Consider the following 72,089-nt stretch of genomic DNA (forward strand, 5'->3'; position numbering starts at 1 on the left):
CCGACCGGAGGACGTGTTCGACCCCATGCTGGACCGGAATGATAGCCAATACCAAGAGTATCTCAAACTAGCGAAGGGAATCCTCCAAAGCGACGGCGTTTTGGTTAACACGTGGGAGGAGCTTCAACATGAAACGCTGGAAGCGTTCAGGGAGGGGGGTTTGTTGAGCGAAGCGCTCAGCATGAAGATTCCGGTCTACGCCGTTGGACCTCTCGTGAGAGAACCCGAGTCGGACACGAGTTCCGTGACTCAGTCGCTGCTGACGTGGCTCGATGAACAACCCAGCGAGTCCGTGGTTTACGTCTCGTTTGGCAGCGGGGGAATGCTGTCGTGTGAGCAGATGAGGGAGCTGGCGTGGGGGTTGGAGTTGAGTGAGAGGAGATTTGTTTGGGTGGTGCGCGCGCCCACGGAAAACGCTGCGGACGCGGCGTTTTTCACCACCGGGAGCGACGCGGGCGATGAGGTGGCCAAGTACTTGCCGGAAGGGTTTCTATCCCGGACACGCGGGTTGGGCCTGTTGGTGCCGGGCTGGGCCCAGCAGATGAGTATACTGAGGCATGGTTCGGTTGGGGGGTTTGTGTCGCACTGTGGCTGGGGTTCGACGCTCGAGAGCTTGACGAACGGTGTTCCGTTGGTGGCGTGGCCGCTGTACGCGGAGCAGAGGATGAACGCCACGCTGCTGGCGGAGGAGTTGGGCCTGGCGGTGCGGCCCAAGGTGTTGCCCACTAAGAAGGTGGTGGGGAGGGAGGAGATAGCGCGTATGGTGAGAGAGGTTATTCCCGATGACCAAAGTTTGACGAGCAATAGTGTGAGAGAGAGAGTGAAGGAGATGCAACAGAGCGCACTGAATGCTTTGTCTGAGGGTGGTTCGTCCTATGTTGAACTATCTGCAGTGGCCAAATCAATTGAAGGGTAAAAGATGTTGTCGGTTTTAGCCTTTTAGGGTTCCATACAATTTCAATTGTCTGATGGTATCTAGTAGATCATCACCCTCATTTCTGTATCTTTCTTTTTATCAGTTCGGAAAAAGAAAAGGAAAAAGAAATCTTTCTTTCTATCCCATCTTACTCTATTGTTCCGTTAAATTCGAAAAAAATATATTATGGTATTGAATAAAAAAAAACAGGTTATGAAACATTAAAAAATAAAATAAAATTGAATGTCAACACAAAAATTTTATGTGAAATTCTTATTATTAACAGTAGACAACCACCGACACCATAATCAACCATCATCACTATCATCATTTACTTCTATCTTGTTTTTATTGTTCCATAAGTAATAATTGTATTATTGTGATCACAATTTTTTCCATCATCATCTCCATTAACATAATAATAATTTAGTATGATAGTTACACTAGTGTAAAAATTGGATTTAAAATCGGAGTTTTAAGATCGGTTACAAGGTAACCGATCTTAAAAGTGACGCGGTGGCAATTTTGTAATTTTCGCTGATTTTGTTAAGTTATGGATGTGGTACTCTCTATCTGAACACGTTTGATATTTTAATTATGAAATATTATGTTATTCAAATTTTATTATTATGTGTTATGGTATGCGGGGTAGAGGGTGTCACAAATCCTTGTTTGAGAGTGATCCAGCACTAGTCTTAATGTGGGAGGCTTCGATCCTTCCTTTCCTGCACCATTATACTCGTTTAGCCACAACAAAATTTGAATGTAGCTTTCCTCCGAAACGTATGCTCCAAACTTATATTGTCCTTTCCTCGTGCTAGCTATTCTCTTGAACATCTTTTTTGTTGTTGTTGAAAGTGTAAAATTCTCATGATATTTGAGTGATTAAATAGGATCTTAGAATTCATAGTTTTCACATATAAGATTAGATAGAAACACTAATCTTGATTCATGATGAGATTGATGACTTTGAATCTTATAGAATTTGTAAGAAGAATTTTTTCTCTCTTTCTCTTTTTCTTTTCTTTGTACTCTTAGATTCTTGATGATAATTTTAAGAGGCAAACTTTCATAGGCAGAGATAGAGATTATTTATGTCCTTCCATTATATACAACAATATATCCCTTCATTAAAACATAATAACTCCTTCCCAAAAGTCATATCCTTTCATTCAAAATAATTGAATAATATATTCCTAAAAGTCATATTCTTTCATTCAAAATAATTGAATAATATATATTTCCAAAAGTCATATCATTTCATTTGCCACACACATGAGACATTTATTTCTTAAAGAAAGCCATTACGTACACTTTTTCCTGTCACTACTACAAAAGTCTCATTTTCCTACGAATTTTCCTACAAAAAAATATTCACATATTTTATTAGTGAATTTTCTTGTAATAATAATTTCATAATTTTTTTTGCAAATTTATTTGAAAAAAATAATTTACAGAATTTTTTTTACAAATCTTTTATAAAAAATAATTTACAATAAATTTTTGAAAATTTTACAGCAATTTTTATGACCATAAAAAAATTTCATAGTAAAAATTAGTAGAAAATGTCGTAAAAATTTTATTTTATTTCTTGCAAATTTTTTTATAAAAATAAATTTGCAAGTAATGTTTACTAAATGATAGACAAATTTCCCAGGTAACTTTTCCTACCAATTTTAATCTGCAGGAAAAATTAAAAATAATGTTTAAATTTATAATTTTAATAATTAAAAGATTTTTAATTAATTTTTTTTTATTTTACTAAATTATTTATAAATATATCATTATAATTATTTTTTATTTTTTATTTTAATTAAATTAAATATAATTTTTTTATAAATATGATAAAATTAATGATAATGAGTTTTAATTTAATTATAATTTATAAAATTTCAAAATTATTAGTATTTACTTAATAAAATATTATTTTACTAAATTATTTATAAATATTTCATAAAAATAATTTTAATTAAAAATACTAATAAATTAAATATTTATTTTAATTTTAATTTTTTTATAATTTTAATCCCTTAATTTTATAAAATTTATAAATTTGATATTTAATAAATATTTATCAATTTTGATAATTAAAATTATAATATGAAATATAATTTGATATTAAATAAATAATATAATTATTAACATTTAATAATATTTAGACTAAATTTTATATTAATTCTCATTTTTGTCTCATAAAAATAATAAAATGAGATAAAATTAAAAATTAAAAATGTAATTTAGTCTAAATTTTATTAAATATTAATTATTTTATCATTTATAGAGACACTTAATATTTCTTTTACACTCGTTCTAAATAATAGTAAACTATTCTATATAATAGTAAATAGATAAAAAGATTACATATTTTCTTTTAATTTAGTTTTATACTTTTAAATTTATGTGAATTGAAATTGGTATAAAAGAAATGTAAAACAACTCCCACATTCTATTCGATCAACTATGCTAGTCCCATTTTATATTATTTATTTCCTCTATTTTAAATTTTTAAATTTCTTTTATTTAAATAAATTCATCTATTTTTAAATTAAGTAATTTTAATTTTTTATCAATTATTTTCAAAATAAATTTATTATTTTTTTTTATCAAAATTCAATAATAAATTTCACTCAAAATAAAAAATATCAAACCTTTCTTTCTTCATATACTAGTCTCACGTCTAATAAAAATATTCAGATTATATCCTGTACTGACCGCATTTCACACCCAGGCTCTCAGCCCGGGTTGACATTATAAGGGTCATCCCGGGCACACGTTAAACAACGTCAGCCCGGAATCCGGACAGACCACGCCCGAGCCCGGAGATCTCGTCCCAGGCCAAAACCGTTCTCCAATTATACCATATCATGTCACAACGTGATCATATCATATTATATGATATCATATCATATCTTATCTCAGGCCCAAGACAACCCTAATTCACACAAAGGTATGTGCATTATATATACGAGACTCATACTCATACAAACCCTAACTTTAGCATCGGAGTCTCTTTTGCAGGTACCTCCCCCATCTCGGAGCACCAATACACCCAGCGAAGGAGGCTCACCAATCTTACCCGGCGAATCAGCTCTACAGCAGATTTCCGGTAAGAACATTTGGCGCCCACCGTGGGGCTGATCAGACCAAGCTCTCATCGGCCACCTGCATGGTTTCTACCAGAAGCCATATTAGACGAGCAACAGATAACACAAGCAACTCAACTACCATGGACAGCGATACCGCGACCTTGAGGCGTTTGGTCGAACAAGTCGAGCAGATGCGGCGACAGCACGACGCCGACCTCCAGAATATGCGTGCCCAGCATGAGAATGACCTCGCGGCGATGCGCACTGCTAACGAAGCAGACCTAGCGGCGCTACACGCTGAGAACGAGCGCATCCGCGCCCAGCTCCCTCGGCATCGCCCCGGCCAGCCACCGCACGACAGCGGTGATCATGAGGAGGAGGCGCATTCAGCCCCCCATTCCCCAGCAACCACCAAGGCACCACATTCACAGCCCGCCACGCACCGGTCTCATGCATCAACACGCAGATCAGGGCAGGGCACCAGCAAGGCCCCCACTCATGTCTCCGAGGGCCAAGAGCCTTTCCGCCGTCATCCCTTTGTGAACGGCATCATGGAGACTTCGTTACCCCGCGGGTGGAAGCCCCTCCACCTCGACCGCTACGACGGCACTACGGACCCCGATGAGCACGTCGACGCGTACACGAATCAGGTAAACCTTTACACTAACAGTGACGCTATACTATGCAGGGTCTTCCCGACCTCGCTTAAAGGACCCGCGCTCCATTGGTACACCCAACTGCCGGCAGGGTCCATTGACAGTTTCGCCACCTTGGTGCGGCGGTTCACGGCACAGTACGCCACCAGCCGACCTCACCACACAACCTCGGCCGCCTTGGCCAACCTCAGACAGAATGACGACGAGCCCCTACGGGCCTTCATGGAGCGCTTCTCTAACATATCAGTCCGGATCCGAAATCTAAACCCGGAAGTCTCCCTACATGCCATGCTCATGGCACTGAAACCCGGATCGTTCGTCGACAGCCTATGTCGCGACGCCCCTCGCGATATGGACGAACTGCGCGCCCGCGCCGCCGGCTACATTCAAATGGAGGAGCACGCGGCCTTCCGAGACCAGGTTCGCGGTAAGGGCCCCGCTAAACCAGAACAGGGCCACAAAGACAAGGTTAAAGTCAACAACGACAGCCATTTCAAGAAGTCAGCCAGGACAAACAGAGCCGGGAGGTATGACTTCTACACCCCTCTGAACGCCCCAAGAGTCCACATTTTGGAGGAAGCTAATAACAGCAACCTGCTAGACCTCCCACCACCCGGCCACACACCAAACAGTGTTGACAAGTCCAAACACTGTCTGTATCACAGAAACTATGGCCATACCACAGACGAGTGCCGCACACTCCGGGACCGCATCGAGGAACTCATCCAGGCAGGTCACCTCGGCCACTACATTCAGCGACAGCCAGCCTTACGAGGTGGCTCCGGAGGCCGGGGACGCGGGAGAGGCCGCGGATCATGAGCTCGGGGGGACCTACCCACAGGACCTCAGCAAAACGCCAATGGCGCAGTACAGGCTGAAATAAGCCAGGAGACCGAACCAGCCCCCCTGCGGGGAATAATCAACACAATTGCAGGCGGCTTCGCCGGAGGAGGTGCCAGCAGCTTAGCCCGAAAAAGACACCTCCGCAGTATCAACTGCGCCCATTCCACTGCCTCGATCCCCTACAAGAGCTCACCACCAATCTCTTTCTCCGACGAGGACTACGCAGGGATCAGCCCCAATCAGGATGACCCCATGGTCATCGGGGTAGAAATTGCAAACTGGGAAGTCCAAAAGACACTCATCGATCAGGGGAGCTCGGCAGACGTCCTGTATTGGCCAACTTTCCTCAAGCTCGACGCCCCTCACTCTCTCATCCAGCCGCATACAGAGCCCCTAGTTGGCTTCGCCGGTGAACGGGTCCACACCCGCGGATACGTGGACCTGCTCACAACCTTCGGCACACCCCCGGACGCCAGAAGAATCATGGTCCGATACCTCCTCGTGGAGGCCAACACCTCCTATAACATCATAATAGGGAGGCCGACCTTAAATCATCTCGGCGCGGTGGTGTCCACCCCGCACCTCACCATGAAGTTCCCAGGAAAGGACGGAAAAATTATCTCCGTTAGAGCAAACCAGAAGACAGCTCGGCAATGCTACGCCGAAAGCCTGAGGATCTCCGCGTCCGGCAAGGAGGGCAAGAAGAGTCCCCCCACAACATGCCCCTAAACTCTAATTTCACATTTGTAAAAGTGAAACCGCGCACTCTTTTCCCGCCTCCGTCCTAAACGGAGAGGGTTTTTAACGAGGCACGGCAGGATTATCTAATAATATTCTCCTTTTCGCTCACTCATTGCATTTCCTTAAATATTACCGCATCAATTACTGTAAACACGAAAATAGAACCCCGATATCCTTGATAAAGGTCGAGTTCAAACCTTAAAAATGAAAACCCGAGGTCGAGCACGAACCCCAGTATCCTTGATAAAGGTCGAGTTCGAACCTTAAAAATGCAAACCCGAGGTCGAGCACGAACCCCGGTATCCTTGATAAAGGTCGAGTTCGAACCTTAAAAATGCAAACCCGAGGTCGAGGACGAACCCCGGTATCCTTGATAAAGGTCGAGTTCGAACCTTAAAAATGCAAACCCGAGGTCGAGCACGAACCCCGGTATCCTTGATAAAGGTCGAGTTCGAACCTTAAAAATGCAAACCTGAAGTCGAGCACGAACCCCAGTATCCTTGATAAAGGTCGAGTTCGAACCTTAAAAATGCAAACCCGAGGTCGAGTACGAACCCCGGTATCCTTGATAAAGGTCGAGTTCGAACCTTAAAAATGCAAACCCGAGGTCGAGTACGAACCCCGGTATCCTTGATAAAGGTCGAGTTCGAACCTTAAAAATGCAAACCCGAGGTCGAGCACGAACCCCGGTATCCTTGATAAAGGTCGAGTTCGAACCTTAAAAATGCAAACCCGAGGTCGAGTACGAACCCCGGTATCCTTGATAAAGGTCGAGTTCGAACCTTAAAAATGCAAACCCGAGGTCGAGCACGAACCTCGGTATCCTTGATAGAAGGTCGAGTTCGAACCTTAGAAATGCAAACCCAAGGTCGAGCACGAACCCCGGTATCCTTGATAAAGGTCGAGTTCGAACCTTAAAAAGGCAAACCCGAGGTCGAGCACGAACCAAAGGCCGAACACGAACCTTAACCCATTCATTCGCAAAAATCCGAGGTCCAGTTCAAACCTTAATCAAACGTCAAATCCGAGGTCGAGTACGAACCCCGACGCTTTCTTCAAAGGTCGAGTCCGAACCTTAATGGAACCCGCTCGCAATTTACGAAGTCAAGTGCAAACCTTGACGCTCTTGTCAAAAGTCAAGGTCGAACCCTAGTAACTCATTCGGAGGTCGAGTCCCGACCACATACCCGAAATCGAGTTCGATCCATGACAAAACATGCATGACCCTAAACTTAAGGGCGGACATGGACCACTTATCCAACCTACTACACTCCGGCCTGAGGTCGGCGCAATACCTCGACGCTAATAAATCAAGGTCATCAAGCCTCTACAAAGACACTCACCCAAACAGAAGTTCGAAGTCACGCCCGAACCTCGTTTAGCATACAAGGTCAAGTATGAGCCTCGATGCTCCCCCTTAAAGGTCGAGTCCGAACCTAACCAAGTCGCCTAATTCAAAATCCGAGGTCAAATATGAATCTCAACACACACACGAATTCTCCCTTAAAGGTTGATACCAAACCACTAACCTGAGGACAACTTTGAACCTTGGCAAAGCACACCCCGCTCTCGATACCGGGGTCGAATTCGAACCCCGGTACGACCAACTTAGGATTGAATTCTGACCTTGACTCCAGCCTAGGGTCATTTATAAACTCTCACAACAATTACAAAGTCACAATTTGAGATCAAATACGAATCTTAACACATTCATCTACGGCCGAGTCCGAACTTCCACGAAAAACCCTACTGAGCAAGCAACTAAGGCCGACCTCGAACCTCGACGTCACTAGCGCAAGATAAGAGGTATCACCCGATACAAAAGCATATAACAGACGCCAAACATGCGCTTCAAACAGCGCGAACAACCAAAATTAAACCCAAAACGAACAAAATAGAGCAACATGCATACATGTATACAAGCAAAGTTCACAAGATTCAGTACATCAATTCACGCGAAAGAGAAAGGAAACCAAAATTACAAAGAAAACCTAAGCGGAGGCATTTTCACTGGAACTGTCGTTAACATCGTCCTCCGAAACAATCCTCCCACGACGGACCACCTTCTCCACATGCATCGAGGAGAAGTCGAACCCGAGAGCAAGAAGTCGTGCCTGACAGGCAGCCTTCTGAAAGCCCCTCTTATGCTCTGCCACGACGGAGCGCTCCATCTCGACGAGCCGTCCTTCCACGGCCGCCTTCCCCGCTGCCAGCTCCACGAGCTCTACTCTCAGCGCAATAATCTCATCCTCTCGACCACCCAGAATGGCCTCACTGCGGAGACGCTCCTCAGCCGCCGCTGCCAACTCCCCCTTTAGAGAGGCCACAACATCCTCTAAGACCCGCACCTGGTCACGGGAGGACGTCACCTCATCCTCCAAAGAACGGGCCCGCGCTCGAGAAAAAGCGGCGAGCCCCTGCAGCTCCCCCACTCGAGAAGCATAAGCCTCATTGGACCGCAATGCAATCTCAAGAGATTTCTGCACCCGCGCAAGGTCGCTACGCGCGGTCCAGAGCTCAGCCTCCCGCCGCTTTGCCTCATCAAGAGCCGCGGTGAGAGTCTTGTTATCCTCTCTCAGGATCTTGTTCGCCTCCTGCCATGGCTGAAGCCGACCCTTCACCTTAGCCAGCTCCTGCTCTTGCTTGGCCAGCTCCTGCTGCTGCTTGACCAAGTCTTCTCGCTGCTGGCCCCACTTGGGTTTCTAGTGACTCATTATGCCTATCACCCTCTGCAGCATGACCTGGGCAGCATCAAAACTGTCCTTGGGACCGATCCTGTCAATCAATCCCTGGTCCTCGGAGCTCAACGAACCCTGAGGAAAGAACCTCTCCGCGGTCACCCCCGCACTCCATAATGAATCCATATCGGCGGACGCGCTCACGTGATCCAGCCGCACCGTATCTATCCCCTTCCCAAAGCGATGGGACAGATATTGGGTCTGGGAAGGCCCCTGCGATGAGCCCGCCTGCAAACACCAGTCCCGCATCACAAATAGATAAGGAGACATGCGAGAAAGCCACAAAAACAAAACAAAACAAAACAAAAAACCAGACTCACCCTAGCAGCCTGGGCGGCCAGCCCGGAAGCCTGTACCTCAGGATCAGCGGCATTTCCCGCCTGCACCTCAGGCTCAGCAGCTTTCCCCGCCTGCAGCTCAGGCCTAGAGGCACTTCCTGCCTACAAAAAATCACCCAGATCAAACAGCCAGGCAACATAGCAAAAAGCCAGAATGAAAAGTCCGAGAAGACAATACTTACCACCTTGGCAACTCGGACGGTCTGCTCGGAAACGCAGACCTCCACCTTAGCAACGCCAACCCCGCCCTGCAAAGGGATCCATAACGCCTCAAAAAACAAAGACGGGGAACTAACACGGAAAACGCGTGCATATGATAAGCTACTCACCTCGGCATCCGGTGCAGTAAGCCCGACACCCTGCACCACCTCCGCCGTAGCCACTGGCGAGGCCTCCTTGGCCGGAGGGCTGTCGGTGAGATCCATAGCGTCCACAACCCGGGAGGTCGCCTCCTTGACATCGTGAGAAGCGGAGGTCCCCCCGACCTCCTCCTTCCCCCTCTTCCTCTTCCGGTGGGTCTTTAGGGAGACAACATCCTCCTCCGGAGGCTCGGGAACCTCGAGCTCGGAAACATTGTAGCGGTGTTTAAGCTGACGCCACAAGTTTCTGCCCATAATGCCTGCAGAAAAGAAACAGAAACACATCAATAACCGGCAACCACACAAGTCCTAAAAACCTACCAGAGCACATAATACTCACTCTCTAGGCCCCTCTCCCTGAAAGGCGAATTCGCAAGCGACAAGACGAGCTTGCAATCCAACGGACGAGGGAGCGCGGCAAGATTCTTGATGGCGGCCGTCTCCGCGGCCGTCACCTTCAGATCCCCCAAACCGTGAAACCTGGACGGCTTGGGACACCAATAGAATGGAAACCTCGGCAAACCGCCGAAGTAGAACACCTCGTCTTCCAAAGGGTCAACACCCACAAGGGCGACCCGGAAAAACTCCTGCTTGAAATTTTTATACGATTGGGAGTAGGGAGTAAACAAGCCATCATCCCTACTCCCGCTCAGGGACAAAATGCCATAAGGCGGAACGCCCATCTTCAACTGATAAAAATGAAGAAAGACGCGAAGAGACACCTCTATACCTAGAACTGTACACAGGACCTGAAAAGCCCTCAAAAAACCCCAACTATTGGGATGCAACTGGCAAGGAGCCGCGTTGATGAAATTCAAAAAATCGCACTCAAACTGGGTAAAAGGAAGACAGACACCCAAATCCCTAAAAAAGCATTGATATACATAGAAATGAGGGGGATCAGTAGACCTCCCCATATACACGCCCTCATCAGCCTGACAGGGCTCAAGCCTAATCATGTGGGAAATGGAGGAATCGCAAACCCCATGCGCTCTTCGAAACGCATTCACTTCGAGGAAAGAGCGAAAAATGCTCTGAGCCTCGGCCACCTCGCGTTTGACCCAGTCGTAACCACGAACGCCCGGCTCTGGGGCCCTAGGTGGTGGCGAATCTTTCTTCTCAATAGTGACCCTTCCGGCGACCACCACCTTGCCACGCGCCTTGCCCCTGGCAGACGCAGAGGATCCGGCACCACTTCCACCGGCCATGAAAAAAGAGAAGAAGCAAATAAAAAGGAAGTACCTGGTGCTCCTCCTCAGAAAATAACCCTAACAAAGAAGGGACTACCGGAAACGACGACGGCGACGGAAGCGCAAAAGAGAAAGGAGGTAAAGGGAACCAAGAAAAGCTCTCGTACTCGAGAAGTCAGAAGAAAGACAGGGAAGAGGCGCGAGAAGAGAGAAAGGCTAAAACTCTCCCCGAAATTCAAAACCGACGCAACACGTGTCAGTTGAAAGGCACACCCGACGACACACTTATTACCAAACCATCATGAAAAAACCGTCACTGCCCCCAGTACGTCAATCAAACGTCTCCAGAGCATGAACAGTCGCGACACGTGGCGAGCCTCCAGCTAGCGTACGCGCAAAGCCACCTCTCCTCTCACGAGCCCGACCTTAACTCCTCGGCCTACGGCCTTCGGAGCTCGGGGGGCTAGTGTACTGACCGCATTTCGCACTCGGGCTCTCAGCCCGGGTTGACATTATAAGGGTCATCCCGGGCACGCGTTGAACAACGTCAGCCCGGAATCCAGACAGACCACGCCCGAGCCCGGAGATCTCGTCCCAGGCCAAAACCGTTCTCCAATTATACCATATCATGTCACAACGTGATCATATCATATTATATGATATCATATCATATCTTATCTCAGGCCCAAGACAACCCTAATTCACACAAAGGTATGTGCATTATATATACGAGACTCATACTCATACAAACCCTAACTTTAGCATCGGAGTCTCTTTTGCAGGTACCTCCCCCATCTCGGAGCACCAATACACCCAGTGAAAGAGGCTCACCAATCTTACCCGGCGGATCAGCTCTACAGCAGATTTCCGGTAAGAACATATCCAACATAAAAAATTTTACTTCTAAATTTTTAAATCGTTTATATTTTACATTTATCGTAAACATATAAATAATTAAATATAGAATTTTAAGTAAAAATAAACGGCATAGGGACCAGAATTACCTGATTTTAGAAACAATAATTAAAAGAGATTGAGAAATCAAATTCGTAGAGGGACTATAATTACTTGATTTAGAAAACAATAATTAAAAGATATTGAAGAATCGAATTCGCACAATTCAAAATATTAAAATAAAGAGGTAATTACTAGAACTTATTTATATGCTTATTAATATTACATAGAACAATCATCTTCTATTTCTTTAGAACTCTGCACTGAACAAGCATCAAATTTGGGAGTTGCTACGGTACCCTCAAAAATTGAGAAGTTTCAATATATTTTTTTTATGTAAACTCATTAAAGATTTAAAAAATAATAATTTAATTATAAAATGAATAATCCAAATTATACTTATAAAATAAAAAATAAGATAAAATTATAGAAATTAAAATTATAAGATTTCAATAATATTATAAAATATTAAAAAATAAAAAAATTAATAAATAGTAGAAATAAAAAATTATTAAAATTATAATATAGAAATTAAAAATTTAAGACAAAAAGACAAAAAAATATACTTAAAAAATTATTAAAATTAAAATATATAAATTCAAAAATTTTAAGTGAAAAGATAAAAATATACTTAAAAAATTATTAAAATTAAACTATTTAAATATATAATAATATTATTACAAATAAATTAGAATATATAAAATAAAAATAAAATGACTAAATAATTTAAAAATTAAAAGAATAAAATATCATAAATATTATTTAAATAAATTATTAAAAATATAAAATATAAAAAATTGTACCGGTACCCTCTCAAATAAGATGGGTACCATAGTATTTCTCATCAAACTTTCCACACCCTCTTTCAATTGTTTTCGCTACGTGCGACAACGCAGCATAAGACGAACCGTCCTCGGACAGAGCATTCAACCCACTTAGATGAATTCCTTAAATTAGATCTTGCTTAGATGAGAGCATTTCAAAGGAGACAAAAGAGCTATCAGAACAAGAGAATGAAAGACTTTGAGATTAAAAAGAAAGTTCATGTATTCCTTAAAGTAATTCCTTCGTGGAAAGTCAATAAAGTACTTAAATTGCAAGTTTATTTCATGATTCATTGTTTCTTACCAAATCCTTAAAATAATTGGTGATGTTACTTATCAAATTGCATACGTTTCTGTCTATTTCAAATCTTTATAGTGTGTTTTATGTTTCTCAACTTAGAAAATACATTCATAACTCGCTTGAATTTGACAACATTCAATTGAAGGATAACATCACTTATGAAACTATACCTTTGAGGATTAAGGATAAGAGAGTGGAACAATTAAGAGGTCAAAAAATTCCTTTAATCAAGGTTGTTTGGTGAGAAAATGTGACATGAGAATTAGAAAGTCACATGCTGGAAGGGTATGTGATTCTATTTGTTTAAGGTAATTTCGAAAATGAAATTTCTAAAAAGGATGAGAGAATTGTAACACTTCGTTTTCATTAAATATAATATGTGTATTTTATTAATAATTTTGATATTTTATTTTATTAAGAAGAGTTGATTAATAATTATTTTATTAAATATTAAATATATTTTGTGATAATTAAATATGTTAACTTTATTAATTATTTATAATTATTTTTATATGAATATATTATGAGATTTTATAATTAAAGGTTATATTATTTAATTATTTATTAAAAGAGAGAAGGAGTTTTGGATAATTATGGTTAATGCTTTTCTGCTTAATAAGATAAGGAAAAGGGAGAAACATCATTATGAATGTGAAAATATATATCGGATAGTGGGATTAACTCTAATTCTCTATTTGTTTTATGTTTATGTTTGAAAGATTTTCTCCAGCTTTACTTTTTGTTCATTTAGTAACTATAATTACTTGATTTAAAAAACAATAATTAAAAGATATTGAGAAATTCAATTCGCACAACTCAAAATATTAAAATAAAGAGGTAACAAGAACTTACTTATATGCTTATTAATATTACATAGAATAATCACTCCTAGTCTTGTATTTCTTTAGAATGCTGCATCAAATTTTCCACACCCTCTTTCAATTGTTTTCGCCACGTGCGACAACGCAACATAAGACGAACCATCCTCGGACAGAGCATTCAGTGCGCTCTGTTGCATCTCTTTCACTCTCTCTCTAACACTATTGCTCGTCAAACTTTGGTCATCGGGAATAACCTCTCTCACCGTACGCGCTATCTCCTCCCTCCCCACCACCTTCTTAGAGGGCAACACCTTGGGCCGCACCGCCAGGCCCAACTCCTCAGCCAGCAGCGTCGCGTTCATCCTCTGCTCCGCGTACAGCGGCCACGCCACCAACGGAACACCGTTCGTCAAGCTCTCAAGCGTCGAACCCCACCCACAGTGCGACACAAAACCCCCAACAGAACCATGCTTCAGTATATTCGCTTGTTGGGCCCACTCCGGGACCAACAGGCCCAATCCGCGCGTCCGGGACAGAAACCCTTCCGGCAAATACTTGGCCACCTCATCACCAGCGTTACTCCCGGTGGTGAAAAACGCCGCGTCCACAGCTTCTTCCGTGGGCGCGCGCGCCACCCAAATAAATCTCCGCTCACTCAACTCCAACCCCCACGCCAGCTCCGTCATCTGCTCACACGACATCGTTCCGCCGCTGCCGAACGAGACGTAGACGACCGACTCGGTCGGTTGCTCATCGAGCCACGTCAGCAACGAGTGAGTCACGGAACTCGTTTCTGACTCGGGTTGCCTCACGAGAGGTCCAACAGCGTAGATTGGGATCCTCATGTTGAGCGCTTCGCTCAACAAACCTCCCTCTCTCAACGCCTGGAGCGTTTCACGCTGAAGCTCCTCCCACGTGTTAATCAAAACGCCGTCGCTTAGCGGGATTCCGCCTCCTGTTGTGAGAAACTCTTTGTACTCTCTGTTGCTCCGGTCCAGCATGGGGTGCACCACCTCATCCGGTCGAACCGGGTTGCAACCGGGGATTTTGAGCGGTTCTTTTTGGTGAACGTATTCTCCTTCTATCTGCACGTCGAGCAAAGGGGAATACAGGACCAAGGCTGCGAACCAAGCGTGTGACGCCACGTAGACGTAGCTGAGAATGTTGAGTTCTCTAGCTAGGGGAATGGACTCGGTGGAGAAGATGTCGACAATGAGTGCGGAAGGGCGAGGGGTAGTTTTGGAAAGGAAACTTTTTATGGCGGGTTTGGCTTCGCGCATCATGACGCAGAGGCGCGTGACCATGCGGTCGTTTGGTTGGACGAGGTTGCTGATGTCGGGGGAAGGGATGTCGATGACGTGGCAGAGGGAGGGTGTGAGGGCTGAGTTCAGAATCTGCTTTTCGGCGGTTGAGGTTTGGGAAGTGACGGCGAGGACGGTGGCTTTGAAGTTGTGTTGAAGGACGAAGCGCTTCGCCAGCTCAATCATTGGAATGATATGCCCCAAACCTGGGCTTGAAACAAGAACCACATGTGTTGGATTGTGTTGCTCCATCAAGCAAAATTTCAGAACTACTAGTTTAAGCTATGTTACGCAGTGCGTGGGTTGTTTGGTACTGGATATGATAGCTAGTAAGTCCTATATATAAAAGAAAGATAGCTGTCAGGTCTTTGGTTCAACTTGCAACAACAAGATCCATAAAAGTTAGATATTTCAGAAATGTGTACCAAATTTCCATGTTTGTGGAGAGTTTCCAAACGAAAAGTTATTGTTAATTATTGGCTATTCTTCACATCCTGTCTTATCATATGTTTCTTAACTTTATTACTTTTTATGTTAGGAGGGTGAGAACATTTACTAATTAAGCCCTAAAGACTTAGGTATTTAAAGGCTTAGTAATTACTATTATGAATAAATATGTCTGATGGTTTCAATAATTTTTTTTAGAAATTCTACGCTGTTCACTCTAATTATGGGGTACCGGAATAATTATTTTATTTTATTTTATTTTTATAATTACTTGTTTTATTTTTATTTTAATTTAATATTTTTAATAATTTATCTGTATTTTTATATTATTTTTATATTTTTTAATTTATATCTTAATATAACAACTATTATAATTAAAAAGTTTAATATTAATATTTTATTAATATGTTTTAATTTTTTTTGGTGATAACTTTTTAAATTTATAGTATAAATTAGTTTTTTAGTTATATTATTTATTTTTTTATTTTAATGTTTTTATAATATTAATATAATTTTTTGTTTTTAATTTTTTAATTTGGTCAAATATAAATAAAATTTGTTATAAAAATTAACTTTTTAATTATTTTTTTAATTAGTCTTATTTTATATAAATTTTTAATCTAAAATTTATGTTGTTTTAAATTTATTTTTTAAATTTATTTATTTATATAATGTGATGTATCAAAATCTTTTAATTTTCATGGTACGGTAGCAGTGCCCTAATTTTTATACTATATGCTTAATTTAAATTATATATTCATTCATACTTTCATGACCCACTGATAGTACTGTCTACTTATTTAATCACGTGCCTAACTAGTACCTAGTAATCTATAGCCTTACTTACCTACTTATACATTCATTTACTCCTGCCATGCTAGATGCATTATTGATGTTTAAGGTTCTTCCACTCACATTAAGAAAATCAATTACCCTAAGATAATAATATTACTTTCGATGCGTACGTATTATAATACACAAACTTTTAAATTAATTTTAATATTTTATAAGACTCAATTTATTACTTCCTCTATTTTTTTATTACGAAGATAAAAAAAATTGACATATTAAAGAAATCTTTTATCTTTTAACTATATTAAATTTAACTAATATTATAATATTTTATCTAAACTATCTTTGCTAGAAATGCCAAAAATGTACTGCAACTAAAATGTTATGCATTAAATGAATGATATTTTAAAGAGAGTATCATTTAATGAAACAAAAATAATTAAAATTTATTTACTAAAAATATAAAAAAAAAAATGTGTTTTTTCCTTGTTTATAATAAAGAACAAATAGAGCATGTCTCAAAAATTATTTTTTCTTTACAAATATACCCATATTAAATACATTTTTTGAGTGCAACAACTAAGTAAAATTCATTTAATTTATGACTCTTAAAATATAAATAATCTCATTCTTTTTTCTTAGAAAACAAAAACATTGGAAACATATATTAAGGTTGTCTTTAACTTGTGGATAATTTTAGAAAGAAATAGAATACATATTTATTTATCTTAAATAAGAAATTTAACTTTTCTTCATTTTTTCTTTCAAAAAAATTTCTTCACTTTAGTGACTTAATTATTCGAGTCCAATAATAAATACAAAAGTTAGTATTTAATATGATTTATCTTATCTTATTTTATCTTACTTATATTAATCATGAACTTACTTATATTAATTAAAGCGAACAACTTTATTATAAATTTTCTGTACAATAATTTTTTCTCTTTTTAATATTATCTGGATGCAATAATTTTTCTTTTTTATATAATATTTACATACAATAATTCGAATTTTTTACTCAAATAATGCATTTTTAAATTTTTTTTACCTAAATAGTAATTTTACAAATTTATTTCCCCAACTAACACCATTTACTGTTCACTTTTTTTTTTCGCGTTTTGGAATAACCCGTTCTACAACTAGAACGAGTCATTCTACTTTAACATGTGTTAATTTAGCATCTGAAATGGCCCGTTCTAAAGTCAAAACGGGCCGTTCTGACACCTAGAACGGAGCATTCTAAAATCAGAACGGGTCGTTCTAAACTAGGGTTTTAGGCCTTTTTTAAAAGTTTGGAACGGACCGTTCTGGTTTTGGAACGACCCGTTCTAGGTGTCAAAACCTTCCATTATAAATACCTTCACTTTCACCATATCAAATTTATCAAAGTTATCAAAACACTAACCCACCTTTCTTATGATATTTCCTCCAACCACGACGTTGAGTCATACACACAGCTTTTAACTGGTCCAATCATGGACCTTAATCAAATACCTTCTCATCTGACCAAGCTACAACTTTTTCCTCTCAACCCAATATTCAAACTAACATTGAAGATCATCTTCTTGTTGGTCTCCCAACATAAAATGTCTTTGATCCTGTACTATTCGTACCGCAAAGTCGAGCTTGAGCTCGACATCATAGCGCAGATTGACATTGGACACGCGCCGCGTGACATTGGCCAAGACAAAGGCCCATCATCTACTGATCTCGGGCCCAAGGCCCCGATAAACCCTAATTCACACTAAGGTACGTGCACTACTTATACGAGACTCGTACACCCGCAAATACTAACTTTAGCATCAGAGTCTCTTTTGCAGGTACCACCCCCATTTTGGAGCCACAAGCGTACCCAGCGAAGGAGGTTCACCAATCTTGCCCAGAAGATCGTCTTACGACGTCTGATCTCCAGTAAGAACATTTGGCGCCCATCGTGGGGCCGATCAAGACATCTCTTATCGGCCACGCTTATGGTTTTCACCCGAAGCCATAGTAGACGAGCAACAGACGACCTAGATCGCGCAACAAGAATGGAAGGTGAAGCAACATTAAGGAGACTGATCGAGCAGGTCGAGCAAATGCGGCAACAACATGCCGTCGACCTGGAGAACATCCGTGCTCGGCACGAAACTGACCTAGCGGCGCTGCGTGCCGAGAACGAGCGCATTCGCGCCCAGCTTCCTCGGTGCCCTTCTGATCAACCCCCCAACTGAGTAATCAAAACGAGGAAGAGGGGCACTCAGTTTCCCAGCCACCAACTACACCCAGGGCACCAACCCACAGGTCTACTATACATCGGTCACATGTGCTGACGAATAGGTCAGACCATGAAGTCAGCCATGCGCCTTCCCAAGCCCTAGGGCATAGGGCGAACATCCGTCGCCATCCTTTTGTTGATGGTATCATGGAGACGCCCCTGCCTTTTGGGTGGAAGCCTCTCAACATCGACCGTTACGATGGCACTACCGACCTAGATGAGCACGTCAATCTGTACGTCACACAGGTAAACATATACACTAATGAGGATGCTATTCTGTGTAGGGTTTTTCTAACTTTGCTCAAGGGAGCAGCACTCGCCTGGTATACCCAATTGCCGACGGGATCAATTGACAACTTCGACACTCTGGTGAGACGATTCACGGCGCAATACGCAACCAGCCGACCTCACCACGTCACATCGGCAGCCTTGGCCAGTCTTAGACAGGGCGATGACAAACCGTTGAGGGCGTTCATGGAGCGCTTTGCTAACACCTCGATCAAGATCCGCAACCTAAATCCCTAGGTCGTCCTTCATGCCATGCTCATGGCGCTCAAGCCCAGACCTTTCGTTGACAGCTTGTGTCGACGACCTCCACCAGACATGGACAAACTCCATGCCTGAGCTGCAGGGTACATTCAGATGGAGGAGCACTCTGCTTTCTGCAACCAAGTCCGTGGAAAATCTCAAGCGAAGCCGGACCACAGCCACAAAGACAAGATGAAGGTTACCAATGACAACCAATTCAAGAAAGTTGCTAGGGCAAACAAAGGAGGAAGGTATGACTTCTACACCCCCCTGAATGCGCCCCGAGTACACATCCTAGAAGAGGCCAGCAATGCCAACCTGCTCACTCTGCCACCACCCGGACACAGTCCCAATAGTGCGGACAAGTCCAAGCATTGTCGATACCATAGAAACTATGGTCACACAATCGAGGAATGTCGTACACTCAAAGACCGCATTGAGGAACTCGTCCAAGGAGGACACCTCAGACAATACGCCCAACGGTAACAATCCCACAGAGGAGGCTACCACGGTCGAGGACGAGGACGTGGCTGAGGTTCTGGCACCCACGTAGACCAACCCTCCCGATCTCAGCAGAATAATGGTGGAACGGTGCAGGCCGAGGTAAGTCAGGATGCAGGATCGGTTCCCTTACGCGGAGTCATCAACACAATTATAGGTGACTTCGCAGGAGGAGGCTCCAGCACCTTGGCGCGCAAAAGACATTTGCGCAACATCAACAATGTCCACACTTCCACCTCGGCCCCGCACCACAATACACCACCCATCACCTTCACGGACGACGACTACACTAGCATCTGTCTGAACCACGATGACCCCATGGTCATCGCAGTGGAAGTCGCTAATTGGGAGTCCACAAGACGTTGATTGACTAGAGAAGCTCGGCTGACGTCCTATACTGGCCGACGTTCCTAAGGTTAGACATTCCTCACTCTCTTATCCAACCTCACACAGGACCCCTAGCTAGTCGGTTTTGCAGGGGAGCGAGTTCACACCCGCGGATATGTTGACCTGCTGACAACCTTTGGGACACCTCCTGACTCAAGGAGAATCATGGTCAGATACCTCCTCGTTTAGGCCAATACGTCGTACAACATCATCATCAGCAAGCCTACCCTGAACCAACTCGGAGCTGTGGTGTCCACCCCGCATTTGACGATGAAGTTCCCGGGGAGCAGTGGCAAAATCATTTCGGTCAGAGCAAATCAGAAAATAGTTCGACAGTGCTATGCTGAAAGCCTAAAGGTCTCGCCATCCGAGGAACGCCACAAAAGTGACCCTCCTACAGTGGCTCACATAGCCCAGGTTGACATCACTGACCTGGATCCAAGGTCAGAATCCCATGACGAACGACCAAGTCCCATTGACGAGCTTGATGACCTTCAGATTGGTAAACTCCCTGGACAGTGTACAAAGATAAGACGACAGCTAAACCTGGAGCTACGGCAGCAAATTGAAGCCGAAATTTCCAGGAATGCCGACCTTTTTGCATGGTCCAGCGTCGAAATGCCAGGTATAGATGCTAACTTTATCTGTCACAGGTTGGCAATCCACAAAGAGGCAAAACCAATGGCCTAGAGAGAGCGGAAGGTCGGCGGTGAAAGGCAAGAAGCCATCATTGTCGAGACGCAAAAATTAATGAAGGCCGGATTCATCAGGGAAGTCCAGTATACCACGTGGCTAGCGAATGTGGTACTTGTTAAAAAGAGCTCGGGAAAGTGGCGCATGTGTGTCGACTACATTGATAGGCTGGTCGATGGAGCATATGGGCACACCCTACTCAACTTTCTGGATGCTTACTTTAGGTACAACCAGATCATGATGTACCCATCGGATGAAGTGCACACGTCGTTCATCACTGACCACGCTAACTTCTGCTACTGTGTGATGCCATTCGACCTCAAAAATGCGGGATCCAGTTACCAAAGGCTGATGGACAAAGTCTTTCACCAGCAGATCGGAAGAAATATGGAAGTCTACGTCGATGACATGGTGGTCAAAACCACTTTAGTCGAGGCTCATGCCGTCGACTTGGCTGAGGTGTTCAGCTAGATCAAAAAACACAATATGCGCCTCAACCTAGAGAAGTGTGTCTTTGGCGTCCAAGGAGGCAAATTCCTTGGCTTCATCATCACCAGCAGGGGAATTGAAGCCAACCCGGAGAACTGCAAAGCCATTATACAAATGCAGAGCCCACAGACTGTTAAGAACGTCCAACGTCTGGCAGGAAGGTTAGTCTCCCTTTCTCGCTTCATCCCCAGGTTGGCAGAGAGAGCAGGGTCCATCTTCACCCTACTGCGGAAGCCGAAGAATTTCGAATGGACTGACTAATGTGAAGAAGCTTTCAAGAGCTTCAAAATTTTCCTCACCACTCCGCCAGTCCTTCAAAGGCCGGATCACCACTCTGACCTCCTCCTCTATCTAGCCGTGGCAGAGAGTGCCATCAGCGTAGTAATCGTACAAGAACACCACAAAGTGAAAACACTGATTTACTTCATCAGCCGAGTCCTTCAAGACGTGGAGAAACGATATCAAATGATCGAGAAGCTAGCACTAGCACTCGTCACCACAGCTCGACGCCTCCGACCTTACTTTCAAAGTCACCAGGTGGTTGTCAAAATTGACTACCCCATCAAGCAGATCTTGAGAAAGTCGGAGCTCGTCGTACACATGATAACATGGTCAGTAGAGATGTCCGAGTTTGGCATCCGATATGAAAGCCGCGACCCCTTGAAAGCTCAATGTCTGGCAGATTTTGTGGCCGAACTTACCCCAACGTCGGCTGAAGAACAACAGGTATGGACCTTACACGTTGATGGATCCTCCAATTCTAAAGGTGGTGGTGCAAGTATCATTTTGGAGGGGACCAAATAAAGTCACTGTAGAGCAATCTCTCAAATTTAGCTTCAAAGTGACCAACAATCAAGCAGAGTATGAGGCGTTACTGGTAGGATTAAGGTTGGCACACGACCTTGGAGCACAGCAGGTGAGTCGCAATAGTAATCATGGTAGAGCAGCTTAATGGGACATACCAGACCAAGGATACCCTTCTGTAGAGGTACTTCCATGCAGCATCCCAGAAGATCTCATCCTTTGACGAGTTCACCAAACACCATGTGCCCCGAGAACAGAATACCAGAGCCGACCTCCGGTCCAAGCTCGCCATCACCAAGCGCCCTGGGCAACACCAAACCATCATCTAGGAGACTCTAAATTCACCCAGCCTGGACGACAAAGTCGTCAACGCTAATAACAGCGAAGACTAGGGATGGATGACGGGTATTTGGAACTACCTAAAGGACGGAACCCTACCCGAGGATAAAGATGAAGCTCGGAAGATAAGGGTCAGGTCAGCTAAGTTCGTCATCGTCGGAGACGAACTGTTTAAACGCGTCATCTCTACTCCTTTGTTGAAATGTTTAGCGGGGTCCCAAGCCACCTATGTCATTGAGGAGATCCACCGAGGGATATGTGGTATGCATTCCGGGGCATGCTGGCGACTAGAGTACTCTGGGCTGGGTACTACTGGCCCACACTAAAGTCGGATTGCCAAGCTTACGTACAAAGGTGCAAGGAATGTCAGCAGTTCGACAACGTACATAGGCAACCACCTGAAGTTCTCCACCAGATGATGTCACCGTGGCCTTTTGCCTAGTGAGGGATTGGCATCCTCAGACCATTTCCCCCAGCGAAGGGTCAACTCAAATTCCTCTTAGTGGCGATCGACTACTTCACCAAGTGGATCAAAGCATGCCCACTTGCCAAGATCACCGCCGAGAATGTACAGAGATTCACCTGTAAGAGCATTATTTGTAGATTCGGCATCCTGCATTCTCTTGTCACCGATAACGGTAGACAGTTCATCGCATAGAGCTTCAAGGACTTCCTCCGTGAACTCAGAATCAAACACCTCCCGACCTCGGTGGAGCATCCCCAAACCAATGGCCAAGCCGAAGTGCAAACAAGGTAATACTCCGAGAACTTAAGAAGCGGCTTGGAAGCGCCAAAGGACAATGGGTCGACGAGCTCCCCATCATTCTCTGGGCGTACCACTATACTCCCCAATCAACATCGCAGGAAACACCTTATAGGCTGACCTACGGAGCTGATGCCATGATTCCAATGGAGGTTAGCGAAACATCCCACCGGCGTCACACCTTCGACAGTGAGCAAAACGCTCAAGAAATGGTAATCAACCTCGACCTCATCGACGAGCTCAAAGAGGAAGCCCGGATTCACGTAGAAGCCTGCAAACTCCGAGCTTCCAGAAGATACAACACGCGAGTCCGACCTCGCTCTTTCCAGGTCGGCGACTTGGTGTGGCGACTACTAGGCGAAGCACGAAGAGACTCATCAGAAGGGAAACTCGCACCTAACTAGGATGACCCATTTCGAGTTATAGAAGACCTCAAAAACGGGGCATATCGACTAGAAGAGTTCAACAGAAAAACCATCCCATGAACATGGAATGCCACGTATCTCAAGTTTTACTTCAGTTGAAATGTATAAATGGGTTATGTACTCTTTTCCCGACTCTGTCTTTTGTCCCAAAAAACAGAAAAATGGGTTTTGCCTGAGAGGGTTTTTAACGAGGCATACCCACAACATCAATAAAAGTGAATCCTTCCACTCATTTCCTCTTAAATTTACACCATATTGGCAAGAATTACTTTACGCCAAGTTCGAATTCGAACCTTAGTACGAATTACACTATGATAGGCCAAGGTCGAATTCAAACCTTGGTGCGAATTACTTTACATTAGGCTAAGGTCAAATTCAAACCTTGGTACGAATTACTTTACGTTAAGCCAAGGTTGAATTCGAACCTTGGTGCGAATTACTTTACGTCAAGCCAAGGTCGAATTCAAACCTTGGTACGAATTACATTATGATAGGCCAAGGTCGAATTCGAACCTTGGTGAGAATTACTTTACGTGAAGCCAAGGTCAAATTCGAACCTTGGTACGAATTACTTTACGTCAAGCCAAGGTCGAATTCGAACCTTGGTACGAATTACATATGATAGGCCAAGGTCGAATTCGAACCTTGGTACGAATTACTTTACGTTAAGGCAAGGTCGAATTCGAACCTTGGTACGAATTACATTACAACAAGCCAAGGTCGAATTCAAACCATGGTGCGAATTACTTTATAGTAAGCCAAGGTCGAATTCGAACCTCGGTGCAAATTACTTCATCCCAAACTAAGGTCGAATTGGAACCTTATCAAAATGAGGATTACCCAAAGAGCAAGACAAAAACCACAAATGAAAAAAGAAAATTATATAAAAACAAGTTCGTTAACGCAAAATAAGAGTTCAGAAAGTGAGAAAAATAAATTAAGCTATTACAAAACAGCAGCCTAAGCTGTGGTATTCTCGCTCGAGCTATCAGGGAGGTGGTCTTCCTTCACCAGCCACCCAGCTCGAACCTCTTTCTCTACATACATAGCAGAAAGGTCGACCCCGGGCGCAAGTAACCTCACCTGACGAGCTGCCTTGACAAAGCCCTTCTTGTGCTCCATCAAAATAGCTCGCTCGGTCTCAACGAGCCTTCTCTCTAGCTTTGCCTTAGCCGCGACAATCTTATCAAGGTCCACTCTCAAGGCTCTGACCTCCTCCTCCTTGCTAGCTAGCAGCACCTCATCGTAGAGACGTCTCTCTGCCGCCTCTACCAGCTTGGCCTTCAGCGCCGAAACCTCATCCTCCAGCGAGCGCGCCCAACCTTGAGCGGAATTAGCAACCTCCTGCAGCTCGCCCACCTGGGCAGCATAAACTTCATTAGCCTTCAGAGTAATCTCTAAAGACTTCTGAGTTTTTGCAATATCCCTCCTTGTGGCTTGCAGCTCGGCCTCATTCTGCCTCTTGGCCTCGCCGAGAGCGGCCCCTAAAGCCCGGTTCTCCTCCTCTAGGGGCTGAACTCGACTTCTAGCACTCTCGAGCTCCCCTTGCAGCCTCGACCACTTGCATTTCCAATGGTCCACGATCGTGATCGATCTCTACATGAAGACCTCCACAGAGTCTAAGCCCTTCACTGGCCCAACCTTCTCGAGGATCGCCTTGTCGGCCGAGCGGAGCAAACCTCGCGGGTAAAATTTCTTGGCAGTCATCCTCGAGCTCCACATTGAGTCTACGTCTGATGACATACTCACATGATCCAACCTCGCCAGGGGGCGAGTAATGTCGAAGCGCTATATGATGCACTTCCCCTTTGGAGCCCCTAGCAGAGGTGGAGGCGGCACGACGGCCTCCGGGGTCGATGACGGTGCGCCAGAGCTTGGACCCTCTCTGCGGGTCTCGGTGAGAGTTAAGGAAGGCACCGCCTGCGCAATCGCTGAAGTATCCGGCCTTGGCACCTCCGAGCTCGGCTCCTCTCGCGCCTTAGTAGCAGTCGACATAGGCTCCGCCTACACACAACATTTAAATCCTTTAAGTTACAAAGCAAAAAAGCCACGTAACGGGGAAGAAAAATAGTAAGAGAAAAGACACAAACTTGTGCCTCACGAGCGACCTCCTCTACAACAGCTCGGGATGATCCCTTAGGAGGAGGACTTCAAGTTAGGTCGACTGCATCGGCATCAGCAGCCTTCAAAGTCACCTCTTCAACATCTTGAGGGGCAGAGGTCCCCCCGACCTCCTTCTCTCCCCTCTTTCTTTTTTGGCGGGTTTCAAGAGAAGCAACCTCTTCCTCGTCGACCTTGGGAACCTCGATCTCGGCCACATTATAGCGGGCCTTCAGCTCACGCCATTTGCTTCTCCCCATTATACCTGCAAGCACAAAAATCCAACATATAAGAAAAATAAGAAAAAGTTGGAGAGCTCAACAACTAAGGGTGCCGAGGTACTCACTCTCTAAACCCCTCTTCTTGTACGCCGAATTAGCAAGCGCCAGGACGAACTTGCAATCCAAGGGACGAGGGAGCACAACTAAATTAGCAATGGAAGTAGTATCCGAGGCCGTCAGCTGAAGACTGTTTGACCCGTTGAACTTGATCGGATGCTACTGCCAGTAAAGAGGGAACCTCGGCAACCCACTGAAGTGGAATACTTCATCCTTTAACAGGTCAACCTCTTTGGGTAGAACTCAGAAGAACTCCTGTTTGAAGCCCTTATATGACTGGGAGTATAGTGAAAATAATCCCCCAGCCTTACTCCCAATCAAAGACACCCAACCATGGGGAGGCTCACCCAACTTAAGTTGGTAGAAATGGAGAAAAATAGGCAGTGACAACCCTATTCTCAGGGCCGAGCACAGGACTTGAAAAGCCTTCAAAAAAACCCAACTATTGGGGTGTAGCTGGCAAGGAGCTACGTTGATAAAATTCAAAAAATCGCACTCGAACTGAGTGAAGGGTAGGCATACACCTAAATCCCTAAAAAAACTGGTACATGTAGAAAAAACGGGGATTAGATGTACCCCCCATATACACACGCACGTCGGGCTGACAAGGCTCGAGCCGAATGAGCTTGGAAATGGATCTTTTGTAGATCCTGAGCGATTTCCACATCGTATTAACCTCAAGAAATGATTTGAGGACGCTCTGGAACTCTCTGACATCCCCTCTGACCCATTCATTGCCAGTGATGACGGGAAGGAATCCCTAGGGTTATTCCCACCCCTTTTCTTTTCAGCAGCGACTGTCTCGTTGGCCACCACTTTGCCGTGCGCCTTTCCCTTGCCCTGTGTAGAAGGTACGACACAACTATCACTAGCCATTGAGAATAAAAAAGGCTAGAGAAAGAAGAAAGAAAAAGAAAGAAGAAGAAAGAAGAAGAGGGAGACCGGTGGAGAGGAAGAACGGGAAAGAAGAGATCAGAAAGGAAGTACCTGGTACTCCTCCTCAGAAAGTGACCTTAACGGTGACTGGGTTGCTGGAAACGGCGACGACAAAGTCGGACGAAGATGAGGAAAAGAAATGTGCAGAGTTCAGCATGCACGAGAAGCCAAGAAAGAAAGGAGTGAAAGAGTAAAGTGAAGGGGAGGGCGCGAAGGAGAGAGGGAAAAAGGGGTTTCCCAAAATTAAAACGGAAGCAACACGTGGAGAGAGAGGAACAACACTGACGACACATTAATGGAGCCCATTATGATGACTGCGCCCATCATTACATAACCGTCACCCCCCATTAACACGCCACCCACGCGTTTTGGGAAATGAAGTGACACTTATGACACATGGCGTCACGTCAGAGAAGCACACGTGAAGAGTCACGACCCTTCATCGAGCTCGGTATTAACTCCTCGACCCAAGGTCTTCGGAGCTCGGGGGCTAGTGTACTATCCGTACCGCAAAGCTGAACTTGAGCTCGACATCATAGCGCAGATTGACATCGGACACGTGCCGCGTGACATCGGCCAAGACAAAGGCCCATCATCTACTGATCTCGGGCCTAAGGCCCCGATAAACCCTAATTCACACTAAGGTACGTGCACTACTTATACGAGACTTGTACACCCGCAAATAATAACTTTAGCATCAGAGTCTCTTTTGCAGGTACCACCCCCACTTTGGAGCCGCAAGCATATCCAGCGAAGGAGGTTCACCAATCTTGCCCAGAAGATCGTCCTACAACTGATCTTCGGTAAGAACAGATCCCTTTAGCGAGGAAGAAGATGAAATCCTCTTTGAACATCAAGATGATGATGAAGAAGAAATCCTTCCAGTTCCAAATAATCCACCACTAGAACTAGTAGCCATAGATTTCTCAATCCATTCGTGAAATTTTTTAGGCTAATCCATTTACACCCATTTCAACCTTCATAGCCCACATCAAGTTGACCATGGGTTATACAATTAGTTACAAAAAGGGATGGCTGGCCAAACAACATGCCATTGAAAACATCTTTGGAAACGGGGAGGAGTCGTACAACAAGTTACCAGGTATGTTGCAAGCAATGCAAATGCATGTTCCAGGCTTTATTTAGAAACTTAATACGTAACCGGCTTACCAAGGTGGCTTATTAGAAGAGGGAAATGTTATATTCAAAAGGTTATTTTGGACCTTTAAACCATGCATTGATGGTTTTGTCTTCTGCAAACCAATTGTTCAAGTTGATGGAACCTTTTTATACGGCAAATACAAAGGTACGTTATTGGTCGCAGTTGCGTAAGATGGTCACAACAAGATAATTCCTATTGTTTTTGCTATTGTTGAAGGTGAAACTAGGAATGCATGATTTTTTTCTCTTAAGAACTTAAGGCGGTATGTAACATCGCAAGACGAGTTTTGCCTAATTTCTGATCGTCATGAGGCTATTCGAAGTGCATACTCAAGAAATGGAAGTGGTTGAACAGAAAATAATTTTGTCCATGTTTATTGTATTCGACACATTGCACAAAACTTCATGCAACGATTCAAAAATGCAGCACTGAAGAAGGATGTCGTCAACATGTGTAATTTTATCATTAATTTTTTTAAAACATTTAATAATTAGTTTTCATTATTTAATTTTTTTTCAGCCTATGGGATGATTGAACCTAGATTCTTTTACTATTACAACATAGTAAGAGATACTAATGCTAAAGCAGCCCAATGGTTAAACAACATTCCTAGGGAAAAATGGACACTAGCATGGGACAATGGACGACGTTGGGGACATATGACAACAAACCTAGCTGAGTTTATTAATTCTGTATTGAAGAAAACACAAAATTTGCCAATTTGTTCCATGGTAATGGCCACATACACTCGTTGCAACAAGTTTTTCGTTCAAAGAGGTAGGGAAGTGGATGCAATGATTAATGCTGGACATGTCTACTCGGAAATTGCAAGTAAAACTATTCAAGATGCACAATCCAAGGCAAATACTCATAGAGTTATCACCTTTGACAGATCAAGCACTAGATTTCTAGTGGAAGAAATGCAACATCCGAGAGAAGTTTGACCTGTTGGGAGATTTACAGTAAGGCTAGATGAAATGTGGTGTGATTGTGGCAAGTTCCATAAAGTTCATATCCCTTGCTCACATGTACTCGCTTCATGCTTACATGCACATCACAACTATCAAACCTGCATATCTCCCATATATACCTTGCAACAAGCTGCAAAGGTATACAAAGGACAGTTTGGAGAGCTCCGACATGAAGATTATTAGCCTACTTACACTAGTCCAACTATGTGGCCAAATCCAGAACTCAAGAGGACTTCCAAGGGTCGGCCAAATTCCAGCAAGATTAGAACAAAGATGGATATTAGAGAACAACATAATCGTGTAAAAAATTGTTCCTATTGTCACACCTCTGATCACACTAGGAAGACATGTCCAATTATTGCTCATGGATTTAGTTCCCATCGCCATTGATTTTATTGTTGTAATGAGTTTTAATAAATTTATTTAGTTATATTTATAATGTTAATATTCAATAAATTTAATTACTTGATGTTACTCTTTGAGACTACGTTGTGTTTGTGTTGAAAGGGTAAATTGTGTTCGCAATGCTAAGTTTGAAGCTAGATTTAAAGGAAACACCTTTGAAGTATGAAACTATAGTGTCTTAAACTTAAAAACACCAGATGATAATAATGGGACCTTGTCTTAATAGATTCGAAACTTGTACGAGTCAAATTGTGGCTAATAATGAAAATTTTGGATAGCCTGCACATCACACTACAAACGGCTAAACATTAAAAATTCATATTACATTGATTAAAAAAAAAGGCATAGTGCATAGAATTGGCTAGAACGGGCCATTCCAAAAGTAGAACGACTCGTTCCAAACTACTAAAAGGGCTAAAATCCCTACTTTAGAAAGGGTTGTTCCAACATTGAGGTTATGTGAAAAAACTCAACTCTAGAACGGTTCGTTCTGGTTTAAGAATGGACTGTTCCAGATGCAAAAAAAAAACACGACGAGAATGCATGCAGAATGGGCTGTTCTGGTTGCAGAACAGGCCGTTCCATATGCAAAATTCTCAAATGACCTGGACCTAAAACGAAAAAAAAAATTAAAAAATATGTAAACAGTAAATGATGCTAGTTGGAGAAATAAATTTGCACAGTTACTATTTGGTTAATTTTTTTTAAAATATATTATTTGAGTAAAAAAAAATCCAATAATTCCTCATAATATTATTTTTCGATGAAATTTCTCAAAAAAAAGTGAACAACTTCGGGAAAAAAATTCTTTGTGTAATAATTTTTCTTTTTCTATATTATCTGCGTGCGATACGCGAGTGTTTTTACTCAAATAATACTATTTTAAAAAATATTTACCCAAATAGCAACGGTGCAAATTTATTTTCCCAACTAGCACTTTTTACTGTTCACATTCTAGAATGGGTCGTTCTGATTCCAGAACAGGTCGTTCCAGATTAAAAATAACACATGACGAATGGATCAGAACGGGCCGTTCTGGATTCAAAAAATGCACATAAAAAGTGGAACCAGAACAAGCCATTTTGAATCCGGAACGGGCCGTTCTGGCCTACAGATTCAGGCTTTTTTTTCCCCGATTTTCACTTATCAAATACCAAAACTCAGAGACTACCATCAAGTGATTAAATTTATTGAATATTAACATTATAAATATAACTAAATAAATTTATTAAAATTCATTACAACAATAAAGATCAATGGTGGCAGAAACTGATTATGTTGTTCTGTAATGTCCATATCTGTTTTAATCCTGCTGGACTTTGGCCACCCTTGAAAGTTCTCTTGAATTCTGGATTTGGCCACAAAGTTGGATTAGTGTAAGTAGGCCAATAATCTTAATGTCGGAGCTCTCCAAACTGTCCTTCGTATACTTTTGCAACTTATTGTAAGGTATATATGAGAGATAAGTTTGATAGTCGTGATGTGCATGTAAGCATGAAACGAGTACATGCGAGCAAGGGATATGAACTTTTTGGAACTTGCCGCAATCACACCACATTACATTTAGCCTTACTGTAAATCTCCTAGCGGGTCATGCGAGTAAGGGATATGAACTTTCTGAAACTTGCTGTAATAATACCACATTTCATTTAGCCTTATTGTAAATTTCTTAGCAGGTCAAACTTCTCTCGGATGTTGTGTTTCTTCCAACTTTGTGGCCAAATCTAGAACGCAAAAGAACTTTCAAGGGTCGGCCAAAGTCTAACAGGATTAGAACAGAGATGGACATTAGAAAATAACATAATCGTGTAAAAAATTATTCCTATTATCACACTCCTGGTCACGCCACCATTGATCTTTATTGTTGTAAAGAATTTTAATAAATTTATTTAGTTATATTTATAATGTTAATATTCAATAAATTTAATCACTTGATGGTAGTCTCTAAGTTTTAGTATTTGATAAGTGAAAAAAAAAGCCTGAATATGTAGGTCAGAATGGCCCGTTCAAGATTCAGAGCGGCCCGTTCTGGTTCCACGTTTTATGTGCATTTTTTGAATCCGGAACGGCCCGTTCTGATCCATTCGTCATGTGTTATTTTTTAATCTGGAACGACCCGTTCTGGAACGTGAACAATAAAAAGTATTTGTCGGGGGAAATAAATTCGCACCATTACTATTTGGGTAAATATTTTTTAAAATAGTATTATTTGAGTAAAAAGCTCGCGATACGCTATGTTCATAATACTATTTTTCCATGAAATTTCTCAAAAAAAGAAACGTTAATTATAAGAAATTGAAACTGCAATGCCATAATAAGATCTTAATTAATTATGATAATTATTAATTATATTAATTATTTATTATGAACAGTTGAAAATTAATATAAATAATAAAGTTACCCTAAAATTTCTTTCCCAAAATTCACCTATAGAAAATTGTAAGGGAAATTCATCGGTAAATTCTTATGTGATATAAATAAGAAAATACTAAATTTTCTTTCATAAAATTCACGTAAAGAATATTTCACGTATAAGATATTATATTAGAAATTGACTAAAATATATTTAATTATTAAAAAAACTGAATTTGTAACAACATAAAGAATGTTGTATAAAAAGTATAATAAAACATTAATTTTATAAATTATGGAAAGCTTTAATGTAAATATAAATAATAATAATAATAATAATAATAATAATAAATAAATAAATGAGCAACTTCTAAAGTATTATTTCTCTTCAAACAATTTCTAAAGCATTATTTTTCTCAAGATTTTTCACAAGAAAATCAATTATAAGAAATTGAAACTGTAACAACATAATAAAATAAAACTTTCATTATATTAATTATTAATTATGGGAAATTTTAAAATAAATATGAATAAATTAAAAGGAAACAAGTTCTTATGTATTATTCCAATCCAAACTAAAAATTTTTGAAGAATTATTTTCTTCCAAGATTTTCCAAAAAATAAAACAGAGCATTAATTATAAAAAAAGATCTCAATGACATAATAAAATATTAATTATATTAATTGTAACATCCTAAGATTTTTCTAATAATTAGTAATTATTAATTAGGAAGATAACCATAATTTAATTTAATTTTGTGATTAATAGTTTTTTATTTTATTCATTTTAATAGATTTAATTATTTAGGGGAGTATTAGAAATAATGAAGATAAGGGGTTTTAGAGAAATATGAGTTATATATTAGAAGAGAATGGAGAAAGGAGATATTATTATTCATTTGTTTCATTTCACATTTTCTGACACTCGGGTCTCTAAAGAAAACACATCTGGAGAGCAAGGAAAAGGGATCATTAGAGAAGAGGAAGAAGATTAGACTCGTACATTGCATCACTCCAAGTAAGGGGAGAGTGAGAATACTCATTTTTGGGGATTGGATGTATGCATGAAGGTAGAGGGATTGGCCCCAATCCCATAATTTTTTGTTTGTTTGATGAGATGTTATATGCGTTTGATGTGATTTATTGAGTAGATTCTGAATATGTATTTTATTTGATGATCAGATGGTTTAGAGTAATTAATTGAGTGTCATGTAGAAAGGGGGTTAGAACCCTAAGGAGAAGAATGTGGCAAATTTTAGAGGTAGAAGCTATAGATGCTGAAATTAGTAAACTTTCTGGATAAAAAACGTATTTCTAAGTAATTATAAACTCGTATGATTGATTTGGGAGATGTTTGCTTGAGATTTTGTTCGAATATTGATGTGTTTGGATGTTGGATCGCACACGGCGTCAAGCGTGCCTTCATGTGTATGAAGGCACTGCCTAGACATGTTGGGCCGAGCGGGAAAATGTCCACACTAGGTGCACAAAAAATCTGGTGCGCTCTATTGTGATTTAACGTCGGGCGTGAGGTGACATTGGGCGTGAGAGGATTTTGGTTCTCTCTATGATGCTTTAAAGTCAGGTGCAACATGGGGAAGTCAGGCACACAAAAAGAACTGGTGCTCTTTATTGTAACTTAAAGTCGGCCATGGGTTTCCAAGCCCGGGGTGGATGGTTAGTGTAACGACCCGACTGGCCGCTACATAGCACAATACATAACACCACACAGAAAAGAACATGCATATATAAAAATAAAATATATACACAATGTTTAGCCTGGGGCTCAATGTACAAAATACATCCAAAATAGCCAAATTAGTGGCCAAAACAACAAAAGCCACCTCCATCTGCCAGCTGCAGACCTGCCTCAACACACCAACCTATCCTTGTTCTGCTCCCATACACAGTATGATCATTGCAGTCCAAACCACATGGAAACAACAAAGGGTAAGCTAGTGAAAAGAATCAACACACATATATATAAATACATGAATAGTAAATAGCTACAGCTATCAGCACAACATCGACATACAACTCATCACATATACAACATAAACAGCAGTAAACACACAATGCGTCGTCACGCATAACAACTAGATTTGGTCGCTTGTAAGCAGTATAGCTCGACCTTGCCCCTATACCATGGTCACTTCATACACGTGTGCCTCGACCTTGCCCACACACGGGACCAACTAAGTACTTAGAGGAGAACAACACAGTGACCACTCCAAGGGTCAGCTTCCCAGGGAGGGTTTTTAACAAATTGGGCTCTAAGAGCACCACAACTACCTCAATCCACACAATGGGATGAGAAATTTCGAAAAACATCTCCTCTAGTCTTAGTGATCAACAGCTCAGCCTTACGGCCTACAACAGCTCAGCCTTACAGCCTACAACAGCTTATATCAGCATGCAGCACAACACAGCACAACAACAATAACAACATACAACACAACTCAACATTATATCAATACAGCTTACACATTATACGGCATTAATAATTTAAAAAACATAAAACTCAGCTTGGCTCAACAACATTAATCAACATTAATCAACATTAGTCAGCATTAATCAGCATATTTATGAAAGAACACATCTAAAACAACCTTCAACTTATCCAAATCACTCATTGTGAAATGGCAACCTTTACTAAAAATAGAATATCGGGAGTTATAATAATCCTATCATGCTCATTCTTATCTCATATGAAAGATAAGAAGATTTCCTACAACTCTTATGAAGACACCAAGTCCTAATTCCTTCATCGACCTTGCTAAAAATTCTAAAAACCGCAACAGCTATAACCAATGTTGACAGCTTGACCCCTCTTCACTAAAACAGCCATATCTGGAGTTCTAGAACTCCTTTTTGGGTTATTACAGTGCCATTGGAAAGCTACGATCCAAGGCTACAACTTTCTTGAAGACTATAAATTCAAATTCTGAAAGCACAAAAGCGCTCAGCGCCTCAAAATTGCTCAGCGCTTTACCTCCAGGGATTCTCCTCTGGCTCTCTGCCCCCAAAGGGCTCAACCCTTAAAATGGCTCAGCCGTTTCAAAAGCGCTCAGCGCTTTAAAACGGCTCAGCCCTTTGGTTCCAGAAACTCTCCCCTGTCACGCAACCCCTAAAGGGCTCAGCCGTTCAAAACGGCTCAGCCGTTTGTGATAGAAACACAATCCCTCCTCCATTTTTGAACAACAACCTGCAAACAGAGAATTCCCAACACATGCAAACCAGCCAAAATGCCACATTTTTATCAATAAACACAAAACCCCTTCTTTTTCAACATGCAACCACGAATCATCAAAACCCCAAAATTTCACCCAAAACCCCGAAAACCCGAAAACAAAAATTTCATCAAAACAGCTCGTCAATCATCCAAAATCAAACAACTCATGAGTTTTTCAACTCATTCTCAACCCAAGCCAGCAAAACCTAGCTTCCCTTACCTCGGTGAGAAGAAATCCGAGCTCCGGGACACGGGAAAAGAAGAAGAAGCTTGAGAAAATGAAGAACGGAGAAGAAGAGTTTGCGTCTCAACTAGCTCTCAACACCTAGAATCACCAAGAATGAGAAGGAACCAGCAAGGTGAGTAGAGAGAGTAGGGAAGATGAAAGTGGAAAGTGAAGGAATAGTTGAAAGGGAGAAAGGAAGGGCAGCGGAGTCTCATAGTTAGGAGGCTTATTATGATGTTTTAAATGATGTTTTAATGATGTTTATGATTGTTTATATGATGATGGACATATATACATACTTTATGAATGATGATTATCATTGTGATGGATGACCTTGATGTGAATGGATATAGATGTTGGTGAATGATGAATTAGACGATGATCATGATATATTAATATAGAAGCAATTGCATGGTTGTGACATGCATCATATTTGCATGATTATGTGGTTCTAGTGGGAACTTGTTAATGTTCAGGTGGGAACACTTCTGTGTTGGTAGCCTAAGGTTAACTTGGGATTTAGGTACCAACTATATATTCTTGATGATGATGATGGACAAGTACCCCATGCATTTAGATGTAAGTGCACATTGCATTGCATTCCTGAGCATGTGTTTATGGATCGTGTGTTTGTGGATGGTTGATATGTTGTTATTACAATTTGAAGTATGAATTGTTGTTATTATAGTTATTTATCGTTAAGAGATGGGATATTTTGCATATATATTAGAATCCTTATTTGTTGTTGGTGTGTCTTTTGTATATTTTGCATATTAATTAGAATCCTTAATCTTGGGAAGAGTAAGGAGAGATCTAGGTGTATGTGGACTCTGATGCCAATGTGACACCGAGGATTTGGAAATTTGGAGTAGTTTAGGAATTATATTACTTCCTTGTTATTTCAGTATTTTTGAATTTACAAATTGTTTACTACTACTCTATTTACTTACTTTCAGATGAATTGGATTATTCTATTTATAGATTTGTATGAGGATATATTTGAGATTTTATGAATTTAATTGATATCATACTTAGGGGCAGGTGGGTGTCACATTAATTATTAATTATGAAAAATTTTAAAAATAAATAAACAAAAATATACACTAAAATTTATTTTACAAAATTTGCGTATATAAAATTTCATGAATAGGACACTAATGGATATTCATGCACGTAAAACTATTATTGTGTAAATATCCTTTAAAAATTATTGAAAATTATTCTTACCGGAGATCGATCGTAGGGACGATCTGCTGGGCAAGATTGGTGAGCCTCCTTCGCCGGGTACGTTTGTTGTTTCAAAGTAGGGGTAGTACCTGCAAAAGAGACTCCAATGCTAAAGTTAGTGTTTGTGGATGTATATCTCCTATAAGTAATGCACGTACCTTTGTATGAATTAGGGTTTCATTGGGCCTTGGGCCTGAGATTAGTTATGACGTATTTATATAGTGGGCCTTGTCTTGACCGATGTCGCCTAGCGCGTGTCTAAGGTCGTTCTATGCTGTGATGTCGAGCTAGAGCTCGGCTTCGCTATATGGATAGTACACTAGCCCCCTGAGCTTCGAAGACCGCGGGTCGAGGAGTTAATGCCGAGCTCGACAGGGGGTCGGGACTCTTCGCGTATGCTTCTTTGTCGTGGTGCCATGTGTCATAACCGTCACCTCGTTCCCATAACGCGTGGGCGGCGTGTTAATGGGAGGTGACCGTTATGTAATGATGGGCGCACTTTGCCATGATGGGGCCCCATTAATGTGTCGTCAGTTTTGTTCCCCCTCTCTCCACGTGTTGCGTCCGTTTGAATTTTGGGAAACCCCTTTTTTTTCTCTCTCTCGCGCCTTCTCCCCTTCACTTTACTCTTTCGTTCCTTTTCCTTCTTGGCTTCTTATGCACGCCAAACTTTGCATTCCTCTTTTCATAGTCTTCGTTTGCCTTTGTCGTCGCCGTTTTTGGCAACCCAGTCGTCGTTAAGGACATTTTTGGAGGAAGAGTACTAGGTACTTCCTTTCTGCTATCTTCTTTCTCGTTCTTCTTCTCTGTCGGTCTCCCTCTCCTTTCTTTTTCGTCCTTCCTGTTATTCGAGCCTTTTTATTTTTTGATGGCTGCTGATAGCGGCACCGCCCCCTCTACACTGGCCAAGGGCAAGGGCAAGGGAAAGGCGCGCGACAAAGCAGTGGCTGACGAGTCGGTCGCTACTGAAAAGAAGAAGGGTGGTAATCAACCTAGGGATGCCTTCCCCATCATTAATGGCTACGAATGGGTCAAGGGTGTCGTCGGAGAATTCCAGAGCGTCTTCAAAACATTCCTTGAGATTAACGCGATGTGGAAATCGCTCAGGATCTGCCAAGGGTCCATTTCAAAGCTCATCCGGCTCGAACCGTGTCAGCCCGACGAGCGTGTATATATAGGGGGTACCTCTAATCCCCCCCTTTTCTATATGTACCAATGTTTCTTTAGGGATTTAGGTGTATGCCTTCCCTTTACGCAGTTCGAATTTGATTTTTTAAACTTCGTCAATATGGCTCCTTGCCAACTTTACCCCAACAGCTGGGGTTTTTTGAGGGCTTTTCAAGTCCTATGCTCGACCCTAGGGAGAGGGTTGTCTCTGCCTATTTTTCTTCATTTTTATCAACTTAAATTGGGTGAGAGTCCCTATGGTTGGGTGTCCCTAAATGGGAGTAAGGCTGGGGGGTTGTTTTCGCTTTACTCCCAGTCATACAAAAGCTTCAAGAATGAGTTTTTCCGGGTTTCACCTTAAGAGGTCGACCCGTTGAAAGATTTGTTGAGATTGGGGGAGCCTGAGCTTGATGAGATCACCTCTGACGTTTGAAGAGTTTTGATGATAACAAATATGTGCTGAGGACAAAAACAACTTAGAAGTCAAAAACAAAGTCAAAAGGAAGATGCTATGTAATAGGAGTAGTTTATAGTGTATAAAATTGTTTTGATTGAGTTTATCTTTTGTGTGTGTTGTGTGCATAAGCTAAATCTATATCTAATCTGATTAGGGAGTGTATGATGATGAGTTTAAAGGTTAAGAAGTTATTTTGAGACTTAAAACAAAGTTTTAAAAACTAACTCAAAATAATCGATTATCATTAAATATAATCGATTATTCCAGCAATAGGCAAAATGGGATGCCTTGCTGCAATAATCGATTATTTGTGAAATAATCGATTATCCCAGAAATGACTCTCTGGAATAATCGATTATCCAGCAAAATAATCGATTAAATTGTTCTTGGTTGATTTCCAGAAATCATGAAGAACAAAATAATCGATTATTCTTTAAAATAATCGATTATCTGGTTCTAAAACTTTTATAAATATTTGAACTTTTTTGAAACTTCAGAACAGAGTTAGAATTGAGAATCAAAATTAGAAAAGCGTTTTTGTGAAGTCTTTGTGACAATCTTGGAGAGTTTTCTTTGTGAATCCAAGAAGAAAAACGTTTGTGAAAAACTTTGAAAGGATCATTATCATCATCACATTCTTGAAAGGGAAGAGATTAAGATTTTCTTCTGAATTCCAGGTGAATTCGTTCCTTAATTCTTTGTGAATACTTGTAAATCTTGAGAGGGTTTCTCAAGTGGTAAGGAATTCTTGTAGTGGGTTTCTACAAGGGGTGCTTTCTTGAGGTCAAGAAAGTGGTTATCTTGAATGTAGGAGTATATGCATGTGTGGTATGCTTGTAAACCTTCTTCATTAAGATAGTGGAACAAATCTTGATCAGGTTGTGATTGAGGACTGGATGTAGGTCACATGTGGAGTGGCTGAACCAAGATAAAAGACTTGTGCAATCTTCTCTTACCCTTATCTTTTACTTTGTGTAATATCTTGATTGTGCATTAAAGAAGATTGTTCTTGATTAACATGTGTGCATGAATAATGTTGGTTTAAACTGAATTAAAGCATTACATATTGGTGTTAACTTTGAACCTCATTATTGAGTAATCAAGAAAACATATAGGTTTCATTCTTCTATAACAAGTCTTTAAGAAACTTCATTGAAAATTCATTTTTAGAAAAGTTTAATTGAAATAAAGATCCTAAATACTCTGAAAATTTTTAAAGTGTCATAGAATCCAATTCACCCCCCTCTTGGATTGTGCCATTCTTTTCTAACAATTGGTATCTAGAGCAAGGTTCTTGAGAGTTATTCAAGATTTCAAAAATGGCCAATAGCAACCTACCCTATGGTGAAGGTGTGTCTATTCATAGACCTCCTTTTTTCAATGGTGAAAACTATGTCTGCTGGAAAATTAGGATGAGAATTTTCATTGAAGCAATTGATATTGCTGTATGGGATGCAATAGAAAATGGACCCTATATCCCTATGACAAAAGATGATGATGAGAAGAGAGAAAAACATTGGAGTGAGTGGAGTGATGATGAAAAGAAAAGAGCCCAATATGACTATAGAGCCAAAAATATTATTACATCTGCATTGTCTATTGATGAGTTTTTTAGAATATCACAATGCAAATCTGCTAAAGAAATGTGGGATTCTTTGCAAGTCACTTGTAACACCCCAGTTTTCAATAAAGTTATTATTATAATAATAATAATTATTATTATTATTATATGGTATTTGGTCATAATTATTTTAATAATTATAGAAGAATATTATTTTGTACGTTTTAAATAATTATTGTTTTGGACAATTATTTTGTACGTATTAAATAAGTATTTTTTATTAGCATATTTAAATAAATATTTATATGTTTTAAGAGAAGGTTGATTTTATATGATATTTTGTTATTGAAATTATATTATTATATTTTGGGTTAGAAATATATTATTATTATTATAGAGGAAAAATATTTTATAATATACATGTATTTATTTTATTTAATTATTTTGAGGAAAAAGAGAAGTGAGTTAGAAGAGAAGGAAAATGAGTTGGGTTGACCCAGCCCAATGGATTAATTTTAAGGAGTCAGGTAGCGTTAACCCTATCTACCTCATTTGCGTTCTGAAGGGTTAGGAAAAAAAAAGGAGAAACAAAGAGCTCTAAGGAAGAGTACTCAGGAACGACCTTAGATCACACCTTTGTCTTCTGCTCATCCAGGTAAGGGGGGAGTGAGAAACCTCGTTCTAGGTGTGGGATTGTATGCTGGGTAGTGGGATTGGCCCCCAATCCTGTGTTTGCTGTATTTTTATGTATGCTCATGTATGATGAGTTTCTCCCAATTGTATCTGTTTGCTTATTATTTTTCTTATATGCAATTAATTGTATGACTTGAGATCTCTATGGGTTCCTATGGGAAACCCTATGAGAAAACAGACAAAATATGAATGTTTTCTATTTTTCCTTCTGATTACTCTGTCGTGTTCCTTGTTGGATGTGATGCATGAGTATGTGGTTAATTTTGAAAATAAATATGTTTTAATATGATCTAGAGTGCTCTATGGGTTCCTCCGGGAAACCCTATGAGAAATAGGCAAAATATGAAATATTTTCTGTTTTGATTTCTGATTTTTTTGTTATATTCCTTGTTTGATGAGATGTAAAAATATGTATTTAATTTTATAAATAAACGAGTTTTGATATAAATTAAAGTGCTCTGTGGAGGCTTTGTGAATATGATGGTGTAAGGTGAAATGTGATTGAGACATGGGATATGAAATGTGATAATGAAATATGATGACGAAATGCGATGATGTGATATGACCATGGGAAATGATAATGTGATATGAGAATGCATAGAGTCTTGATTGACATGCATCATTTGCATAAGTGTTTTAAGGGTACGATATGGAATACACCACCAAAGAAGGCCCCCTAGTGTAAAAGCTTTGGGGATTAGTCCTTGGGGATAGCTCGGTTTGGAAGTCCCAGTCTCGCCCATTGTGTGCATGGGATGTATCTTGCGCAGCTTAGCTATCCCGACGAGACTCTGGTAGTATATCCTTCTAGTGAGAGTGCGCAGAGGGTGTGACCCGGCATGTACTCCTAGACTACTCTTCGTGTATTGCTAGCGGCAATATGTCATGTGATGTTTTACTGGCGCCACATGCATGATAATATGTAGTTCGTGTCCATGCATGTGCATTCTTATTATTAAATGATGATAAATTACTATTTGTATGACTTGGATGATTGGATAAGCTATTGTTGTTGATTGATCTATGAGGTAACTGTATTGTTTGTGTTTGGCTATCCGGTGTGCGTTCCTACACCGTGAGCCAGAGTGAGATGTTTCTCACTCCTTTCTTTTGTGTTGTTTCCCTTGTTTGATATACAGGAGACCGTCAATAGCATGAGGCTGAGGATGTGGACGATGGAGCTAAGGCTTCTATGTGGGATTTTGCTCTGATAGGATATGTGACATCGGGACATAGATAGAATTAGAATATGACATTGTTTATGATTTATTAAAGTATATATTTTGGAAAATTCAATTTTTATTCTTTGTAATTTTATTTGCTATTTGGATTAAGGACATGAATGTGAATTCTCTACTCACATGATTATTGGAATTATCGTTTCAATTTTAAATATTTTTTTTATCCAATAAGATATTTCTTTTTATTATTATATATATATATGTTGGGGTAGAGGGTGTCACATCACTCATGAAGGAACAAGTGATGTAAAGAGATCTAGAAAGCACACTCTCATAAGAGAATATGAGTTGTTTAGAATGAACAATGGTGAATCTATTTCTGAATTTCAAAAGAGATTTATACACTTGATAAATCACCTTGTTGACCTTGGCAGGAAATTTGAAAAAAAAGCTGAATTTGAAAGTGCTGCAATGCTTGGACAGATCATGGCAAGCAAAGGTGACAACCATAGAAGAATCAAAGGATTTGACCTCATTGACACTTGCTACTCTCTTTGGGAAGCTAAGAGAGCATGAGGAAAAGCTTCACATATTTGAAGAAAATGAATAGCAGGACAAGAAGGGCAAAGGAGTGTCATTAAAGGCCTTGAAATCTGCCAAAGGCAAAGAGGTGTGTGAAGAGTCAAGCTCTGATGATTCCGAAACTGAGAACTTCAACTTGCTGGTGAAGAAGTTCAGAAAATTCTTAAGGAAAAAGAGGAATTCCCCCTACAAGTTCAATAGAAAGACCAATAAGAAAGAGGAAGCAAGCACATCCTCCTTCAATTGCTTTGAGTGTGGAAAACCGAGACATATGAAAGTTGAGTGTCAAAACCTCTTGAAGAAGCAACAAGAGGAGAAGAAAATGAAGAAAAATGGCAAAGGGAAGAGAGCCTACATTGCTTGGGAAGATAATGACTCAAGCACAACAAGTGATGAATTTGAATTTGAAGAGAACAACTTATGTTTGATGGCTGGAGCTGATCAAGACACAATTGTAAGTGATTCTGACCTTGAATCTAATCCAGACTATGATCAACTCCAAGAAGCTTTTATACAAATTCATAAAGAGGATGTGAAATTAGATGCCTTGAATTCAAAGCTTAAAAATAAGCTAAAATGGTATGAAAATGCTTTAATCAAAGCTGAACAAGAGCTTGAGGATTTGAAACATGAGCATGAAAATCTTCAAACTATTTTCAACTTTAGTGAAGCTCATTGTGAAACCTCCTCCTCCTCAAAACATGTTTGTGAAAATTGCAAGACTTTTGAAAAAGAAAATGCTGATTTGAAATCCACTCTTGCAAAGTTCATAAATGGAAATGCAAATTTAAATATTCTTTTGGGAAAACAAAGAAACACTTTTGATAGGAGTGGACTTGGTTTTAATCAAAGCATGAGCATGCCATTCAAGTCAAAGAAAGGAGTTTTTAAGAAAAACCAAGATTTCAGAAAATTTAAAAGCAATTTCTCTAGACAAACAACTTGTTATTATTGTTGTAAAAGAGGTCACACAATAAGGAATTGCTACTCTAGGAAATATGGAGTTCCAAATGGAGAAATGGTTTGGATTGAAAAGAGCCAAAGGCTGAGAACTAACCTACAAGGACCCTTCACATGGGTACCTAAATTTTTTCTATGAATCTTTGTTGTAGGAATGCTTGAGGGCCAAGAACTTACTATGGTATCTTGATAGTGGTTGCTCAAGGCATATGACTGGAGATCCTTCAAAATTCTCAAGTCTAAAATTGAAGGGTATGTTACCTATGGTGACAACAACAAAGGGAGAATTCTTGGTCATGGTAATATTGGTAACTCCTCCTCTCAAACATTGATTGAAAATGTATTGCTTGTTGATGGGTTGAAACATAATTTGCTGAGTATAAGTCAACTTAGTGATAGAGGTTTTAAAATTGAATTTGATAATACATGTTGCTTGATATTTGATAAAAAGACTAAAGAAATCATATTCATTGGAAAAAGAATTGACAACATATATATGCTTGACTTAGAACACTCAATAGCAATTTCCAACACTAAGTGCATAATAACCCAAGAAGACAATATATGGCTTTGGCATAGGAGAGCTGCACATATTCATATGGTTCACTTAAATAAACTGAGTAGGAAAGAATTAGTGGTAGGATTACCTAAACTCAAGTTTAGTAAGGACAAACTATGTGATGCTTGTCAAAAGGGCAAGCAAGTGAAGGCTAGCTTTAAAAGAAAAAATTAGATTTCCACAACTAGACCTTTGCAATTAATTCACATGGATTTGTTTGGTACTTCAAGAACCATGAGCTTAGGTGGAAACTACTATGGTTTAGTGATTGTAGATGACTACTCAAGATTCACATGGGTTATGTTTCTTGCAAATAAAAATTATGCTTTTAATGTCTTTAGAAAATTTGCCAAGCTTGTTCAAAATGAAAAGAATTCAAACATTGCCTCTATAAGAAGTGACCATGGAGGTGAATTTCAAAACATTATGTTTCAAAAATTCTGTGAGGAACATGGTATAAACCATAATTTCTCAGCACCTAGGACACCTCAACAAAATGGGGTTGTTGAGAGGAAAAATAGGTCTCTAGAAGAACTAGCTAGGACTATGTTGAATGAGACAAAATTGCCAAAATACTTTTGGGCTGATGCTATTAACACAGCTTGTCATGTGTTAAACAAAGTTCTGATCCGACCTATATTAAAGAAAACACCCTATGAAATTTACAATGGAAGGAAGCCTAACATTTCATATTTTAGAGTGTTTGGGTGTAAGTGCTTTATGCTGAACAATGGGAAAGAGCAACTTGGAAAATTTGATGCAAAGGTTAATGAGGCAATCTTTCTAGGAAACTCAACAAATAGCAAAGCCTATAGAATCTATAACAAGAGAACTCTAGTTGTTGAAGAATTTTTCCATGTTGTATTTGATGAGTCTAACAAACAAGAGACAAGGAAAACTGAAATTGAAGACTTGACTGATTTGCTTGATCAACCTCTATTGGAGAGTGAAACTAATAATAAGCCTAAAAAGAGTGAATCACATGAAAACACAAAGGAAATGAGTGAACAATTGCCTAAGGAATGGAAAACTTCTAGGGACTTATCAATGGATAACATAATTGGAAATATTGGTAAGGGAGTTTCAACTAGGAGTGCCATTAAGAATATTTGCAATACTATGGCTTTTGTGTCACAAGTTGAACCTAAGAGCATTGATGAAGCACTAAAAGATGAACATTGGTTAATGGCCATGCAAGAGGAACTAAATTAGTTTGAAAGAAATGAAGTATGGGATTTAGTGCCATTACCAACTGATTATCCAATTATAGGAACCAAGTGGGTTTTTAGAAATAAGCTTGATGAATCTGGGATAGTTATAAGAAATAAGGTAATGCTAGTGGCTAAGGGGTATAATCAAGAAGAGGGAATTGACTATGATGAGACTTTTGCCCCTGTAGCAAGGATAGAAGCCATTAGATTACTTCTTGCTTATTCCTCTATAATGAATTTCAAGCTTTATCAAATGGATGTGAAAAGTATTTTTCTCAATGGGCTGATACAAGAGGAAGTGTATGTGGAGCAACCACCAGGCTTTGTGGATTTTAAAAATCCTAATCATGTGTACAAACTTAAAAAGGCACTCTATGGCTTGAAGCAAGCTCCAAGATCATGGTATGATAGGTTGAGCAAATTTTTGATTGAAAATGACTATGTGAAAGGGAAAGTAGATAATACATAGTTTGTCAAGAAGTTTAAAAATGATACAATGTATGTTCAAATCTATGTGGATGATATTGTATTTGGATCTACCAATGTCTCTCTATGTAAAGAATTTGCTAAAACCATGCAAGGAGAATTTGAAATGTCAATGATGTGGGAGCTTACATTCTTTTTGGGGTTGCAAATCAAACAAATGAGTGATGGGATTTTCATAAGTCAAAGCAAGTATTGCAATGAACTTTTGAAAAAGTTTGGTATGGAAGGGTGTAAGGAGGTTGCCACCCCAATATCAAACAATTGCAATCTTGACTTAGATGAGAAAGGCATAGCTGTTGATAACTCAAAATATAGAGGTATCATTGGATGACTTTTGTACTTGACAGCTAGTAGGCCTGATATAATGTTTGCTGTGTGCTTGTGTGCAAGATTTCAGGCTAATCCAAAAGAATCTCACATGAAGAGTGTAAAGAGAATTCTTAAATATTTGAAAGGTACAACCAATGTAGGTTTGTGGTATCCAAAGGGAGTCTCACTAAGTCTGACAGGCTACTCAGATTCAGACTATGTTGGTGTAGACTAGATAGAAAAAGCAAAAGTGGTACTTGTCACCTACTAGGTAGTGCACTTGTCTCATGGCATAACAAAAAGCAAGCTTGTGTTGCTTTAAGTATAGCTGAGGCTGAGTATATAGCTGCTGGGAGTTGTTGTGCTCAAATTCTTTGGATGAAGCAACAACTAAGAGATTATGGAACTGAGCTAAATAAAATACCTCTGAGATGTGACAATACAAGTGAAATAAATTTGACCAAAAACCCAATTTTGCACTCTAGGACAAAACATATAGAGATAAGACACCACTTTTTGAGAGATCATGTTCAAAGGAATGATTGTGTTGTAGAGACTAGTAAGCAATTAGCTGACATATTTACAAAACCTCTACCAAGGGAAAGATTTAACCAATTAAGAATTGAACTAGGCATAATCAATGAATCATGTTTGAATTGATTATGATTTGAGAATGTTTGTATGATTGTTTGGAGAAAGTATGATACATTGATACATAAAAGAAAGTATTCAAGGAACAAACTAGACTTAGAGTATTTTGAAAGGTTAAAATTCTGAGAAGCAGAACTTCTCTGGAATAATCGATTATCTTAAAATATAATCGATTATTTCAAGTAAACCCATAATAATAATCGATTATTTGGGTAATAATCGATTATCTGGGAGATGAAGAATTCCAAGAGCCTCTGTAATAATCGATTATTTGGGCAATAATCGATTATCTGGTATGATGAATCTCAAGAGTCTCTGGAATAATCGATTATCTAGGGTAATAATCGATTATCTGGGAAGAGGAATCTGAAAGACCTCTGGAATAATCGATTATCTTGAAAATAATCGATTATCTGGGCGAAGTTAGGAAAAACCACCCTCAAGAATAATCGATTATTCTAAAAATAATCGATTATTCATAGCAAATAATGTTTTTAAAGGGTTTTTACTGATACAAATAATCGATTATTTGTATAAATAATCAATTATCTGGGTGACTTTAGACATTCCTGAAGCATTTTGAACGTTTATATGCGCGCCAAACCCTTAACCTCCCATAACTCTTTAGTTAGAAAACCTCTCCCATTCAGAACGTGCTAGGGCATAAGAACCCTCAAAACCTCTTATTTCTCCACATTCTCACATTCTCTCAAACCCTCAAACCCTAACCTCCTCATCTCTCTCATTCTTTTCTACTCCACCAAGACCCATTCATGGCTTCTTCCTCCAAGAGACCCAAGAAGCTTGAAGTGAGGGGGAGCAAACGCCCTCTGCCCTCAGGGCAACTAATCTCCAAATGGTTCGCGGATGAGAAAACCCAAGAATATTACTTTGAGTGGTATGCGGGTCGGAGAATCATCCCTCCCAAGACCCTTAAGTTGGAATGGTTCAAGAATGAAGGCTTTAGCTTTCCAACTCTTCTGGAGCACCAAGAACTTGGAAAGTTTTTAATTCTGGAACAATTTTAATGCTTTAAATCTGCTGAACAATTTAATTTCTGATGGAATTTGAAGTTTGAATTGCTGATATATTGGTTTGGATGGTGTGACAAATTCTGATTTGGTTGGTTGATGCTATGATGCTCTGTTTTTGAGCATGATGATGTTCTGTTTTTTCTTGAGCATTGATATCTTGATATTTGATATATGGTGAGCTAAATTGATAATGTTTTTGGATTTTGAAATTCTGAATTATGGATCATAACTTGTAATTTTGGCTGACCAATTCATGCTTGAGTTGCTGATCTAAATTGATATTTGATTCTAACTTGGATATTATAGTTCAAAGTTCACAAAGTTTGGTTGTTGATCAATACCTATGATATTTAAACCAGTTTTGGTATTGTTCTGAACATATAAGGTGTGTGCATATGGCTTATATTGTGTGTTGTGAACAAACATAGCTTGATTTGTTTTTGATGATGCCCAAAGGGGGAGAAAGGTTGTGTGTGTGTGCTTTGCAGGTTTTTTTATTTGCAGGTGTTGAATGTGAAAGAAAAAGCACAATGGCTAAAGCCTAGCTTGGTTTGTCATCATCAAAAAAGGGGAGATTGTTGAGATTGGGGGAGCCTGAGCTTGATGAGATCACCTCTGACGTTTGAAGAGTTTTGATGATAACAAATATGTGCTGAGGAAAACACCAACTTAGAAGTCAAAAACAAAGTCAAAAGGAAGATGCTATGTAATAGGAGTAGTTTATAGTGTATAAAATTGTTTTGATTGAGTTTATCTTTTGTGTGTGTTGTGTGCATAAGCTAAATCTATATCTAATCTGATTAGGGAGTGTATGATGATGAGTTTAAAGGTTAAGAAGTTATTTTGAGACTTAAAACAAAGTTTTAAAAACTAACTCAAAATAATCGATTATCATTAAATATAATCGATTATTCCAGCAATAGGCAAAATGGGATGCCTTGCTGCAATAATCGATTATTTGTGAAATAATCAATTATCCCAGAAATGACTCTCTGGAATAATCGATTATCCAGCAAAATAATTGATTAAATTGTTCTTGGTTGATTTCCAGAAATCATGAAGAACAAAATAATCGATTATTCTTTAAAATAATCGGTTATCTGGTTCTGAAACTTTTATAAATAGTTTGAACTTTTTGAAACTTCAAAACAGAGTTAGAATTTAGAATCAAAATTAGAAAAGCATTTTTGTGAAGTCTTTGTGACAATCTTGGAGAGTTTTCTTTGTGAATCCAAGAAGAAAAACGTTTGTGAAAAACTTTGAAAGGATCATCATCATCATCACATTCTTGAAAGCGAAGAGATTAAGATTTGCTTCTGAATTCCAGGTGAATTCGTTCCTTAATTCTTTGTGAATACTTGTAAATCTTGAGAGGGTTTCTCAAGTGGTAAGGAATTCTTGTAGTGGGTTTCTACAAGGGGTGCTTTCTTGAGGTCAAGAAAGTGGTTATCTTGAATGTAGGAGTATATGCATGTATGGTATGCTTGTAAACCTTCTTCAATAAGATAGTGGAACAAATCTTGATCAGGTTGTGATTGAGGACTGGATGTAGGTCACATGTGAAGTGGTTGAACCAGGATAAAAGACTTGTGCAATCTTCTCTTACCCTTATCTTTTACTTTGTGTAATATCTTGATTGTGCATTAAAGAAGATTGTTCTTGATTAACATGTGTGCATGAATAATGTTGGTTTAAACTGAATTAAAGCATTACATATTGGTGTTAACTTTGAACCTCATTATTGAGTAATCAAGAAAACATATAGGTTTCATTCTTCTATAACAAGTCTTTAAGAAGCTTCATTGAAAATTCATTTTTAGAAAAGTTTAATTGAAATAAAGATCCTAAATACTCTGAAAATTTTTAAAGTGTCATAGAATCCAATTCACCCCCCTCTTGGATTGTGCCATTCTTTTCTAACAAGATTAAGTGTTCCACTTCGGCGGATTGCCGAGGTTTCCCTTTATTGGCAGCAGGATCCAATCAAGTTCAAAGGGTCAACCAATCTTCAACTGATGACCTCGGATACTGCTGCCATTACTGCTTTAGCCGCGCTTCCTCTTCCTTTGGATTGCAAGCTTGTCCTGTCGCTTGCTAATTATGCGTACAAGGAGAGGGGCTTAGAGAGTGAGTACCTCGGCACCCTTGGTTGTTGGGCTTTCTTGCCTTTTCTTCTTTTTCTTCTTTTTCTTCTTTTTCTTATGTGTTGGATTGATTTTTGTGCTTGCAGGCATCATGGGGAGGAGTAAATGGCACGAGCTGAAAGCCCGCTACAATGTTGCCGAGATCGAGGTCCCCGAGCCCCTCAAGGAGGAGGTCGCTCTCCTAGAAACCTACAGGAAGAGAAAGAGGGGAGAGAAGGAGGTTGGGGGGACCTCTACCCCTCAAGATGCTGAGGAGGTGACGTCGAAGGTTGTTGATGCCGACGCCGTTGACCTAATCGAGAGTCCTCCTCTTGAGGGATCATCCCGAGTTGCTGTGGAGGAGGTCGCTCATGAGGTGTAGGTTGGTATCTTTCTTGTTGCTTATGGTTTCTTTTCCTTGTTGCGTAGTCTCCTCGCCTTTTAACTTAGGGAAAATTTTGTTTTGTGTTGTGTGTAGGCGGGGCCTGAGCCAACTGCCACCGAGAAGTTGTTTTGCTTATTCTATGTAGGGTTTTTTCGACCTCGCTCAAGGGAGAAACACTTGCCTGGTACACTCTATTGCCTGCGGGGTCGATCAACAACTTCGACACCCTGGTAAGGTGATTCACGGTGTAGTACGCCACGAGTCGACCTCACCATGTCACATCAGCCAGGTTGGCCAGTCTCAGACAGGGCGACGACGAATCACTAAGGGCATTCATTGAGCGCTTTGCCAGCACCTCGGTCAAAATCTGAAACTTAAACCCCGAGGTCGCCCTACACGCCATGCTCATGGCACTCAAGCCAAGACCTTTCGTTGTGTCGACGATCTTCCCTTGACATGGACGAACTCCGTGTCTCAGCTACAAGGTGCATTCAGATGGAAGAGCACTTTACTTTCCTGACCAGGTTTGTGAAAAATCACAGGCAAAGCCGGACCACGGTCACAAAGACAAGATGAAGGTCACCAATGACAATCAGTTCAAGAAGGCTGCTAGGGCAAACAAAGGGGGGAGATACGACTTCTACACCCCCCTGAAAGTGCCCCGAGTGCACATCCTAGAGGAAGCCAGCAACAACAATCTGCTCACTCTGCCACCACCTGGACACAACACAAAACAAAATTTTCCCTAAGTTAAAAGGCGAGGAGACTACGCAACAGGGAAAAGAAACAATAAGCAACAAGAAAGATACTAACCTGCACCTCATGAGCAACCTCCTCCACAACAACTCGGGATGATCCCTCGAGAGGAGGACTCTCGGTTAGGTCAACAGCTTCGGCATCAACAGCCTTCGACGTCACCTCCTCAGCATCTTGAGGGGCAGAGGTCCCCTTGACCTCCTTCTCTCCCTTCTTTCTCTTCCTGCGGGTTTCCAGGGGAGCGACCTCCTCCTCGAGTGGCTCGGGGACCTTGATCTCGGCAACGTTGTAGCGGGCTTTCAGCTTGTGCCACTTGCTCCTCCCCATGATGCCTGCAAGCACAAAAATCAATCCAACACATAAGAAAAAGAAGAAAAAGAAGAAAAAGTAAGAAAGCCCAACAACCAAGGGTGCCGAGGTACTCACTCTCTAAGCCCCTGAAAGGCAGCAATATCCGAGGCCGTCAGTTGAAGATTGGCTGACCCGTTGAACTTGATCGGATCCTGCTGCTAGTAAAGGGGAAACCTCGGCAACCCGCCGAAGTGGAACACTTAATCTTTCAACGGGTTGACCTCTTTAGGCAAAACCCGGAAAAACTCATTCTTGAAGCTTTTGTATGACTGGGAGTAAAGCGAAAACAGCTCCCCAGCCTTACTCTCATTCAGGGACACCCAACCATAGGGACGCTCACCCAATTCAAGTTGATAAAAATGAAGAAAAACAGGCAGAGACAACCCTATCCCTAAGGTCGAGCATAGGACTTGAAAAGCCCTTAAAAAACCCCAGCTGTTGGGGTGAAGTTGGCAAGGAGCCACATTGACGAAGTTAAAAAAATCGCATTCGAACTGCGTAAAGGGAAGGCATACGCCTAAATCCTTAAAGAAACACTGGTACATATAGAAAAAAAGGGGGATTAGAGGTACCCCCCACATATACACGCTCGCCGGGCTGACACGGTTCGAGCCGGATGAGCTTCGAAATGGACCCTTGGCAGATCTTGAGCGATTTCCACATCACGTTAATCTCAAGGAATGTTTTGAAGACGCTCTGGAATTCTCCAATGTCACCCCTGACCCATTCGTAGCCAGTGATGACGGGGAAGGCATCCCTAGGGTGATTACCACCCTTATTCTTTTTAGCAGCGGCCGACTCGTCGGCCACCGCTTTGTCGCGCGCCTTTCCCTTGCCCTTGCCCTTGGCCGATGCAGAGGGGGCGGCGCCGCTATCACCAGCCATCGAAAAATAAAAAGTCTCGAAGAACGAGAAGGACAAAGAAGAAAGGAGAGGGAGATCGACAAAGAAGAAGAACGAGAAAGAAGACAGCAGAAAGGAAGTACCTGGTACTATTCCTCAGAAAAATGACCTTAACGACGACTGGGTTGCCGGAAATGGCGACGAAAAAGGCAAACGGAGACGATGAAAGGAGGAATGCAAAGTTCGACGTGCACAAGAAGCCAAGAACGGGAAGGACGAAGAAAAAAGGAGAGGGAGACCGACAGAGAAGAAGAACGAGAAAAAAGACAGCAGAAAGGAAGCACCTGGTACTCTTCCTCAAAAAATGACCTTAACGACGACTGGGTTGCCAGAAACGGCGATGACAAAGGAAAATAGAGACGATGAAAGGAGGAATGCAAAGTTCGAATTCGCGGGCAAGGTCACGGGCAAGGTCGAATACAAAGATACACCTCCTCAGCATCTTGAGGGGCAGAGATCCCCCCGACCTCCTTCTCTCCCCTCTTTCTCTTCCTACGGTTTCCAGGGAGCGACCTTCTCCTCGAGGGGCTCAGGGACCTCGATCTCAGCAACATTGTAGCGGGCTTTCAGCTCGCGCCACTTGCTCCTCTCCATGATGCCTGCAAGCACAAAAATCAATCCAACACATAAGAAAAAAGCATATCATCCCTCGATCGACCCCGCAGGCAATTGAGTGTACCAGGCAAGTGCTGCTCCCTTAAGCGAGGTCAAAAAAACCCTACAAAGAATAGCATCTTCATTAGTGTATAGGTTTACCTGTGTAATGTATAGGTCGACGTGCTCATCTGGGTCAGTCGTGTCATCGTAGCGATCGATGTTGAGAGGTTTCCATCCGAAGAGGAGGGGCGTCTCCATGATGCCGTCGACAAAAGGGTGGCGGTGGATGCTCAACCGATTCCCAGGAGCCTGGGCGGGAGCATTGATGACTTTGTGGTCTGACCTATTTGTCGGCACGTGTGACTGATGAACAGTAGACCTATGGGTCGCCGCTTTGGGTGCAGTCGATGGTTGGGAAACAGAGTGTCCTTTTTCCTCATGTGGATTACTCGGTTGTGGGGGTTGATCAGAAGGGCGCCGAGGAAGCTGGGCGCGAATGCGCTCATTCTCAACATGCAGCGCCACTAGGTCAGTTTCGTGCTTGGCACGAATGTTGTCCAGGTCGACGACGTGTTCCTACCGCATTTGATTGACTTGTTCGATCAGTCTTCTTAGCGCTGCTTCACTGTCCATTCTTGTTGAGCGATCTAGGTCGTCCGTTGCTCGTCTACTATGGCTTCGGGTGAAAACTATACGTGTGGCTGATAAGAGCTGTCTTGATCGACTCCACGGTGGGCGCCAAATGTTCTTACCGGAGATCGGTCGTAGGGATGATCTGCTGGGCAAGATTGGTGAGCCTCCTTCGCCGGGTACGTTTGCTGTTTCAGAGTGGGGGTGGTACCTGCAAAAGAGACTCCGATGCTAAAGTTAATGTTTGTGGATGTATATCTCCTATAAGTAATGCACGTACCCTTGTATGAATTAAGGTTTCATTGGGCCTTGGGCCTGAGATTAGTTATGACCTATTTATATAGCGGGCCTTGTCTTGACCGATGTCGCCTAGCGCGTGTCCGAGGTCGTTCTGTGCTGTGATGTCAAGCTAGAGCTCGGTTTCGCGGTATGAATAGTACAAAAACTATATTAATTTTTTTTATAGTAAAAAAATGATTTTCATTATAAATGGTGTTACAGGAAGCATTAATCAATATATATAAATAAATAAAAAAGCATCTCAATATCAATATAGAAAAATGTAAAAGCACATATTTCTTCATGTGCTTTTATAAGAAATAAATGATTAAATTTTTTTGTTCTAATTATAAGAAACAATAACTTACTTTAAAATATATGAATTATTAATTTTCTTTTATAGTGTATTTATTGATGTATTAACAATACAAATTATTCTCATTGTTGAAAAAAATAGTCCCTTGAATTAGATGTACTACCCTTTAATGCAACCTATATTTAAACCAATTAATTTTAAAGATATTTTTGAAATAAAATTTAATTCTATGACATTATTAATGAAAATTAATCATCTTAACCATTTTTATTATTTTTGATAAATTAGTTATTTTTTTCTTATATAAAGGACCGAAGACTTTCAATTGAAGACTTTTTGCATTCATCTTTTAGCAAGAACATCTGGTAACCACTATGAAACTATTAAAATTTGAGTTAATCACTTATATACTGTCAGTATGAAGTTTTTTTACACTGACAATCAATTATATCTTTTAATTGTGTCATGTCACTGTTAAAGTAAATGTGTTTATAGTGACATGACACAATTAAAAGATATAATTGGTTAGCAGTGTAAAAAAAACTTTACACTGACAGTGTATAGATGACTAACTCTTAAAATTTTTCCTACAGACTCTACTAAATTGAGACAATGGTTGGAATAGGAGCTTCACCAAACAGGAATTATGGAATTCGTAACAACACTAAATGCTAACAGAGTTGCAACAATGTAAGAAGCAAAACCAACAACAACAAAAGTGACATAAGGAAGAAATGGTTTTCCCTTGACAACAGAATGTTGAGTTGTGACAATTAATCGATCTACCAACACTAGTACACAAAGGGTCTTTTACGTCGGAAAAGGTTCCGACGTTAATACGGGAGACGTAAATTTACGTCGCCTCTGAAAGGCGACGTAAATTTACGTCGGGGATTCTCACAGACCGACGTAAAAGGGACAAAAAACAGCCACAATTTTACGTCGGACATGGAGTGGTCCGACGTAAATTTACGTCGGCCATTGCAAGGCCCGACGTAAATTTACGTCGGACAACGCCATGTCCGACGTAAATTGTGGCTGTTTTTTTTCTAAAACGTTTATAAATTTTTTATATACCCAACACCTGCATATAAATATAGTCCAAAATACCAAATCTAAACCAGGCAGTCCAGAATAGAAATTCAAATTATATTTCAAAATTGAATGACAAAAGCTATAAATCCTATTATCCTAAAAAAGCTATAAAACATATGTTTGTCAATGCTATCTAACTAACTAAACTAACTAACTATCAAACTATAAACATAATATCTAACTAACTAAACTAACTAACTATCAAACTATAAACATAATATCTAACTAACTAAACTTAGAAAAAAAGTTGTCCATTATTCTCTTATCTTGAGCAACTCATCTTCGGGCAATGAAGATGGATCTTGAAAGACCTGAAACATTAATTTAAGTGTCATTAATATGCAATGTTAATTATCCTAAAGATAAATATAGTTAAATAAATTTTGATATGAATTACCTGCGCCCAAGAATCAATAATACCCGCAGAAACTATGGCTCTCATCCAATACATGATGTAATAGCCACATTCAAACGAGTCTTGTTGCTTATTACACTAAAATGAGAAACAAATAACTATTATTTCCAAAGTCAATAAATTTAAATATTATTGACTGTATGAATTAATTTGCTAACCTTAGGGCATATGAAATGCAATGACTTTGATGATCCGCCTCTTCCACTTAATATATTAGCTCTAGACACGATTCTAATTAATTGAAATAAAAACAAATGTTAGCCAATATATATAATTACAGTTTTAAAACATAATGAAAAATTTAGTTACCCTTGTAATTGGCATTTAATTTCGTGGCTTGGTTTTCGATGTAGTGAACAAAACCACACCACGGTGTATTCCTTAGGAATGATTACCATTAACTGCCAATGGGACCTACATTGTATGAAAAACAAATTAGTTATAAAATTACCATGATTAAAAAACCAATTAAAAAACTAACCCGTCAATGTATGGAGCCATGTATATATCTCTTCTTGAGTCACTCATCCATGTTTGCATATATTGCTGGATCTGGACCTGAGTGTTTCCTGATTTTTGGATTGATTGAGGCTCAATAAATCCATATACTTCTGCTTGTCCTTGCTCCACACTCAATTTGTCCATGTACCTAACACAAATAATTATTATAAGTTAAATGTAATTATTGTAAATTTAGACTCATAAAAGAAAATATGACTTACATGGCCCACAGCTGTATGATAGATATATTTAACATGGAGTTTCCCCCAACAATCTCTAATGCATCAAGCAAAGATATGTATAGTGGAACATCAGAGCTATCAACTCCAAAAACTCTAATGTCCCACTGCAATTGAATTGGTTTCTTCTTTAATCGTGGTAATATGATTAGAAGCTTAGATATGGGATCACCCTCAGCTTCTGCGATATCAGCATCATCAACATGAGGTTCTCTGATGACCTGCTTACCACGATTGATAAAATCCTAAAGAAATAATGAAAATTAGTTAAACAATAATAGAATTATAAGAATATAAAAGAGCAATAATATAATTACCTTTGCCCGTGCTGAAAGCGGCATGACCAAACGTTTTGGCCAAGCTAAGAATGTGTCGGTTGCCTGCCCCACTAGTTGAACCTCTGTATTGGGCAAAGGCACTGGAGCAGCAGCATCTTGAACTTGGTCAACCACAACCCGTGTCCAGTCTGGCTGTAGAGGGACACCATGGATGGTTGAGCCACCCTCAAATACTCGGCCAAAAGCCACTAACCGTGGGGGGTCATCCTCAACATATAACTCACACTGGTTTGGTACATCAGTGTGAGTCTGATCTGGTGAGGGATTTGGAGCAGCACAACTCCCTTTAGTGCTGACTCGAACACCATCATGAGCAACTGCAGTCTGTTGCTGAGAACGAGCCAAAAGTTCAAACTTCTATTCAAACTATTTTTGAATATTCTTCAATCTCTCTTCAAACTGACTCTCCAATCTCTGCTCCAATCTCTGCATAACCTCTTGACTGCAAGAGTCAATAGTGCTCCTCGATGATCGGGCACCAAAGAAATCTCGGTGGCTCCAAGAACCACCAACACCACGCACACGGCCTCCGTGCTCTGGCCTTCCTATGGCCGTTGTGAGGATATCATTCCGACCATCGGAAACAAATGAGCCTTGGGTGCTCTGCTCAACTAAACCCTCCTACAACATATTAACAATAAGTATACCCTAAACTACACTTATGAATTAAATGAGTTGAAATGAAGAGTGTTAGTTTGTATATTTTTACTTACTATTTTATCCGCAACGACCCTTGCAGACTCAGAAGTCATTTGCCCATCTGATTTTGTCTAGGCTGCTATCCACATCTCATGGCGGGGAGGTGACTCCACACGGTCAGCAGACTCAACCCCTGCTGCCTTTGCCCTAGCCTTCTTCATTTCCTTTTTTTTTCTTTCATATCCCCCTCTTGACAATAGATGGGGTGCATCATTCTTGGCCTGTCGTTCTTGGGCAGCTATTCTTTTAGCCTGCAATAATACAAAAAAGAAAATAAGATTAATTAAAATATACCTTAAGTATTTGTGTCAATGTAAGAGTTATCAATAACTAACCTGCCACGAAGGGTCCAATCGAGTGGCACGAAATTGCATCCACTCCTCATCAGTGATCTGGTACTTTAGACAGGGAGTCTCATTTTGTCGCTCTCCAAATACATACTCCCGTGTCAAGAAAGTCTTGAAGTCTCTCCACCTAGTGGCCAGGGCAGATAACATCTTCCTCCTCATGACCTCAGAATTGGGAATGACAAAATTTTGCTATGAAAATAACAACAATTAATAAATAATGTATTTAAGTTATATAATATTCAAGGGATGTGAAAGTATATACCTGAATATCCTGCCACATGAGGTTCTTGTCAACCTCCTGAACGTCATCCCATGATGGAATGATAATAGAAACATGTCGTCGAGCTAGGACTCCCAAATAGCTCTTAAACTTGGTAGCATTTGGGCCTGATGCCTTGCCAGAACGAGGATCCACCTCAACCGGTGTCCTCTCCTTGGCAATGCGCCCAGCTGTCAACCTAGACAATCGGGTGACAGATCTACCTTCCCTCCTTCCACTGCCAGACCCAGAATCCTCCATAATCCTGAAAAAATTAAACTCTCATTATTAAAACAATGAATTAACTGAATAGACAAATAAAGTAAAAAAAATAATAACAATATAGCAACATAATAACTAATAAAAAAACAAATAATACACAAACAGAATAGATGGTAAACTAAAGGTCAATGCCTAAAACATAATAACAATATAGCAACATAATAATTAATAAAAAAAAATAATACACAAACAGAATGGATGGTAAACTAAAGGTCAATGCCTAAAAAAGTCTCTTCTTTAATGCATCTGGAATGGCCCGTACTGAAATTAGAACGGGCCGTTCCAGATCAACAAATTACAAGAACAAAAATTCCAGCAGAACGGGCCGTTCTCCTTGCAGAACGGGCCGTTCTCCTTGCAGAACGGGCCGTTCTCCTTGCAGAACGGGCCGTTCTCCTTGCAGAACGGGCCGTTCCAGATGAACGTAAAACACAAAAATAAACAAAATAATGGGAAGAATATGAGAATGAAAGTTACCTCAGTGCAGACTCTTCAAGGACTTAGACTGAGAGCAATGTGTTCAAACAAGGGCCTCCGAAACTTACATACAAGAATATGAGAATCAATATGAGAGTACAAGGCGCGCGCGGGAATATGAGAATATTGGGAGTTTTGTAGCACCAGGAGATAATTTACGTCGGCCTAGTAGTGGTCCGACGTAAATTATCAATTCTACGTCGGGCAGGTATAGAGCCGACGTAGAACTGATAATTTACGTCGGACCCCTACCAGGCCGACGTAAATTATCTTCTGTTATTTACGATTGTGCCACCGCGTTTTTATAACGTCGATCTTTACCCATTCCGACGTAATTTAGGAGACGTAAAAGCTACTTTTTCCACTAGTGCAAGCTACTAGATTCAAACTCGATGTCCTCTGATTCTTTAGAGGATTCAATTTTTCCTTCTGGAATGCCATCAACTCAAGCTCCATGATCTAAGCCAATTCAACCTTCTTATACATCTAGGCCAACCATGACTTCAAAGCCCACCTTTTAGCAAGCAAGTCAAGACATTGACACCTTATTTCGTTGTAGTGCTGGAAGAATTTTGGAAGCACCCATTTACTTATGAAATCATGCAAACTCCCCTTCCATGATTGTTAATTGTTGTTATTTATTATCTTTCCCAAACATTATTATTATTAAATTTTCTTTACTTTTACTTAATTTTCCATATTCATTTTTCCTCCTTCTTACACTTCCTAAACATATATTCTAGGCATTTTCTTTATTGTTTTTATTTTTATTTTTTAAATTTTGAGAGATGAAATAACTATATACACCCTTTAAATTATATATAAATCACGTATTTTTTTACAATTGGACTATATTATTACTATTTTTATTGTTGCTACCATCCATTAATAATAATAAAGATTTTATTGATGAATATTCATTATAATGTTTTAATTTCAACTCTTAATTTTTTTATTTATAATCTAAATGTTATTATATAACGCTCTCATTTCTAATAATAAAATATATTTTTATTGAATATTATTTATAAATATATATAATTATTAATGATTTTGAGTCAAATAGTTTTTAACTAGTCTTTATATAATATACGATAAAACATTATTCCTTTTAAAAATTAAAAATTGTAAATACATGTTATGGAAAGATCTTCTAAGATCATAACTAACCCTCTAGCCAGTAATTTCTTCATATGTCCACTTTTTGGATGCTTATGCATTATTTATGAGTGTTAATGATCATGGCCCTTAGATCCTATTTTGCACATGATTTTGCCGGCTCCAAGCAACCGTTCTATTTTTCTCAGCTATTTTTCCCATCATATATTTTTTTTCTGTCTTTTCAATATTTTTGTGTTTTAGCTTTTGATTTTCTTGTTTGTAAATGTAGAAGAGAATCTAATTAGATAACCATGTCAGGAAAAGTGGAAAAGACTAAAACTGCAATAGCAAGTCCAGGCTATTGAAAAGTATGTCAACTATAAGTCTGAAACGTGTAACACAGTCTAAGAAAAAATAAATAAATAAGTTAAACATACAATTTACTCGTCTTATATATTATAAATTCTCAATTTAATCATTACATATAAAAAATATTAAATTAGTTTATATATATATATATTATTGATTTAACTCTTATTATTATTAATCTCTTTATGTAAAATTTCATATCTTATAATAAATAGTATTTTAGAAATTATTTTCACGTTTAATGTATTTATTTTAGTATTTTTGATATTATTTAATTAGTAATATGAGTTCTAGTTTAATTATGTGACATGATTTGTAATTATATTTTGTTTAATTAGTAGAGCAGGAGTTATTTTTATGAAATATTTTATTATTAATAATTATGTTTAAGTTATCTTATAAAACGGAGAAGATATGTTTAATAATAGTAATAATAATAATAATAATATTATTATTATTATTATTGTTATTATTATTTTATGGAAGGGGAAGGAAGGACGTGATGTTTATTTGATTAATTAGTATTGTTATTATTATTTTTTTTTATTATTATTATTTTAAGAAGGGGGTTATCAGAAGTTATAGAGTCATTTTTCACGTATTCACTTTCTACTCATACCTTCTTACACCTTCTGAAGAACAAGAGGAATTTAGATAAGAGGAACAACCGAATTCCGCTCATGCCTCATCTTTTGCTCATCAAGGTAAGGGGGAGTGAGAAACCTCGCTCAGAGGTGTTAGAATAATTGTTGAGTAGTAGGATTGGCCCGCAATCCCTTATCTGATGCATGCTTCTAGGAACAAGTAAAATATGAATGTTTTTTGTTTTTTATATATATTTTGATGTATGATTTTTCTGTTGTGTTCCTGGTTAGATGTGATGCATGAATAAATGTTTGATTTTGAAATTAGATAAATTTTGATATGAATTATAGTGTTTTGTGGGAAAGCCTATGAGGAATAATTAAGGGGTATGATCTTTTGACAAGATTTGAGGTATTTTATGTAAAATTGAGTATGTATTTATGTTCTAGGTTTTATTTGGAGGATTTTTACCGATTGATTTATATGATTACATGTTTGTTGTGAAAAATTATCTAATTACGAAGTGTAGGTGTGCACTAAGGGTGTCGGGCGTAGTTCTTTGCGCTGGGCGCAAATTAACAATTTCCCAGAAAAATTGAGCCAAGCTTAGGAAAGTTGCACTAGGCGTAAAAAAGTTGTATCAGGCGCAGGAAAGTCATGTCGAGCGAGTGTGAAGCTATGCTTGGCGGAATTCTCCGCTTTAGGCGCGACATTAAATTTGTCGGGCGCGCTCTGGGCGCGCCGGGCGTGATGCTTCGCTTTTAGTGCAGCATTTAATGCGCTAGGCACGAGTTGGGGTGTGCAAGGTGTGATCCCTATGATGTTTTACATGCTTTATGTCTTATTTGATGGTGCAAATTGTGTGGAAATTGTCTTATTACTGTGATTACATGAGTGATGTGTTTTATGAGACATGATGTGAAATACGTGTTATTGTTAACTCTACGATCGACTATGAGAATGTGAAACGTGATGAAATGAGATAAGACATGAAATTCCATGACAAGTAAAGTGATGAGTCCATGAAGTGTGAATGTGTGTGACATGCATCATGTGCATTTATGTGACGGGTACGATATGGAGTACACCGTTAGGGAAGGCCCTCCTTGTGTAACAGCTTGGGGGAGTCCTAGGGGATAGTGCAGTTTGGATGTCTGGATTCCGCCCGTTTGTAAGCATGAGACGTAACTTGCGTAGCTTTGCTATCTTGACCAGACCTTAGCAGTACATCCTTCTAGTTGAGAGTGTATGGGTAGCTCCCTACATGTACTCCTAGACTACCCTAGGTGTGTTGTTTAGGCAGCACACCAGTGATATGTGATATGTGATTGGTGCCACATGCATGCATTTATGAGTCGAGTCCCTGACATCATTGCATGATAAATGAGTGTGCATGTGATACTGATTGTGTATGTGTATTGTTCATATGTGATTTGTGCTTGTGACTTGTATTATGTTTGTTGTGTGTGTGTGTGTTACCTAACATTTATTTCTGCACCTGAACCTGAGTGACTCCCTTGTTGTTCTTTGTATGTGTTTAAATTGTGTTGCAGGTGATCATCAGCATTAGGATGTTGGTGATGAGGCTTAGGTTTCAGTTGGTCATGCTCTAATAGGATATGTGACATTGGGGCATAGCTAGGCTTAGTTTAGGATTTCATTATTGTTATTTTGTTTTGGAAAAACTCATGTTTCGTTTTTTATAAATTCTACATTTGACCATGATTTAAGTTTATGAATATGAATTCTCTACTCTTATGTTAGTGGAATTATTCTTTTGATTCAAAAGATTTTATTACCCAGAAAATATGTTTTAATAATTATTATATACATATGTTGGGGTAGAGAGTGTCACACTTTACATATTTTTAATTTGATCTTTATATAGTCAAGATATTTTTAATTTAATCTTTTTACACATAATGTATTTTTAATTTGGTGTTTACATATAAAGATCAAAATAATAATGTTTAACACATGTAATAATCAAATTAAAAATGAATTATATTTATACGAATCAAATTAAAAATGTTTAAAGAAATTAACATATAATAAACATAAGAATCAAATTAATAACGATTACATAATAGGAAATAGTTTATTTTTTTATACTTAAGAACTTAGTTGAGAATCAACAACAAATGACTAAATTTTATGTTTAACAAAAAAAAACTACAACATACTTTTATATCATTGAAGGAAACATATTTCGTTTATTTACACTTTTTCTTCTAAAAGCATTTTTCTAATAAAATAAATATTTTTTTAATACTTTTTTATGTGTTTATCTTCTTTTTTTTTTCTTTTTACTATATATATATATATATATATATATATATAATAAGTAACTTCTATTTTTCAGCTTATTTTAAGAAAAAATCACTAAAATCTTCTTAAAAAAAATTTCTTTTAAAATATTTGTTTAAGATATTTTTTTTAAATTAAACTAATGTTATAATATTATTTCTAAACCATCTTTGTTAGAAATGGCAAAAATGTAGTGCAACTAAAATTTTATGCATTAAATGAATAATATTTTAGAGAGTATCATTTAAAGAAACAAAAGTAGTTAAAATTTGTTTATTAAGAAAAAAATGTGTTTTTTTTTTGCTTATAATAAAGAAAAAATGGAGATGTCTCAAAAATTAATTTTTCTTTACCAATATATACCCATATTAAATACATTTTTTGAGTTCAACAAATAAGGAAAATTCATTTAATTTATGTTTCTTAAAATATAAATAATATCATTTTTTTTTCTTAGAATGCAAAAATATGAGAAACATGTATTAAGATTCTCTTTAACTTATGGATAATTTTTGAAAAAAAATATAATGCATATTTATTTATTTTAAATAACAAATTTAACCTTTATCTTAATGTTTTCTCTAATTTTTTTAATCGTAGTGACTTAATTATTTGATTCCAATAATAAGTATAAAAGGTAGTATTTAATATGATTTATCTTATCTTATTTTATCTTACTTATATTAAAGTAAAAAACTTTATCATAAACTTATTTATATTAATTAATTTTTATTTATGTTACTTGGATGCAATAATTTTTCTTTTTCTATATTATTTGTATACAATAATTCCTCCACATAATATTATTTCTCCATTAGATTTCTCAAAAAAAAAATAAATAAATAAATAACAAAGTGAACAACCACTACAAGAAATCCATTAAATAGAGACTTATTTAGAGACCAAATTTATATAGTCACTTTAGCAACTTATTTAAATACTATTTTAGAGATTGATTATAGTTAGTCTCTAATTCAATCTCTATTGTCATTAATATTTTTAATGTAATTAGAGACTAAACTTTTAGTAGCTAATAATATAAAAAATATTATTTATTTAATTAGATACAACTTTTTTGGTCTCTAATTAAAATATAATTAGAGACAAAAATTTGGTCACTATTAAAACACTTTAGAAACCAATATTTTAGTCTTAAAGATGCACTAAAATTAGAGACTAAATTTTTTAGTTTCTAATTTAAATATTACTAGAGACTATTTTTTTGATCACTATTGACTCAAATTTAGATATCATTTTTTTAGTATCTAATTGTTCTATATTAGAAACCAATATATTAGTCTCTAATAAAAATATAACAAGAAACTAATATTTCAGTCACTATTAAATTATTTGACACAAAAATATTTGGTCTCTAATTAAAATACACGAGTAAATAATAATTGATTTTTTAGTCTCTATTAACTCATTTTAGATACTTTTTTAGTGTCTAATTATACTATATTAAAGACCAATATATCGATCTATGATAGAAATATAATATGTAACTGATTTTTTAATTAATATTAATTTATTTTAGATAAATCGAGCTCTAATTAAAAAATAATAAAGATTCTTGTAGTTAACTTCGCCAAAATATTCAGTGTAATAAGTTTTCTTTTTCTATATTATCTGCATGCTATAAGCTCTGTTCATAATAGTATTTTTCCATGAAATTTCTAACAAAAACAAACGTTAATTATAACAAACTGAAACTGCAATGCCATAATAAAATATTAATTAATTATATTAATTATTTATTATGAACAGTTTAAAATGAATATAAATAATAAAGTTACCTTAAAACTTCTTTCCCAAATTTTCAATAAAAAATATTTCACCTATAGAAAATTGTAAGGGAAATTCATGTAAATTCTTGTGTGATATGTAAATTCATGTAAATTGACTAAAATATATTTAATTATAAAAAAATTGAATTTGTAACAGCATAAAGAATGCTGTATTAAAAAAAAAGTATGATAAAACATTAATTTTATAAATTATGGAATGCTTTAATGTAAATATAAATAATAATTAAAAAAATTGAGCAACTTCTAAAGTATTGTTTCTTTTCAAACAATTTCTAAAGCGTTATTTTTCTCAAGAAAATTAATTATAAGAAATTGAAACTGTAACAACATAATAAAATAAAACTTTCATTATATTAATTATTAATTATGGGCAATTTTAAAATAAATAGAAATAAATTTAAAGGATTAAAACGAAACAAGTTCTGATGTATTATTCCAATCCAAACTAACACTTGCTGAAGTATTATTTTCCTCCAAGATTTTCTTAAAAAAATAAAATCAGAGGATTAATTATAAAAAAAATTAAAATCTCAATGACATAATAAAATAATAATTATATTAATTATTAATAATGAAATTTTTTTAAAAAAATATACACTAAAATTTATTTTACAAAATTTGCGTATATAAAATTTCATGTATAGGAAACTGTAATGGATATTCATGTCCGTAAGAAAATTGTTGAAAATTAACTATATTAATTATTTTTTATAGTAAAACAACGATTTTCATTATAAATGGTGTTACAGTAAACGTTAATCAATATAAAAAAAAAATATCTCAATATCAATGTACCTGTCCAAGGGTATACTCGTAATCTTCTAGTAATCTGAGGGCCGAATGAGAGCTTTGGATGGATGCTTCAGAGGGGGGAGGTACCTGCAAAAGGCACTCCGACGCTCAAGTCAGGACAAATACAAACCTTGATGATAATAAATAAATACACTACAAGAAAAATGACTTATGCCTACACACAAAAAATGTCACTAAAAATCTAAATCCCATAGGTAAAGGTATCATGGACTTTGACCTACAGACATTGAAGTTGTCAACTTTGAGGGGGCATATAGCTACAACTAATAGTCTATCACTATAAGTTTTACCTACAGACATAATTTTACCTACAACTACATTTGACTGTCACTATAAGAGCTACCTACAATTTGCAATATGCGTGGGTAAAAGTCATTGACTTATATTTACACTCCCTACTATAGGTAAACACCATTAAGTTGTACTTACATGTTAACATGGACGGAGCCAGGATTTCAATACTGGGGGGCCGAGAATTGGAATGATCAAATGAGGCGCTACATTTTTTAAAATAAAAAAAAATTCCAAAGTGATACCACATAGCAGGCCGTACCAGAAGTCCAAAAGTTGAATAAAAAAATAAATTTAGGTTATTCATTTAATTATACATATGAGTTTATATTAAAAATAGGGGGTGCCATATAGTAATATATATGTATATAAAAAAAAATTAAAATTGTTGGGGGGCCGTGGCACCCGTAGGTCCCCCCTTGGCTCCGTCCTTGTCATGTTATGACTGTAGGTAAAAGTCATTAACTTATTCTTACATGCTCTGACTATAGGTAAAAGTATTTTTTATTTTATTTTATTTATTTATTTATTTATTTATTATTATTATTATTATTATTATTATTATTATTATTATTGTACCTATATATATATATATATAATATCTCTTATAGAGAATATGTGTACTCTATATGAAGCGTAGTTCAAATTTTATTATTATCTTGTATACAAAAAATGACATTAAAGTATAAAAAAGGTCAAATTTCATTAACTGATATATTTAATTTAATATTTTGTTCTTGCTAAATTTCATTAAATAATAAAAACTATATATACATAACATAAAAAAAAAAGAAAAGATAAGTAGATGACTTGACAAAAGTTGTTTTTTGATCTATATTAAAATAACATGAAAATTTTTACTTATTCACATACTAGTCTAATATGGAGATTCTATATCAGTGTCAACAACCAATAATTGTTATCATGTTATTCTAAATATCATGTTTGTATTATATTTCAAGTATCATTGTTCATAGAGCTAGACATATAAGTATCCAAACTATGTTATAAAAATGACAAATTCATGATGTTAAAGTTGCTAATTATAAATAAAAAAGGAAAACATATTGCATTGATAAATGTCATCCTGTAAGTATTGCCATCTATGTTGATCCACTGCATGTAAATCCTTCACCAATCCTAAAAAAATGTGAAAGATGTCAATTTTACAACGTTAAGATAATTATCATCATCATGTACTATGCCATTAAATTATGCATTTTAATTACTAAAACACATAAGAAAGCAAATAATTATCTGATAGCAAAAACAAAGACACAAACACATTATTTTGCATAGTCCAAGTGGGAAGGTAATAAGAACCTAAGGAAAATCACACCACAAAAGTTAATTGTTGTATTTGGAGTCCAAGATTATATAAACCCCACACTAGATTTCATACTTCCAATATACGACTTAATCTAATACCTTGCAGTTCAATCCTAACATCACAACACACTCAACAGCTGCATGGCACCCATGCGGGCTAATTTTGTGCTAATCCTTTGACTAGTCCTAAACAAACACTGCAATGCTGGTAATAACACTGCAATGCTGGTAATACCACCTGCACCACTCGTTTTTAGATGAGAGACATAGTAGAAGGCTTATATATATATATATATATATATATATATATATATATAAGCCTTCTATTCATCCAATCACACATAACATTATAATAACATAAAAGAAAAAAAAGATTGTTGTCAATATGAAGTATCAAAAATTTAATTATTTGAATTTCAATTAACTCACCTATATCAACTTTTCTCATTTGGGGTCTCTTGTAGTTTGATGATTTTCACTAATAGAATCATTTGAAACATTTGTAGGTACCTAAATGAGAAAAAAAGATTTTTTTAATTTATAAAAGCTATATCATTTGAGTTATTAAATAAATTGCATTATAAAAATTTGTACCTCTTCAGATACAGCTCGTAAAACTTGATTAATATGTGGATCATCTACAAATCGTGATTGAAGGACAGGAACAAGATTTCCAAGCAAATTTTCTAATTTTTGAATTCTATTGTCTATGGTAGAGCTTTGGTATGAACTTGCATGTCGTGGAAGCTTTCCAAGACAACACACTCGTCCTCTTTTTTCAGGTCCTTTAACTTTTGAGTATATATCATTTTTCCAATTGGTAGTATCTTGAGTGGTTTGTGAACTTTCTGCCTCAATTATATGCTTCTTCAACTCATCCTACATAAGAAAACAACAACAAAAAATTATAAAAATTTTTGTCCTAATTTATTGGGATATATAATAAAAGTTATATAGAGTATAACCATCATAGTGGAGTGGCAACAAAGAAGAATATTATCTTATTTACAATATTATATAACATTTTTAGTTTCACTACTCATGTGATTTTCATATAATGCCTTGAAATTGTTGTAGATTGGCTCAACATTAAAAAAGTTATTTGAGGAGGGTGTAGTCAAGCGAGAAGATTTATGGATTACCTCTAAACTCTGGTTTTATTTCAATTCCAAATTGATTATCTCTCCCTTTTAAAGCTAAATTCATGCAAATAGAATCATGTGTTAATTTGTTAGTTTTCAATCTCTAGAACTCAAAGAATTCTCTGTACCTGAAACTAAGATGATGTGCAGGTGTACAGATCATGCTCCGGAAGATGTACCAAAAGATCTTGATAGAACTTTGAGAGAATTGCAGCTTGATTATATAGATTTATACCTTGTATGTACAGATCATGAGCATTTAAAAGAAAATTAGAAGGAACACGTACAGTACTTGCTACCTAGAGTTAGTTAAAAACTATCGTATATAAAAGTTGAAAACACAAGATATGACATCACTGATAGTTCAGCAACTTAATCAACTTCTTGTATTGCAAACTTAACTTTTTACTTGGCCATCTTATAAATGACTTCGTTATTTCCTTCAGTTTTAAGGAAGGCCAACACTTACAAGTTCTATTTATTCTTAAGTACATTTTTGCTTCAAAAGGTTAAATTCCATTTTCAATAATATCAAATTCATAATTTTAGTTTTCGATGTTTCCACAATAATATCCTATATAGCAACATGTTGTGCATCACAAATGCTCATGCTCATGTGCTTACTCAAGTAGAAATTAACCTTCCCTTATATATGATTATATAATTAATTGCACATAAGCTGGCTCATGATCATCACAACTTATTACTCAAGTAGTATATATGTGCATGCAGGGTGGTGATTCAAATATTGTAAGAGTAGAAAAAGAAGGGGCAGTGAAAGCAAGAGAGGTGGTGGAGAATGTGGGAGAGAAGGCTAAGGAAACAGTAGAGACAGCTTTGGATGCAACAAAGAAGAGTGAAGAATTGGTGAGAGATTCTTCAACAACCATAATGGTTGAGGCTGATACCAATGCTCATCTATATATCCTATGGTTTTTCCTCTTTTTGTCACTTTAATCTGTTACTGGTCATAGAAGATTGAACAAAATTAAGTTAGCTTATATGCTTCATTTTGTTATTGTTGTATAATAATTTATAAACTTTGCTCACTTTTGTTTGGAGATACATAGGAATCCATATTATATAATGTCATTTGAATCCAAAAAATAATAGCTTCTGGTGCCATGTCAAAATGGACCAAAACTTGTTCACCTGTTTATTATAAGTGAAAAGTACTGAAAAATATTATGTTTTACGATTTTGGATTACATTTTAAGTCTACATTTTGAAAACAGCCAGGGCCACCCAAACATGCACTCAACTACCATACTCCTACCGTATCCACTAGAAACAAATAAAATATCTCAAATCTTCTAAATTTTATATTACTTCATTACATACTTGGAAAAGGCCTAGGAGATTGGAATTTTATACCAATCTTTCAACAAATGATAGGTGTTCAAAATATATATTTCATTCTGGAAACTACAACTGATTAATGGTGATAATTACTTGTGTAAAAAAAAGTCTTCATGGTACTTAGGACAAATTTTGTACATTGAGTGTGAGTATTTCTGCCCGTAACTATATTTTATGTTTCCTATACAAACATATTTCAACAAATTCTGTATATGCTAAGATTACTTAAATTCATACAATTTTTTCGTGATTGCAGGCAGCTTCCCTATACTCAAAAGTATATAGTGAACCCATAGGAACAATATTTAATAAAATGAGTGTTAACTAAATTTGCTTGAATTTATGATGGAAGAGGAATTCAACTGTGAGGTTGGCACTAATGGTAAAGTTACATGAGGAAATTCCAATTGTAATCTACAGAGGAAGAATCCAAGAGTGAGAAGATATAAAATACCTATTGACAAACTGGTGAACGTTCGAATACGAGATCTGTGAGTGCTTCTTCGACATCTGTTAGCAAACTCAGTACCAATAAACAAATCCTACATTAGAATCAAGAAGAAAAAGAGTACGAGATAAAATTCAAAAGTAAAGCGCAATGAAGTAGAGGACTTGGGATTATATGAACCAAAAACCTAGATTAGAAGAAACAAATAAGTTGTAGGAGATATGCAAATTCATGATGAAGAAACCTATGAATAAACAATATTGAAGAAGCATTTGAAGGTTGTCGAGACTTAGAACGGAGACATCATTTGAGACTTAGAACGGAGACATGATTTGAGACTCAGAACGGACACGAGCGAGGAATGGGTGCGGAGGAATGGGTGCGTTTTGGGCTCACTGCCGTATATATATAAACTTTTCAATGAAATTATTTATTTTGGGTGTGGAGGAATAGATGCGGAGGAATGATTTGATACATTTTTATTTAATTTATTAATTATTTATTTTTTAAAGATTGGTTATTTAATTCTAATTTTTAATTATATATTTTGTATTGATATTGATTTTTTATGAAATTAATTAGTCTTATATATAATTATTTATTTGTTTTATATGGATTTTTATTTATATTAAATAACCGTAGGTATAAATTTTGCAAATTTTTTACCTACCTAAAATAGTAGTAGGCATAAGTCTTTGAAGGCTTTTACCTACATTGACAATTTGTTAGTAGAAGAACTTTAAGTTGTATTGAGTTTTTCCTACACCAAATAAAAGTGGGTATAGATTTTTGAGTTATAGCTACATTAAACATTTGTAGGTAATTGTTTTTTTAGTTTTACCTACACTAATTCAAGTCTATAGGTAAAAGTGTCTGTAGGCACAGGTTATTTTTTTTGTAGTGATAGTAACATACCTCGTTTTACGTAACCTATTTATACTAGTTATGATAGGCCCTGAGCATGGTGGGCCTCACCTGATACTTACCAAATTAGGTAATACGGTGCTAATCGACTAATTACGCCTTAATCACGTATTTATCCTTGTTAACCAAGATTGTCGTCTTAATCGCTGCGCTCAATCGTCTCTGCCATTGGCTGAGCCGAGGAGTGCATGTCCGCGGTCATGCTCAAAGGTCTTGGCTCCTCGTCGAGCTGAGATGTCATTAATAGGGCCGATAGGTTTCGTCACCCTGGCCAAACCTTTGCCGTGTTCGAGGGCTGTACCGAACTAACTATAGAAGTTATTATGCTCTGGTTGTCTCGACATCCGATATGGCCAAGACTAGCGCGCGTGCCGCCTTTGTCTCGACTGCATCAGTGGCTGATAAGGTGTCACGTGTCGTACCGCGTGACCGATAGGATCTTTTCGGTACACAAGCCCCCCAGCCTTAAGGAGCGAAGCGACATAAAGGGTAAACGTGGCGCTTCATCTACGGTGATTGGGTGTCAGAGCATGAGAGGGTGTCGACATGTCCCTTTGGTTGTAACGGTTGAGCGTTTAAGAGAAGGAATTTGAAGGGGTGTCGATTTTTGACCGTTGGATCAATCTGATCCAACGATTCAAAGGGTGCGTCGTTTGGTATTCTCGTCTCAGAAATGTTATAAATAGGAGTGTGGTGGGGACCAATACACGCATACATGGTTCAAATGCTCCAGGCTGATATCTAGATCAAGCTTGAGCGTTTTCAAGCGACTCTTACCAACCGAGACCGATCTAGTTTTAGTTGAGGTACGTTTCTATGGCTCACATTGGGGTTGTACAGGTTGATTCCTCTAGGGACACGAGGAGTGGTTCTACCGGTGTTGTACCGCGCTCATCCTCTGATCGACTTGGTTCTTCAGCCTCAGCATCGAATGATTCGGGTAATGTTGAGATCGTCTCAGGGTTTGAGCGCGTCGAGAGTGGGGAGGAACCATCGACTATCTTTTTTCAACCTTTTCGGAATGATGGGGGTCGAATCCCGATTTCATCTTCTTGGACCGAGGGAATTGCAAATATCAATACTTCTATGTGTATGACTATTTGTTCCGGGATTTGGGAGTGACTCTCCCTTTTGATGAGTTCTTCATGGGTGTACTTCGGCGTCTAAATATGGTGTCGACCCAGCTTCATCCTAACAGTACGTTGGGCCGCCATGCAAGGGTTTCAACAACTGTGTTTGTCACTCAAAGTCAAGCCTACTCCACTCCTTTTCTTGTATTATTACTCGTCTCGGCCAACCAAGAAGAAGAAATGGATTTCCTTGTT

At 38.4% G+C, this 72,089-nt stretch overlaps 2 protein-coding genes and 2 long non-coding RNA genes across 5 annotated transcripts in view; 1 reads left to right on the forward strand and 3 right to left on the reverse strand.

Annotated features, from left to right (window-relative positions):
- Positions 1–1,057, forward strand: part of LOC109812923 (anthocyanidin 3-O-glucosyltransferase 5) — a 1,700-nt gene extending 643 nt beyond the window's left edge. Inside the window, exon 1 of the mRNA XM_020376990.3 lies at positions 1–1,057. This exon is cut by the window's left edge and continues 643 nt beyond it. Coding sequence (XP_020232579.1) covers positions 1–916 — 916 coding nt within the window. The 3' untranslated portion in view covers positions 917–1,057.
- A 12,695-nt stretch (positions 1,058–13,752) lies between these two features.
- LOC109812920 (anthocyanidin 3-O-glucosyltransferase 5) lies at positions 13,753–15,481 on the reverse strand. Its single transcript, XM_020376987.3, has one exon. It carries the CDS (start codon positions 15,318–15,320, stop codon positions 13,851–13,853), a length of 1,470 nt encoding a protein of 489 aa, XP_020232576.1. The 5' UTR covers positions 15,321–15,481; the 3' UTR covers positions 13,753–13,850.
- A 38,044-nt stretch (positions 15,482–53,525) lies between these two features.
- LOC145950711 (uncharacterized) lies at positions 53,526–58,480 on the reverse strand. Its single transcript, XR_014428578.1, has 3 exons — positions 56,201–58,480; positions 55,126–56,128; positions 53,526–55,039 (listed from the first exon to the last, which is right to left on the reverse strand). It is a non-coding gene; the product is annotated as an uncharacterized LOC145950711 (long non-coding RNA).
- A 7,994-nt stretch (positions 58,481–66,474) lies between these two features.
- Positions 66,475–70,419, reverse strand: LOC114916821 (uncharacterized). 2 transcript variants are annotated; one of them, XR_014428626.1, is made up of 6 exons: positions 70,028–70,419; positions 69,847–69,902; positions 68,162–68,268; positions 67,486–67,770; positions 67,321–67,401; positions 66,475–66,702 (listed from the first exon to the last, which is right to left on the reverse strand). It is a non-coding gene; the product is annotated as an uncharacterized LOC114916821 (long non-coding RNA). The 2 variants fall into 2 exon arrangements; XR_003805429.2 differs by having other exon boundaries at positions 70,085–70,382.
- Between the last annotated feature and the right edge of the window lie 1,670 nt (positions 70,420–72,089).

Source organism: Cajanus cajan, chromosome 8 (assembly GCF_000230855.2).
Source record: "Cajanus cajan strain Asha chromosome 8, NIPB_CcT2T_4, whole genome shotgun sequence".
Lineage (NCBI taxonomy): Eukaryota > Viridiplantae > Streptophyta > Magnoliopsida > Fabales > Fabaceae > Cajanus > Cajanus cajan.

Coding starts and splice junctions, on each gene's coding strand:
- LOC109812920 (XM_020376987.3), bottom strand. CDS start 15,320: ATGGAGCAACACAATCCAACACATGTGGTTCTTGTTTCAAGCCCAGGT.